Source organism: Malania oleifera, chromosome 6 (genome assembly GCF_029873635.1).
Source record: "Malania oleifera isolate guangnan ecotype guangnan chromosome 6, ASM2987363v1, whole genome shotgun sequence".
NCBI lineage: Eukaryota > Viridiplantae > Streptophyta > Magnoliopsida > Santalales > Ximeniaceae > Malania > Malania oleifera.
In genome coordinates, this window is record NC_080422.1 from 18,743,795 (window position 1) to 18,815,883 (window position 72,089).

The following is a 72,089-nucleotide window of genomic DNA, read 5'->3' on the forward strand; positions in this document are numbered from 1 at the left end:
AAGGACACGACAAGTCTTCTCGTTGTTTCATTTGCAAAAATAAAGGGCACTATGCTAAGAAATGCCCTGCAAATCGAACAAAATCTGCAAAGCTTGCCCAACAACTACAAACTGAAGACAAGAAGAAATGATTGATGAAACCATTCTTGTCCTTACTAACTCAGAAGATTCTGATTCAGATGATTCCTATTCAAATGAAATATTCAATGTCCAACCTCTCCTCTCCTCTGAAGAATCATAGATAAGTCCTCATGTTCAAATCCAACTCCTTCCTAAAAAATATGGTAAACCCATACATGCTATTGCATACATTGATACAAGTTCCCATAAGACCATGATTAATCCAAAAGTCTTACCTTCAGATTTTTGGTCTTCCCACACTCAGTTCTTTAGAGCCGAAAAGGATTAAATCTTCACCACCACTTTGGTTTCCAAAAGAAAAAATTGGAATTAAATTCCTTCCTAATTGCATCATTTGGACACATGTCATTGGAAGTTCTCTCCCACAAAAAGATGTTCTTTCAGGATGGGATGTTTATTGTCTATCCAAATCCTTGAGGATTCTTCCCACTAGAATTAAGTGAAAAAGAATTCAAGCCCTTTACTCAGACAAACAAAATTTATTCTCTTTCCTATTCCTCTCCAGATTTTCAGCCCATTCAAGAACAACTCCTAAAATTATGTGCTAAAAGCCATGATCAGTTTATCCATGACCATCCTTTTTGGAAAAATCCAAAATTCTTTATTCATATCCCTTTCAAATTGAATGAAGATGTCAGTCCTACCAAAGCTTTCCATCCGGGAATGTCCCCCTCAGATCTTCAACTTGCAAGGGAATAATGTCATTCTCTGTTAAAACAATGTCTCATTGAGCCGACCAGATCTTCTTGGGCATGCCAAGCATTTTATGTTGAGAAAAGATCAGAAAAAATCAGAGGAAATAAAAGACTAGTCATTGATTACAAGTCTCTTAATACATTCATTAGAGATGATAAGTTCTCTATTCCAAAAGTCAGGACATAATTCATTCATCTTGCTTAGGCAACAATTTTTTACAAGTTTGATCTCAAAGGAGCCTTTTGGCAACTTGGAATCCATCCAGATGACAAATACAAAACTGCCTTCTACATCCTGAATGAACAGTTTCAATGGAATGTTTTGCCTTTCGGCTTGAAATTTGCTCCATCACTATTTTAGAAGGTGATGACTAGGATTTTTAATCCTATCTTGCATAGTACTCTGATATACATTGATGATATCCTGCTATTCTCTAAATCCCAAGCAAACCATTATCAGCTTCTTCGACAATTTGAACAGCTGGCAACATCTTACGGGATTATGCTTTCGGAAAAGAAAAGCACAATTGAACAAAATACAATTGACTTTTTAGGTATGCAAATTTCACATGGGACAATCTGTCCAGGACCCCATCTTGCTAAAGAATTATTGCATTTCCCTGATAAAGATCTCTTTGTAAAGTAAGTTCAATAGTTTCTTGGCATCATCAATTACGTAAGAGACTTTATCCTTCATGCCAATCAGTATACCACTACCTTGTCATGTCTTTTGAAAAAGAAGCCGCCCCCATGGGGCCCTGACCAGACAAAGGCTGTCAAATATCTTAAGAAAATTGCAGAGAATCCACTGCCTCTAACAATTCTGTCCATAGGAAATCTTATCTTATAGTCAGATGCTAGTGACCATTATTGGGGTGCCTTACTGCTTGAAGAAAAGGACAATAAAAAATCTTATTGTGGACATGCCAGCGGAGAATTCAAAGATTCCCAGAAACACTATCACACTGCTTTTAAAGAAATTCTTGCGGTGAAAAATGGGACTCGAAAATTTGACTTTTATGTCAGATCAAAGCAATTCTCGATTGAAATGGACAATTCATCTTTCCCCAAAATGCTTGATTTCAAGAATAAGATTCTCCCTGATCCATAGATCCTTAGATTGAAAGATTGGTTTTCCAGATATGATTTCTCTGTGAAATATATAAAAGGCGATCACAATATTGTTGTTGATATAATTTCTCGCCCTCGGAAAACTTCTTTTCTAATCTCCAAACACCAGGCCATTCCTTTGATCCTAATGGCTTCCTCCTCTTGCCCTTCGAATATTCTTTATCTTGGTGCCTCTACCTAGTTGCAATTTCCTCCAAAGATTCCTCCCCAGACCTTTGATACCTTCTAGATCAAATCTTATGCCAGGACCTTCTATGGATATTATGCCGATCGAATAAGCCATCATCTGAATTTTCCAGCATATCTATTCCTTAGCCCTTATCTCATCATACCCATGACTCTTGATACTAATGTATTATGGTATATCTGGTATATCTCTGTTTTATAGGTACATGCTATATTCCTACTACTATAGGAGACGTATGCTTATCTCAATGATCCAGCTAATCAAAATTCCCTGTATTGGACTCTTCTTTAGTGGTTCGACCCTCTATATACCTAGAGAAAAAGATTACCCACTCTCATGGGTAATCATAATCTCTGGAAATTGGATCCAACTGTGGCATCCTTTGTTCACTGTATCATCATTCTACACAGACCATATTCCTACAATCCTGCTAGAAAACTACTATGGTCTTAGAATCAAGCGTATGAATTGGACACTCTGTACAACTTTCCTAGTACATGGTCCAGTTACAAGCCCTCACTGTTAAATTACCTCTGTGAAATGAATAACCTGCAGTTCTGCTCTAAACTCATCCATGCTGTTCTAGACGTAATTCTATCTCCGAAGCTAGCATTTGAAAAAGATCACAATGATCATGATCCAATGGACATCGATGATTATTCTTTTGATCCGCGAACGTACCACCATCCGATTCATGGAGATATCACGGATGAGGCTACATCAACCTCAACCTCTCTCCATCACATCACATGTAGCCCCACATGTCTTCCACTTTGTTTGTAAAGTTGTTTGGCATCAAAGTCTATAATATATGTTGTTTGGAAGTTTGTGTGTGATAAGTCAAAAGTTTCAGCTTGATTGAAAGGTGGTGGGTCACTCCTGCACAAATGCAGCCGCCTATGTGCTGTCACATTTTCCAGCTATCTCTTTTAGTCTGATAAGTCAAAAATAAGTTGCTTTATGTCTCTTTCAGTTGTTTGCTTTGCGTGTAAGCTAAGGTCTCAGACCTCTATATAAGGGACTGTCTTCCCGATTGTAAGATAGAAGACGTTGGAACAAGTTTGAGAAATAAAAATCCTTTGTGTTCTTATCTATGACTTTCTAAGTTCTTTTTTTTCCCTAAAGCTATTTGTCCAAAGGGCTTCTAAGCTTCACTTCTATGAGCTTGTAATGTTCTCATGATTTCATAAGGGATAACTTTACAGTGGATACCCGTAACCTAATCTTTGAGGCTTAAACTCAGGTTTAACGAAATTGTAATGGGTACCTCTGATGTTCATGTCATGGCGTCGAGTATGCTTTATGCTTGCCTCTAAAGAGGATTGTGCACATCAGAAAGGTTGTACGGTCCCCATTGATCTCCTTTGGTAAAGCATTGATTGAAAGACCCGAGTTCTCCGTTTGAAAATTCATGGGAAGGATTGTGTTGGAGATGTGGTCTTAGATTGATTGCTTTCCTTTGAAAGTCAAGGGGCTCCCGACTCTGTGTGGTATCAGAGCCATGTTTCTTGCCTAGAGTCTAGGAAAGTTAAGAACATAGAAGTGATTTTAAAAGAACGAGGTATAATAAATATGTGCATAATATATCACTTAAGCAATAAAAAAAGATTAATTAACCTCATATATCATACTTGCCGATAGTATTACGGAACTCAAACATGAGTTGTTGAAATTGAGTCGAATCAAATAGAGTCGAGTTTAGTTAATCTACGATGTGCCAGTTAACTTGATCCATTTTTGCTTATGTTTTTCTCTTCTTAATTTCTAAATTGAACATTTCTAATATAAAAATTACAAAGTCTAATTAATTTTAATTAAATTATCAGGTTTAATTAAGTTGTTTCCTGGAAGGAAAAAAAAACACTATTTTTGAGAGATACCCACGTGTTTATCACGCGCTTTGGGTGCGTCTAAGAATATCTCCTTCTGTGTATTCTCTCTCTCTCGCTCTCTCTATTTCAGGTCGACTGCTACGCTCCGCTGCATGGCCGTCGAATCGGTGGCACTACCTGGTACGGCCGGTCAGAAGAACGTGGGCACACGGCGCAGGTTAGTCGAGTCTATTGCCCGCTTCCCGTTTCTGCGACTGCATTCCATTTCCGAAGAAAATGGCTTAAATGGGTCGTGTTGGGTTGCGTTCCTTTTTCTCTTTTCTTACCCATTCTGCACCTCTATCCGTTTTTCTCTCCGTTTCACGCAAAACCCTCTCGCTTCCCCTATCTTTCTCTCTCGTGTCTTCTTGAAACCTCTCCTTGCTTCAAATTCGAGCATTGTAGCTCTCTCTCTCTCTCTCTCTCTCTCTCTCTCTCGGGTTTTGGCTCGGCTGTGCTTTCAAATATAATGGAATCACACTTGCGGGACTAAACCTTGGTGTTGAATCTTTCACTCTGTTTTTTCAGATCGCCAATCTCTCAGTTTTGTGTATGAATGATTTCACTCTATCTCGGACGAGTTTGGTTTTGCTTGAAGCGGTAGTTCATGGGTAGGCTTAACTATGGTATTGCTTTTTAGTTCTCTTTTCAGAAGTGAGTTGTGACCATCTCACCGTTTTGTGGGTTAACAGTTTCACTTTTTGTTTTGAACTAGACGACCGAATGGGTGTTTTGGATCTCAACTGAGGTATATTCTCTATCAATTCTCTTGAGCATTTCTTAGTTAGTTCTACATGTTCTGAAATTGTGTATATTCTCTTTCATTTGATTTCTCTTGAATATTTCTTAGTTCTACTTATTCTGTAATTGCGATCATTTTCCATCTTGAACGGAAGTGAATGCGTTTAATCTTTCAAGGAAAAAGAAAGAAAAAAAAAAAAAAAAGTAAGTAAATGCGTTTGGTTAATTCATTGATTCATTTTATATTTTTAAAATATATTTATATTTATATACTTTGTTTGGCGAGAATTGTACTGTATATATGATCGCATATAATCTTTTGATTTTTTTAATGAAAAAAATATTCACATAGTTAAATGCATGCTTTGTGTAGAGTACATTGTTTTTCATGTTTAACCCTTTCTAACAAGCGCGCCATTTGGCCCATCTTCATCTTCAATTGCTGAAAATATAAGGGAAAATTGATTCACATAGCCTACTACCTAGGTAAAGTTACAACGGTTGTTAGATTACCATTTTACCTAAAAGTTTAAGCTGTTAGGTTGTGAGCCAACAATGTATATCAAGTTTTAACACTCCCCGCACGTGCCGTCCGATAGCATGTGGAGAGATAAACATATGATAAATAGCACCCATAATAAGGAATGCAATATTTTTCTTTTAAAATTGCGGGCAACAAGGCTAGAACCCAGGACCTTCTGGTAACCAACTCTTATACCATGTTAGATTACCACTTTACCTAAAAACTTAAGCTGTTAGGTTATGGGCTAACAATGTATATCAAGCTTTAACAACGGTGATGGCCTTTGGGTTGAATCATAAGTGGCACCTGGCGCTTTCCCAAATCACCTTGGGCGTGGATGTTGGAGTTCAAAATCAGTATTAGAGTTTGAATTCAGTAAAATGAATTACTTTTGAGTTTAGTCATGTACATACATTCACCATGAAGATGCTGACGAGGCTTTCATTTTGTTACCCTGTCTCAATAATCTTTGTGTTCATAGTAAGTGCAGTTAAGTTTTGAGTCATCTAAAATGCAAATGGGTTCACCATTGAAGGCCTTGTCAAACTTTTCTTTTTCCTAGTTGTTAAAATCCCAAGTATCTTTGTGACTAATGAATAAATTAGGAAAGTGGATAAACGTAAGAGATTTTATTTTATTGTAATTTTATTCTCTAGGGAGATTATTTCTTTATTTAAATTAGTTGATTGTATTATAAAAGATTGGGATGTACATATGTAAATTGAATCTAAGAATTATTCATATAGAATTCTGCTTACATGGTATCAGAGTTAGGGTTTCTAAACCTTAGCTAACTATGGCAGACAACGTCGTCAACAGCAGAGGGTCAAGTTTCTCTGAAACTCTCGATGGCAACTCTGACATCATCTCAACTGTGAGTTCGCAGGGGCTAGGCAACACGGCCTTTCCACTCTCGGTGGAGAAATTGAACGGAAAAAATTTTCGTGAATGGGCTCAGTCCATTAAACTAGTGATTGAAGGAAAATGGAGGTTAGGATACCTCACCGGCAAACGGAAGAAGCCCGCCACAACCAACATCGCAGCTCTGCAAAAATGGAAAGCCGAGAATTCCATGGTGACGGCGTGACTCATAAATTCGATGAAGCCCTCAATCGGCAAGATATACTTGTTCCTTCCAACGGCGAAGGATGTCTGGGATGCATTTCGCGAGACATACTCTGATGCCAAAAGTTACTCCCAAATCTTTGAGATTAAGACCCGACTGTGGCAGTTGCGGCAAGGAGAAAGGGAGGTCACTGAGTACTTCATGGAGATGACCACCCTCTAGCAGGAGCTTGATCTCATTGTCGATGAAGAGTGGGAGTGCTTTGGTGACAGCATACGGTACAAGCAATGCCTCGAGAATGAGAGGGTGTTCGAGTTTTTGACAGGTCTCAATCGCGACCTGGATGATGTATGAGGGAGGATCCTTGGCCGGCGTCCCCTACCTTCGACTCGGGAGGTGTTTGCAGAGGTGCGGCGTGAGGAGAGTCGCCGCAAGGTGATGTTGAAAACTCACCGTGAACCTAAAATCTCAGCCCTAACACGAAAAGAAATGGGGCTTGAAGTTTCAATCCTAATGTTAAAAAATCCTGCGGGCTTGGGCTTTGGTGCGGGCTCGGGCTCCAGTTCTCGACAAAGGCCTCAAAAAGGAAAAATTTGGTGCGAACATTGTCGAAAGTTAGGACATTCAAAAGACACCTACTAGGAGATTCATGGAAAACCTGCAGATTGGAAGCCGAGACAATATCAGAAAAATCGTAGGTATCAGGCTACTGCTAATTGTTCAACCGAAAAACCACAAGGTGAAAAAACCAATAATATTTCAAGTAGTGCGTTCAGCCCTGAGCAGTTGGATCAGCTGTATAAAATGATTTCCTTAATTCAAACATCGGGTCAGTCTTCCACTGGTTCTCTGGCTCACCGAGGTAATTATTTGTCAGCCTTAAATACTATATCCTGTTACAAATCACCATGGATAATTGACCCGGATCTGATCATATGACTGGTTCTTATTAATTGTTTTCATCGTATTCACCATATGCTAGAAATTTGAGAGTCAAAATTGCAGATGGTTCTCTTTCACTAGTCGTCGGTAAAGGAAGTATTCGCATATTTGACTCAGTAACTTTAAAATCTGTCCTCCATGTTCCCAAGTTATCTTGCAATTTGTTATCTATCTGCCAGTTAAGGAAAGACTCCAATTGCTCTGCTAAATTTGTTTCATCTCATTGTGTTTTTCAGGACCTGTCATCGGGGAAGATGATTGGCACTGCTAAGGCGTATGAAGGACTCTACTACTTTGAGGAGGCAAGCTGGAGCAAACAATATAATAATACTGCAATTTGTGATTCTGTATCTATCTCTAGAGAGAATGAGCTTTTGTTATGGCATTCTAGGATGGGTCACCCAAATTTTCAATATTTAAAATGCTTGTTTCCATCTATATGCTCAAATAAAAAGTCTTCTAAGTTTCAATGTGAAGTGTGTGAGCTTGCCAAACATTGGCGTGCCTCTTTCCCATCATCCATATACAAACCATCCCGTCCGTTTACTATGATTCACAGTGATTTGTGGGGATCCTCAAGATCTCCCAATCGCACCCATACACAATGGTTTGTTATTTTTATCGATGATCATACTCGTTTTGTTGGGTTTACTTGTTGAAAGATAAAACAGAAGTTTGCTCCATTTTTGTCAATTTTCATTCCATGGTTCCAACACAATTCTAGACTCAAATTCAAATTTTACGTACTGATAATGGTACGGAATATTTTAATGAAATTCTGGGAACTTATCTTCAAGGACATGGGATTATTCATCAGAGTTCTTGCGTAGACACCCCTTAACAAAATGGGGTTGCCGAATGAAAAAATAGACATATACTTGAAGTAGCTCAGGCTTTGATGTTCACTACAAACATGAAAAACTATTTTTGGGGAGATGCCATCTTAATTGCTACCCATCTCATTAATCGAATGCCGAGTCGAGTACTTTCCTTTGCCACTCCTCTCCAGAAATTCCAGGAATTTTTTCCTAGATCTCGCCTTCCCTCCAGTCTTCCACTAAAAATCTTTGGTTGCACTGCATTTATTCATGTTCATGCTCACCATGGGGATAAATTGGGTCCTCGTGCTATTAAATGTGTTTTTATTAGTTACTCCCCTACCCAGAAAGAATACAAATGCTATGATCCTGTCTCAAAACAGACGTTTGTTAGCCTGAATGTCACATTCTTTGAAACCACTCCTTATTTCCCCAAGACCTCCCTTCAGGGGGAGAAATGGAGTGAAGATCGGTTCGTTGACTTCTTTACTACTGAATATGTACCATCTGAACCCGTACCATCTATTGAGCCTCCCATTGCTTTATTCCCTGACCCATCTATTGAGTCTTCCATTGCTTTACTTCCTGACCTGCCAAACACAAAAGAGCGCTTAATCTCAGGGGGAGATATAGAAAAACAAAACAACGCAGATATACTTGTTTACTTAAGAAAGCCGAACACAAAGAACAGGGAGAATCCCATACCTGAGGCATCAAGAGCGTTGGAACTGGTGATGGCTCCGAATAACCATGAGTCCACACCCAATCCTGATCCGATAATAGAGCTCCAGTCTGATAATCCCCTACCTGAAGACATCAATTTACCAATTGCAATCAGAAAACAAACCAGGTCATGTACTCAATATCCCTGGTCTAAATACATGTCCTATAAAAGTTTGTTTACAGGATATCGTGCTTTTGTCTCTAACCTTGACAGGACGAGAATTCCAAAGAACATTCAGGAAGCCCTGGGAATACCTAAATGGAGGGAGGCGGTCATGGAGGAAATGTGGGCTCTAGAAAAAAATGGAACTTGGGAATTAATAAATTTGCTGAAAGGGAAGAAGCTAGTTGGTTGTAAATGGGTCTTCATAGTGAAACATAAATCTGATGGGACAATTGAACGATATAAAGCCAAGCTTGTTACAAAAGGTTTTACACAGACTTATGACATTAACTATACGGAGACATTTGCAGCAGTGGCAAACTTAAATACAGTTTGGGTCCTCCTGTCCTTAGCAGCCAATTTAGATTGACCACTACAACAACTTGACATTAAGAATGCATTTTTAAATGGTGAGTTAGAAGAAGAAATTTACATGACTATACCATCAAGATTCAGCATGAAAGGTGAAGAAAATAGAGTGTGTAAACTCAAGAAGTCCTTGTATGGACTTAAACAATCTCCCAGAGCATGGTTCGACAGATTTGCAAAAGTAATAAAGAACCAAGGATATTGACAAGGGCAATCAGATCACACCCTATTCTTCCAACAGTTTGAAAAGGGCAAGAAAACAATTCTAATAGTATATGTTGATGATATAAACCTAACTGGGGATGATATAGTAGAGATGGAAAGATTGAAGAGGGTTCTAGCTACTGAATTTGAAGTTAAAGACTTGGTACAAATGTGGTACTTCTTGGGCATGGAAGTTGCTAGAACGAAAAAGGGAATTAGTGTTTCTTAGCGAACGTATGTTACTGATCTCCTAATTGAAACCGGCATGCTTGGAGGCAAACCTAGTGAAACCCCTATTGAAGCAATAAAGAGGGTTGAAGACTATGGGATACCAGTTGAAAAGGAGAGGTATTAGAGATTGATTGGTAAGCTAATCTACCTATCACATACTAGACCAGATATTGCATTTGCAATCAGTGTAGTAAGCCAACATATGCATTCACCAAAAGAAGCCCACTTAGATGCCGTGTACAAGATCCTTCGATATCTCAAGAGCTTCCCGGGCAAAGGACTCTTCTTTAAGAAATGTGAAAACAAGAAAGTAGAGATTTTTACAGATGCAGATTGGGCAAGATCAGTGGAAGATAGAAGGTCCACCACAGGTTATTGCACATTCGTCTGGGGAAATCTAGTAACTTGGAGAAGCAAAAAACAGAATGTAGTGGCTCGTAATAGTGCTGAAGTTGAGTTTAGGGCAGTTGCTCAAGGAATATGTGAAGGACTGTGGTTACAGAAACTCTTGGAGGAACTACAGGTCCCGGTGGAATTTCCTATCTAACTCTATTGTGAGAACAAGATAGCCATTAGTATCTCTCTCAATCCAGTTCAACATGACATGACTAAACATGTGGAAGTGGACATAACTTTTATCAAAGAAAAAATTGAAGAAGGAACTATCTGTATGACTTATGTACTACCAAGGAAGAAACTGCAGATATCTTCACTAAAGGGTTGGGGCGACAGAACTTTGATGATCTCATTAGCAAGTTGGAGATGATTAATATCTATGATCCAACTTTAGGGGGAGTGGTAAAATCCCAAGTATCTTTGTGAACAATGAATAAATTAGGAAAGTGGATAAACGTAGGAGATTTTATTTTATTGTAATTTATTCTCTAGGGAGATTATTTCCTTATTTAGATTAGTTGATTGTATTATAAAAGATTGGGATGTACATACGTAAATTGAATGTAAGAATTATTCATATAGAATTCTGCTTACACTAGTCTATGGTTTTGTGGTGGGTTTTTTCTCTTCTTCTACTTTGGTGGATAATCCAACCATAAGGAGGTGTACCTCTTCAAGTACATGTGAAAGTGTAGAAGGGCATATTTTTTCTTTGTACCAACTCAGTAAGGAGGAAAGCCGCTACTCTTGTGCATTCATCATGGGTTGAGCAGGAGTTTCCCATATTTAGTCTCATTAATCTCAGGATCATAAAGAAAAGTGTTTGTAAACTTGTTAGATTCCATCTCCTCTCTGCCGTATAAATACATTTACTACCTTAATTGACTTATTTCGAGCCATTCTATTCAATATAAGCTAAAGAAGAATTGTATTTTGAATAAAATGATATTCTAGAAAGGAATTTACCTTTGAGTTTGATGTTTAGGTATTTCTTTGAGTGTATTCTTGTAGGGATTTTAAAGAAATTAGGTGTTTTTTCTGTTGCTCCCCAGGTGGATGATTCAGGAAGTGAATGCAGTGTTTGAGGTTCTGCTAGGTTTGGATATTGTTTTCTGTTTGATTGGGATCTACTAACTCTTTTAGAAGGCAACTAATTGTGTCAAAACATTTATTATTCTTATCATACAATTGAAGTGAACCTATAACTTGAAATTCTCTTGCATCTAAAAGTGCACATGGAAATGCTGAGTGCAGTTTTTCCACAACATGTTTTCATTTTGTTTCTAATTATAACAAAGAAAAAGACAGTGTTGCGTGAATGTTTTGTAGAACAGCTGGAAGCAGCTTTTTTTTGCTTCCAGAATCTGCCCATTCTGGCAACATGTTTTCAGAAACAGAGAACCAAAAACAGTTTTTTACACTTTTACCATTACTAACAGACACTGCTAACACCATGGTAAGCTGCAAATCAGTACAAACTATATAAGAACGTTCAAAAACATGTTAAGTTTTATTTCAATATTTTCCATATGACATTTGATTATGAGTAAAAGTGGAGCACTATTGCATTGTAAGTTATCTTTTGATCATAATCCACTTCACCAAAGAAATTGTCTTTCAGATTTATAAACATATAACAAATATCCTTTCTTAAATATATGTGTGATCATGGTTTTAAAACCCAGTCTAGGCCCGCTGGTCCAATTGGTTTGGACCGGAATCAATCACCATATTGGTATGGATAAATTGATAAATGGAAATTACTCTAATTCATGTTTTGAAAACTGGACTGGACTAGCCAGTTCAATTGGTTGGACCGGGAACCGGTCTCCTTTTCAGTTCAGGTTGAAGATATATTTTATATACATTAAAACCTGGTCAAAATAAGAATAAACTGGTGAACTGGCCGACCCAAAAGAACTGGACCAAACTGGGTTCAGTGAAATTTTTCCTTGTATCTTGAAATTTCTTTGTTGGCAACCGGCGGCTACAGATCAGCACCTTGCTCAAAGGGGAGCCCCAACTCCCAAGGCCCTCAAATGGCTGTTGTTTTGGGATTTCCCATATGCCCATTGTTTTAAAACATTAAATAATAAGAACTTGATTTGCTTTTTTATTTGTTTTCTTTGGTATATTTTATTTCAATAAATGATGGTTATTTTGAGGTTGGAAAAAATATAAAATTTTGTGGTATTAGAAATCTAATAAATAATATTTTTATAATTTTTTTTTAATTGTGACATCACCTAATTGACCAAGACTGCTTGGGAGCTGTTAGACCAGTCAACCCAAGAGTTGGTTAGGCTGCCGGTTCCCTATCCAATCTAGTTTTAAAAAACATTGCTCGAACTGAGATCATTTATGATGGACTTGGGTGACTTGGCCTAACCCGGCCAGACCTAGTGAGTTTGACTTGCCTTTTATTAAAATTAAATAAATAAATAAAGCTACACTTCTGTAGTTGTGGGGGATAGGATTTGAGACCTTATGGGGGTAAAGCAGGAGCACTACCAGTGTAAAAATGGTTGTTTGTGTGATGGTTAAATGATCAAAGAACATATATAGCTAATGCATCTATATGGGTATGTATATGCACACATGCATGCAAACTTATAACTAAATCAAGCTCTCTCTTACTCTTATTTACTATTTATGAAAGTAAACTTTTAATGAATCAAATCCTGTCTCACTATTATTTAAACATTTGTTTGACTTTTAATGATAATAATAATCAACATCATTAAACTTTCTGTATAACACACATGTATATTGTATATTATCTAACATTACTGGTTCAACCACTACCATTTTACTCAATGATCTGACAAAAACAACCCCAATGACTTTACCGGGTTGGTCACTTCTTAGAGTTTTAAAGCAATATGTCTAATCACACATTTTCACTGAATATATAGATAAATTGTACCCTTAATATACCTCATTTTAAAGCACGTGACATCTTGTGGTCTCATTCTCGTACCTTGAACGAAAGTGTTCTAGATAATATTGGTTTTACTAAACATGCTTTTTACCTTTGTTTTACAAAAGCCATAAACATCAACAAGAAATAGGACAAGAACATTTTCAAGTAGAACTGATGAATTATTTATGCCAATTATCTCATTTTCAAGTAGAACTGATGAATTATTTATGCCAATAATCTCTATTTGAAGGCTAGAATGTATTTTAAGTCATAGGCATCCAATATTAACCGTGTGTGGTGTGCTTGATTTGTGTTTGATTGGCATCTAACATGTACACAACACAGAGAGTCAGAGACCATTCCTATGCTAGGGCTATCATTTCTTTTCTTATCCCCCTTGGTTTCCATGCTTTTGTTGTTGTAATGCTTTCAAGGAGTTGTTACTTGGTAACTTATTGCTTTTTACCGAAGATGGACATACATCACACGAGTTAAGACTGCTTTTAGTTATGTTGTTCACAATTTTTGTAACATCAAGTTGTCTCACAAATGCTTGCATTCCTTATTCCTATATTCTCATGGATAATCTTGAAAATTTTTGGGTTATTCTTCTATACTAAATTTCAGTTGATGTTATTATTATTAAGTTAATTTTTAAATTGTGTTACTAGTGTTTTGTATTTTACTGATAATTTTGGCATTTTGGGGCTTCTCAACTTATCATAGCTTGCCATAACTTTATCAAATTTGGCTCCTAGTAACTCTTCGAAGTTTATATAATGATATTTTTGAAGCTCAATCTAAGAATTTTCTATTATTGTTTCCAAGATAATTTATTATATTACTATATCTTTGATATACTACCTAGCATATTGCATCTTTTCCGTATTTTATATTACATTAGTATTTCTTATTGTGTCTCAGCATAGCTTAGGGTTATACAGTTTGGTTTTTGATAGCATATAAATTTTGGTTTTTAGTAGCACTTCTGTTGAATATCTTCAGTAATTTACTTGAAGTTTAGTTTACGAATTTTTATTGTTGTTTATGATATATAGTTTTACCTTGATTCTTTAATTTTAGGTTCTCAAAGACTAACCAATATCAGTGTTACTATTAACTGTAGATGTACCTACTATGTCGCACCTCAACGGAGCAAAGGACAAAGATAATCTGGAATTTAAGTGGGGCATTAAGAAGGGAATTGGTGGACCACATGGAGACATTCAGTTTTATGAGTCATTTACTTTTGATGGCGAGGAGTACTTTCTTTATGATTGTGTTTATATGTTTCGCGAAAATGAACCTGAACCTGATATTGGTAAGCTTGTAAAAATATGGGAGACACCAAGCCATACAAAGAGAGTGAAAGTTGTGTGGTTTTTTCGCCCCATTGAAATACGTAATTGGTCGGGAGATGATGAGCCGCTCCAAAATGAACTGTTTTTAGCATGCGGAGAAGGAACAGGCCTTTATAATCTGAATCCTCTGGTAACTTGGATTTGTTATGCATGTCTTTTCTTGTTGTGCATGTCTTTTCTAGTTTTTAAATCCATGCTTTTGGAAATATAGCCTAGTTTGATGCTTCTGTGCTAGTGGAAGGGAATCTTATGCAATCAAGTTAGCATTAACTACATGAACAGGTTCTTGTAGTTGTCATAGAAGTGGTTTTATCTTTGGTTCATGAAAACTTTAATATATATATTTTAAGGTGTGACACTATTGACTCACAATGCTTTAGCTAGAGATGGTATATTGGTTTGTTTATACACAAGAAGCACAACATAACTATAATTGACATAAATAGCATGTTTTTATAATTTATTGACAATATGATATTCTCTGTTAATGGTTACTTTGGTCATTTAGCATTATTAGTATGAACTAGTATTGTGTTGGTAAGCATGAGTTAGTAAGGGTAATATGGTCATTGGGATGTATTTGATGTATACTGTAAATAATGGGAGAGACCTACCGCTGTGGTTAGGTCTTCCATTTTATCCAATTACTCAACATCGTATTATGCATGATTTTGAGACCTAAACCCTAATTGCCACATCCACCATAAAAATTGAAGCCTAAAACCCTAATCTGTTGCATTTTTTACAATCATAGGAGAATCCTAGCATCACTATAGGCTTGAAAAACAGCCAGCAGCTGTCGGAAGCCTCAACAATTGCTGGAAGTTTGTTGGTGATACTGGCAATTTAGAAACACAAAAACCTATGTAGATTTTGCAAAATCAGCTCTATAGACACCCACATGCATTTCTGGTCTAGTCTCCACTGAAATCCCATCCTAGAGCTCCACCTATCCGCTGATAAAGGCACGCAAGGCCAATGCCACGCTTCGGTGTGAAGCTTATTTCAGGCATGTTTTGGCCTAAATTCATCCTGCAATTTTCGATTCCCTCTTTAAACATATTGAAGCTTTCCATGATGTTCTTTGTTCAAATAATGAATGTCTGATGCTTCTTGAAGCTGTTTCTCAATGTTTATTGAGTTCATTGGGGCCTGAAAATGGTATTTGCTGTGTTTATGATTTGTTTATTGTGTGCTTGTGGTTTGCATCAATTATCAAAGGTATGTGTTGGGATGGAGTAAGTGAATCCCAAAAGCATGTTGTTCGTTATGTAATTCTGATTTTCCGCTATACCGAGGTTGTGTGTATTGGGATGAGTCCCCAAATCCATGGTATTTGTTGTGTTTATGATTTGTTCATCATGTGCTTATGGTTTGCATTGGTTATCAAAGGTTGTGTGTTGGGGTGGAGTTGGTGAATTCCAAAAGCATGTTATTCGTGATGTATTTCTGATTTGCTGCTATACCGAGGTTGTGTGTGTGTTGGGATGAGTTCCCAAATCCCAAAGGTGTTTTCCTCGTCAGTCACTTTTTCGAGTGAACAACATACTAGAACTGTCTCAGAGGAGTATTCTAGGTTCCTGCAATATTACTCATCCCAACAAGCATCTCATCACATTGCATATTTTGCTCAAAAAGGTAATTTTTATTGTCTATATGTCATCTGGTGTCTCTCCCACTAGTTCTTGGGTTATGGAGTCTACATCTACTGACTATATGACAGGTGTCACCTACTTCCTTTTTGCCTTATAGTATTCTAAAAATCTGCCTCAAGTTACCTTGTTGATGGGCCCTCTACCATCGTTAAGGGGATAGGAGTAGTAAATCCTACTCCTCCATATCTTTTTCTTTTGCTTTGTACATTCTTAAAGCCTCCTTCAATCTTACGGCTGTTAGTAAAATTACAATCATTAAATTGATTTGTGATCTTCTTTCCTTATTATCTAGGGCTTGAACATGAGGAAGATAATTGGCATAGGATGTGAGGTTGGTGGGCTTACTATTTTGAGTAGCTCTCTCCTCCTATTACTTGTAGTGCCGTTGTAAGACTACATCAAATCCATTATTGCCTTGGTCATTTGTCATTGAAAAAGTTAAAATAGGTAGTTCCTACTTTGAGTTTTGAGTCTAATCTTAAGTGTGAATCTTTTCAATTAGGAAAGCCTCATCATGTTCCCTTTGCTTCCCAAGTCAATAAAAAGGTAGTTAGCCCTTTCATGTTAGTCCATTATGATGTTTGGGGTCCTAGTTGTGCTACGTCAAAGTTAGGGCCGCGGTTCTTTGTTATATTTGTTGATGAATACCCCAGAATGACTTGGTTCTATTTAATGGAAGATCATTTTTGAGTTGTTTAATATCTTGTGTTTTTTGATCTCTAATAAGGACTCATTTTGATATGCTAGTTCGGATACTTTGTAGTGATAATGCAAAGGAGCATTTCAGTACTCAATTCACTACCTATCTAACTAACTCTGGTATGAATCATCAGTCCTCGTGTCCACACTCCATAACAAAATGGAGTTGTAGAGTGAGAAAATAGAAATATTCTCGAAGTCACTCGAATCCTACTATATTGTTAGGATTCTCAATTCAATTAGGATTTCTATTTAATGTTTTAGGATCCCCAAATCAAATAGGATTTCTATTTAATGTGTTAAGGTTCCCAAATTAGTTGGGATTTCTATTTAATGTTACGATTCCCAAATTAATTAGGATTTCTATTTAACGTGTTAGGATTCCCAAATCAAATATGATTGAGTCCATTAAGGACTTGGGTTGGGATTTTTTACATTCCTATTTAATGTGGCTCCAACAAGACTATTAGCAAGCATAATGTTAGCAGCACTATCACACCACCTACCCCTTGCTATCCTCCTATGAAACATTGATTCAAAAGGAACTTAAGGAGCGAACAACAAAGGGTTTGTGCTGGCATTGTCACGCCCCGAACTTGGAAATGGGACCCAGGGATGAATTTAAGTAGCCTAACCTGTTTCTGTATTAATTTAAACATACATGATACAATACAAATAAGAGAGTCCGACCCCGTGGGGTACATGGTTGCCCTATGTACATACACATACCTATCCATACTCATCAGATATACAGCGGAATACGGTCTTTTATACATAAACGAGATCATACCGGAGTCTATACAAACTAGGACATACATTCCCATAATTACAACATATACTTCAGGTGTCTACAAAACTATCCTGACAACCTGGATACCAAAACTCGTACCTAAAAGGTACTAGCAGTAGCTACGACACCCCTTGCTTCCGGACGCTAGGATGCTACTTACCGCTACCTGAAGGACCTGAAAAACATTGTACGTACATTCGGGGTGAGACACCTCTCAGTAAGGAAGAAAACAGTTTATATTAGTGTGTGGCATACCAGTGTCATTTTACATACTTCATAACACTATACATACGATACAGTTCGAAACAATTCGTACAGTTTCATACAATTCCATACAGTTCCAGTATTTTCAGAAAAACGTTCCAGTTCATATGATACCCAAATATACATACATACATACATACATACGGTCAGTGTCGTCACACTAGTTTGCAACTACACAAGGTCACCTCGTCTCACAGCGATTACATTGCTACATACGCAACTACGCTGCGACGATCAAGGCCCAATAGTGATTACATTGCTCCATACGCAACTACACAAGGTCACCTAGTCTCACATCGATTACATTGTTACACACGCAACTACAATGCGACGACTCAGGCCTAATAGTGAATCCATTGCTTCATACGATGTAGTATATAACTTACACCACTTCGGTGACTAACCGGAATTAGACTGGTGATATTCACACCCTTGGATATAGAGCCGGACACTCTCGCCTACGGTAGTTAACCGATCCATGGCACAGAGTACGGTAATTAGCCGCCACATAGCTGTTTCGGCGTACGGTAATTAGACGCCACTAGCCGATTTCACAAAACCTGGAATCATTTTGGAACTCACGTCCCTATACATTTTAGCGTACGGTAATTAATCGCCACATAGCTGTTTTACAAATACCTGGAATAAATACATACATCCATACATATCACACTTATTTGGTTTACGGCAAATTATATCGTTTTCAAATTCAAGTATACAGTTTATACAAATATGGATTACGGTCACCTCAATAATACAGTTTAATCATAACTAACAGTTTTCCAAACAAAATAGAGATGATAACCGAAATCCCCAATTTTCCCGAAAACTGTAACCCAAAAATCCCGCATTTTTACCCGATAGATTTCCCAAAATAAGTAGCCAAAATATACATATGATCGTAGCCTACAAGTTTACCGATCCTGATTTCGAAAATAAGCTGATATAAACAAAATCCCCTTACCTTAACTTGATTTCCAACTACGAATTCTATGGTTCCCAAAACTACGAACCGAGACTCCAAAACCTACAAACCACAGTACAATATAGGCTTACAATCCGTACATATACTAAATCATAAACAAAAACCAAACTTTACCTCGATTTTAGCCTGAAACCCAAAATTCTCCAAAACGAGATTCCGATCCTCTAGAAACGTAGAGGATCCTTCGCTGATCCTCGTAGTAATGTTGGATTTGTGATTCAGGCGACGAACGGCGAAGAAATCGGGAAGAGAGAGAGAGCTTCGAATTCTAAAGAGAGAGAGAGAGAGGATTTCCAAAACTTAGCAATGAAGCAACCCAAAAATATCTTTTATAAGCCTTTGACCCGAGTAGATTCGTCGATGAATCGGGATCCTCGTTGACGAATTCTTCACAAGATTCGTCGACGAATCGGTGGCCTCGTCGACGAACCAGATATTTCCATTTTTCCCGAACCTCTCGGCATTCACTCGTCGACGAGCTTCTGAATTTCGTCGACGAATTCTTCACTATCTTCGTCGACGAATTATGGCCTCGTCTACGAAATCTGTACAATTCCATTTTTACCCCTCTTTTACATAATAAACCCATATACCACGGTTTGGGTTCTTACAATCTCCCCTCATTACAAAATTTCGTCATCAAAATTTGCAATCTCTCTTTACAATCACATTCATACTACTACATACATACATACTCTGAGGTGAAATGGTGACCATTTATACGCAGTCCCTCTACGATACATACATACACACTCTAGAGAATACGGCGGCCATTTATACGCAGTCCGGTTACAATACATACATAGATATTCTAGAGAATATGGCAGCCATTTATACGCAGCCCCGTTACGATACATACATACACACTCTAGAGAATATGGTTGCCATTTATACGCAGCCCTGTTACAATACATACATACATACTCTAGAGAATACGGCGGCCATTTTTACGCAGACCCGTTACGATACATACATAGATTCCCTCACTTATGGCGGAGGAATACCGTGGTTACACACATACACGGTCTCGGGAGCTCACAATACAACAGGGCTCTCCCAGAGACTAACCACCAAATACCATATGATAACAGAGGTTTACATACATACATACATACTCGTACCACCCTGCTATCCAAATACTACTCAAAACAACTGCGGATACTTCCGGCGTATTTCCGTCTCTAGTTCCCAAGAAGCTTCCTCAACCTCGTGTTTCCGCCACAATACCTTTACTAATGGTATCTCTTTGGTACGAAGCTTCTGAACTTTACGGTCCAGAACTTGAATAGGTATTTCCTCATACGCTAAAGTATCCTCGATTTCCAACTCATCATAACTAATAACATGAGATGGGTCCAACACGTACCTTCTCAGTATGGATACGTGAAATACATCGTGAACCTTCGAGAGTGCTAGGGGTAGTGCAACTCTATAGGCTATTAGACCCACTCGCTCAATGACCTAGAAGGGTCCGATATGCCTCGGGCTCAACTTGCCATTCCTTTCGAATCTCATCACTCCCTTCATCGGAGCGATTCTAAGGAATACCTTACCTCCCACCTCGAACTCCAACTCACGGCGGTGAACATTCGCCTAACTCTTCTACCGACTCTGAGCCGATCTAATCCTCTCCCGGATCAAACCTACCTTCTCATACGCCTGCTGTACAAGTTCAGGTCCTAAAACCTGACGTTCACCGACTTCATCCCAATACAAAGGAGATCGACACCTCCAACCATAAAAAGCCTCAAACGGTGCCATCCCTATATTAGCTTGGAAGCTATTGTTATACGCAAACTTCACTAGTGGCAGAAACTGAATCCAACTACCATCGAAGTCCAATACACAAGCCTGTAATATATCTTCCAAGATCTGTATCGTCCTCTTCGACTGTCCATCAGTCTGGGGGTGGAACGCTGTACTGAAGGTAAGCTTCGTCCCAAGTGCTTCCTGCAAGCTCTTTCAAAATCGAGAAGTAAATCTCGGATCTCGATCTGAAACAATGGACACCGGTACTCCGTGTAGTCTGACTATCTCCTGCACATATAGGTTCGCTAGCCTACTCAAAGGGTAGCTAACCTTCGTCGGTACAAAGTGAGCAGATTTCGCCAACTTGTCCACAATTACCCAAATAACATTCTACCCGTGAAGTGCTATCGGTAATCCGGTAACAAAGTTCATGGAAATGTGCTCCCATTTCCATACCAGAATAGGCAAAGGTTGCAACGGCCCTGTCGGCCTCTAATGTTCAGCTTTTACGTGCTAACACATCAGACACTGCTCCACAAACCGGGTAACATCCCTCTTCATACCACTTCACCAGAAGGACTCACGTAAATCACGATACATCTTCGTACTACCCGGATGTACCGTAACAAAGTCCGTGGAAATGTGCTCCCATTTCCATACCGGAATAGGCAAAGGTTGCAACGGCCTTGTCGGCCTCTGATGTTTAGCTTTCACCTATTGACACGTCAAACACTGCTCCACAAACCGGGCAACATCCCTCTTCATACCACTCCACCAGAAAGACTCATGCAAATCACGATACATCTTCGTACTACCCGGATGTACCGTATACAGAGAACGATGCGCTTCCTCCAGAATCGTCCTTCTGATCTCATCGTCTTTTGGAACACACAGCTTGGTCCCAAACCTCAACACACCTTTGTCAGTGATGTTAAAATCCGCAGCCAAACCCTGCTGCACTTTCTCTACAATTTCAGCTAACTCTGCATCATTAGCCTGTGTGGCTTTAATACGCTCAAACAAGGTCGGTTGGACCATCAAGCTAGCAATGAAAGCCTGATGATCACCAGACACCAACTCTATGCCAAGGCTTTCCAGATCTCGTCTGACATGATGCTGAGCTAAAACTGTAGTTATTGCTGCATGCTCTGACTTCTGACTCAATGCATCTGCTACCACATTGGCCTTTCCCGGGTGATAACTGATCGTACAATCGTAGTCCTTAATCAACTCTAGCCACCGCCTCTACCTCATATTCAGCTCATTCTGCGTGAAAAAGTACCTGAGGCTTTTGTGGTCAGTGAAAATCTCACACTGAACACCGTACAGGTAGTGTCGCCAGATCTTCAAGGCATAAACAACTGCAGCTAACTCTAAGTCATGCGTAGGGTAATTTTTCTCATACTCCTTAAGTTGCTGAGAAGCATAAGCTACCACCTTACCTTATTGCATAAGCACACATCCCAAGCCCTTCAGGGACGCGTCGCTATAGATCACAAAACTCCCATCTCCCGAAAGAATGGTCAATACTGGAGCAGTAACCAGCCGGTGCTTCAACTCGAGAAAACACTGTTCGCAATCACTAGTCTAGTCAAATTTCACCCCCTTCTTAGTCAATCGTGTTAGAGGTCCAGACAATTTAGAGAAACCCTCCACGAACCGACGATAGTAACCCGTCAGTCCCAGAAAACTCCGAACCTCCTACACACTCTTAGGTCTAGTCCAGTCGACCACAACTTCAATCTTATTGGGATCAACGGAGATACCACCCCTAGACACCACATGGCCTAGGAACGCGACTTGATTCAACCAGAACTCACACTTCTTCAGCTTAACATACAACTTCTTCCCTTGCAGAGTCTGTAGTACCAACCTCAAATGGTACTCATGCTCTTCCGAACTCTTCGAATATACCAGAATGTCGTCAATGAACACTACCACGAACCGATCTAGGTATTCATGGAAAACTCTGTTCATCAGATCTATGAACACCGTCGGCGCATTGGTCAACCCAAATGGCATAACCAAGAATATCTGGTTCGGAAAGTAGTCTTCGCTACATCTTCCGCTCTAACCCTCACCTGATGATATCCTGACCGTAAGTCGATCTTCGAAAAGACCTGCGTTTCCTGCAACTGGTCAAAAAGATAATCTATACGAGGCAAAGGGTAACGATTCTTCACCGTCACTTTGTTGATCTCACGGTAGTCAATGCACATATGCATCGACCCGTCCTTCTTCTTCACAAATAATACTGGAGCTCCCCAGGGCGAAACACTCGGCCGAATAAAACCCTGGTCTAGTAATTCCTGCAACTGCTCCTTCAACTCTCGAAGTTCTGCTGGAGTCATCCGGTACGAAACTTTAGAAATCGGTGCCTTGCCAGGCAACAACTCTATCGCAAACTCCACCTCACGATCCGGAGGTAAATCGGGTAAGTCATCTGGAAACACATCCGGAAACTTGTTGACCACCCGAATATCCTCGAGTCTCAACTCATCTCGTGGCAGTTCCTTCACGCAAGTTGGGTACCCCTAACATTGGTCGAAGAGTAGCCTTCTTGCCTGTAATGCTGATAGAATCTGTGGTACCAAACGCACACACGATCCTACGAACTCATACTCCTGCTTCCTAGGAGGTCTAAACACTACTACCTTCTTACGACAATCAATCACTGCATAGCTGGAGAACAACCAATCCATTCATAGTATGACGTCGAAACCCGACATGTCGTATACTACAAGATTCGTCGGTAGTAGTCTCTCCTGAATCACAACTGGGCAGTTTCCTAACATCTTACTACAAGTCATTAAACTCCCAGTCGGCGTAGTCACAGACAACATTTCATTCATCACACAGGTTTTCGCCCCACACAATTTCACAAAACTAGCAGATATAAACGAATGGGTTGCCCTCGAATCAAATAACACAGCAACTCTATTTGAAAGCAGTAACATAGTACCTGTTACCACGTTACCAGCGTGTTCTGCATTTGTTGGAGTAAGTGAATATACTCTCGCCGGAGCCGTGGTTGCCTGGTAATTCCCCCGAGGCACCTGATTACTCCCACGGTTCTGGCTCTGTGCAGACATATCCTTCCTCGTTTCTTGGCAGCTCTTCGCCATGTGGCCCGACTTGCCACAGTTGTAGCAAACACCCCATAATGGCAGACATTCGCTATCGTGCCATTTATGGCACTTGGCGCACGGTGCGGAGGATGGATCCCCCTGAGAACTCGGCCGCTCGGTGTTCTGCCGATAACCAGAGCTGTAATTCTTCCTCTTTTTCCACTGATTCTACCGTGGACCACTCTAAGGACCAGAAGATACTGACCTCTTCCCCTGAACCTGCACTACCTCATCTCCTCGAAGGTCGGTCTCAACTATGGTGGCTTTATCCACCAGGACAGAGAACTCACGGATCTGCAGTAGCCCCACAAGACGGCGGATGTCTTTCCTTAGACCCCTCTCGAACCTTCGATCTTTCTCGTGCTCATTCGGAACCAAGTACGACGCAAATCTAGATAACTCGATAAATCTAGCAACATACTTCTGTACCGTCAAAGTACCTTGTATCAGACCCGAAAACTCATTGGCCTTCGCATCTTGAGTGGAGACCGGAAAGTATCTCTCGAAAAATACCTCCTTGAAACGGCCCCACATCATATCAGATGGACCCGCTCTCTGCCTCTCCAACAGGCTCACTGCCGTCCACCATCACCCTGCCTCCCCAGTAAGCTGGAAGGTAGCGTACAAAACCTTTTGCTTCTTTGTGCAGTGGAGGACTTCCAAAATCCTCTCGGTCTTCTCGACTCAGTCCTCCGCCTCTATCGGATTTGGTCTTCTTGTAAATGTCGGAGGGTGCATGCGTGTGAACCTCTCAATGGTACACCCTACATCAGTAGGAGAGCTCTCGCGTCTTTTAACACTTCGCCCAATCTCTCGGATCACCTGTCTCGCCAAACCACGAGACACTGAAGGAGACTCATCGCTCGCCGTCTCCTCGGAGCCACTCTCCAAGTTATTGTCCTTAGGCTCCATTCTGAAAATAGAATAGGAATCGGTTAGAATTCCTATATCGTACACAGTTAACACAATCATTGACCTAATCATGTCAACTATTACTCTCATAGGTCTAGGCTTGTCCCGACACACCGACACGAAAGTCATCAATGGTCTGCCCTGCCTTTACTGGAATCGTTATCCTAGGAAAGACACAGAATACCGCCGACAAATCCTGGTCTAGCAACAGAACAACCCTCAACCAATACTACCCATTTCCTACATCCTTTACTTTGGTATGTACACATCAATACTCCTAACCAGTTTACAAGACCTAACCACCTGGTTAGCTCTGATACCAAGTTGTCACGCCCCAAACTCGGAAATGGGACCCGGGGGTGAATTTAAGTAGCCTAACTTGTCTCTGTATCAATTTAAACCTACATGATACAATACAAATAAGAGGGTCCGACCCCGTGGGGTACACGGTTGCCCTATATACATACACATACCTATCTATACTCATCAGATACGCAGCGGAATACGGTATTTTATACATAAACGAGATCATACCAGAGTCTATACAAACTAGGACATACATTCCCATAATTACAACATATACCCTAGGTGTCTACAAACTATCCTGCCAACCTGGATTCCAAAACTCGTACCTAAAAGATTCTAGTAGTAGCTACGACATCCCTTGCTTCCGGAAACAATTAAGCTTCCTAAGGATTTCACTGAGAGCTCATGCCCACCCCATTTCATGCTCTCCCACTCTCTCTCTCTCTCTCTCTCCTCCGCCCCTCCCTCTCTCTCTCTAGATTATTTCTTCATTCGTAAGCTGAATCGAAAAATGAACACCACCACGGAGTCCCAGTTTCAATCATGAGCAAATTAATCGAAGCAGATTTTAGGCTTGGGCTTCCTAGGTACCACTCTAAGGCTAAGGTAAGGAGTACAAATTATGTCAATTATTTAAGGAATTCACTTGGTTAAATCATGGTATATAATTACTGGAATATTGTATGTAGATTTCTGAGTAATTTTATGGGTATGAAAATTATGGTTTATTTATTAAATTGTAGTATTTGATTAAATTATATTTTTGGGAATATTTTGGAATTAAGCTAGACTATAGGGATTTGATTAAATGCTACTTATCGCTACCTGAAGGACCTGAAAAACATTGTACGTACATTCGGGGTGAGACACCTCTCAGTAAGGAAGAAGACAGTTTATATCAGTGTGTGACATACCAGTGTCATTTTACATACTTCATAACACTATACATACGATACAGTTCGAAACAATTCGTACAGTTTCATACAATTCCATACAGTTCCAGTATTTTCAGAAAAACGTTCCAGTTCATATGATACCCAAATATACATACATACATACATACATACGGTCAGTGTCGTCACACTAGTTTGCAACTACACAAGGTCACCTCGTCTCACAGCGATTACATTGCTACATACGCAACTACGCTGCGACGATCAAGGCCCAATAGTGATTACATTGCTCCATACGCAACTACACAAGGTCACCTAGTCTCACATCGATTACATTGCTACACACGCAACTACATTGCGACGACTCAGGCCCAATAGTGAATCCATTGCTTCATACGATGTAGCATATAGCTTACACCACTTCGGTGACCAATCGGAATTAGACTGGTGATATTTCACACCCTCGGATATAGAGCCGGACACTCTCGCCTACGGTAGTTAACCGATCCATGGCACAACATACAGTAATTAGCCGCCACATAGCTGTTTCGGCGTACGGTAATTAGCCGCCACTAGCCGATTTCACAAAACCTAGAATCATTTTGGAACTCACGTCCCTATACATTTCAGCGTACGGTAATTAACCGCCACATAGCTGTTTTACAAATACCTGGAATAAATACATACATCCATACATACCACACTTATTTGGTTTATGGCAAATCATATCGTTTTTAAATTCAAGTATACAGTTTATGCAAATATGGATTACGGTCACTTTAATAATACAGTTTAATCATAACTAACAGTTTTCCAAACAAAATAGAGATGATACCCGAAATCCCCAATTTTCCCGAAAACTGTAACCTGAAAATCCCGCATTTTTACCCGATAGATTTCCCCAAATAAGTAGCCAAAATATACATATGATCGTAGCCTACAAGCTTACCGATCCTGATTTCGAAAATAAGCTGATATAAACAGAATCCCCTTACCTTAACTTGATTTCCAACTACGAACTCTATGGTCTCCAAAACTACGAACCGAGACTCCAAAATCTACAAACCACAGTACAATACAGACTTACAATCTGCACTACTACACATATACTAAATCAGAAACAAAAACCAAACCTTACCTCGATTTTAGCCCGAAACCCGAAAATCTCCGAAACGAGATTCCGATCCTCTAGAAACGTAGAGAATCCTTCGCTGATCCTCGTAGTAATGTTGGATTTTTGATTCCGGCGACAACAGCGAAGAAATCAAGGAGAGAGGGAGAGAGCTTTGAATTCTAGAGAGAGAGAGAGAGGATTTCCAAAACTTAGCAATGAAGCAACCCAAAAATATCTTTTATAAGCCTTTGACCCGAGTAGATTCGTCGACGAATTGGGATCCTCGTCGACGAATTCTTCACAAGATTCGTCGACGAATCGGTGGCCTCGTTGACGAACCAGATATTTCCATTTTTCCTAAACCTCTCGGCATTCACTCGTCGACGAATTCTTCACTATCTTCGTCGACAAATTATGGCCTCGTCGACGAATTCTGTACAATTCTAGTTTTACCCATCTTTTACATAATAAACCCATATACCACGGTTCGGGTCCTTACAGGCATTGTGATTAGAAGTGGCATAGGGGACACTTTTGTAAAAAAGGATGACTCTTGATGATTGAACTAGTGGAGGAGCTAGAAGAGGTTGAGGATGAATATGTTGATTAAGATAAACAAGGTATGAAATTTGATGATAATGATGAATCTATCACTTCTTCAGCTCATGCTCTAGCTAGGTATGCTAATCCTCAAACCATGAAAATTAATAGCTTCTTAAAACGGAAACTCGTCACTGTCTTAATTGATACATGTACCACTAATAATTTCATGGATACTAAAATTGCTAAATGGCTAGCCTATCTTGTGGAGCAATGTGAGAAGTTTGATGTGAAGGTTGCAGATGGAAGCACCTTGAGATGTGAGAGCAAGTGTCCGCGAAGGTTAAACTTACTATGCAGAATCATGAGTTGTATGTTGATTTCTTTTTGCTGCCACTAGAAGACTATGAAGTGGTTTTGGGTATTGAATGGTTATGAACTTTAGGTGATATAACTTGGGTTTTTTCTATACTGATTATGAAGTTTGCTGTAAATGGCCAGAGAGTGACTCTTAAAGGCTAGCTTTGTGGTAATGTGACTACAATTTCAAGCCATCGTATGGAGAAGTTTCTTAAAAAGGAGTGACATGGCTGCCAAGTACAACTTGGAGCACGAGAGGGGTTACAACATCAATTTGGCTAGGATGAAGGGGTAGAATCTCTCATTTTAGAATTTTTTAAATTGTTTGCAGAGCCCCAGGGATTCCCACCTCAGCGAACACATGATCACTGCATTCCTCGATTGCCATGTAGTGTCCCTAGTAATGGCTGTCCTTATTGATATCCTTATTTTTGAAAATTAGAAACAGAAAAAAAAAAATGTTAGGATGCTGGCATTATTCAACCAAGTGTTAGTCACTTAGTCCATATTCTTCTCTTGTCTTATTGGTGGAAAGGAGGATGGTTCTTGGCGGATATGTATTGATATTGAGCACTCAAAAAGAGCACTATAAAGGATAAATATCTTATCTTTGTTGTGGATGAATTGGGAGGTGCCCAACAATTCACCAAACTCGACTTGAGAACGGCTATCACCAGATTTGGGTGCATGAGGATGACATTTAGAAAACTGCATTTAGAACTCACGATGGCCATTATGAGCCCTCGGGGAACCAAGGACGAGCAAACTCACCGCCAGAACCGCCGTGTGACCACTGCATTCTCGGCCATTGCTCATCGGTGTCTACTTTTTTTCAACTATAATCGAACTCTCTTTACCAAAGCCTCACTGCGCTCAGAGGGATACCTGCACCCTGCGCTAAACAAAGCAAATGTTCCGGGGCCTGCCAGCCCATCTGAATGGGGTTCAAAGGGGACTTGATAGCGTTTGGGCGGTATTGAGGGAGTTGATCGTACAATTAGAAATTCCTTTTTTCCTAAACTCATCTAGCGGGACGAGTCAAAACATTCATAGGATCTAATTTGAATGGACACATTGGAAAGGATAATATAAGCTATGAGAGGATACATGAAGGTCATGGATATGGAGATAAAAATAAGGCCAATGATACAATTTTAATTTTTTTTCATGTCTTACAATTTTGTTATATTGAATACTTGCTTTATAAAAAGAGAAGAACACTTAATAACTTTCAAGAGTGAGCATAGTAAAAGTCAAATAGATTTTTTCTTAACTAGGCACGGCGATCGTCTATCTTGTAAGAATTGTGATGTTATTTTTGGTGAAAGTTTGGCTACACAACATAGAATTCTAGTATTAGATGTACATACTAAAAAATGGGATGATATCTTTGATCTATTATGCAAGTGGAAGGGGAAATTGAAGAATATGTAATACATAGGATTAAAGCAGATTGGGTAAAATGGAGTGCGTTAGGTGGCGTGTTGTGTGATCGTAGAATATCCTTAAAATTAAAAGGAAAGTTTTATAAGATGATTACAATGCCGGTTATGCTTTATGATTTAGAATATTGGGCAACTAAGAAACAACATGTACAAAAAGTAAAAGTTGTTGAAATACAAATGTTAAGGTGGATGAGTTGTATAACATTAAAAATAAACTAAGAAACGAGCATATATGCAATAATCTACGCGTAGAAATGGTCAAAAGACAAGATAAGGAAGAGGTGACTTAGATGGTTTGGGCATTTGAAATGCAGGCCTAGTAGAGCACTGTGAGGAGGAGTGAGTTTGATATTGTTTCTAACATGAAAAGGGGTGGGGGTAGGCCTAAAATATCTTGGAATGAGTTAGTAAGGAAGGATTTAATAATCCTTAATCTAGTATAGGAAAATGCTCTCGATTGAGTGAATTGGAGAAATTTAATTCATGTAACCGACCCCACTAGTGGCACTTAAGGCTTGTTGTTGTATGCTAAAAAAATGGAAGAGAGAGTAACATAAATCAACACAGGAGGACTAGGTGGTGGAGCTTGAAGGGAGATAATATAATAAAATTCAAAGATTAAATTATTAAAGAGTGAATGGATAGTAAGGGATAAGGTAGATGCAAATACTATTTGAAATAAAATGGCCAACTCTATTGTGAGGACAACAAAAGAGATTTTAGCTGAGTCCAAAGAAAGATACTTAGGTAATAAAGAAAGTTGGTGGAGGGATCAAGAAGTCCAAAAAGTGTTAAGAAAAAAAGAAATGGGTATAGAATATGACAAAATTGTAGAATTATAGAAAATATTTAAAAGTATAAAGAGACAAGAAAAAATGCAAAAAAGATTATTAGTGAAGCTAGACATAGTGTTTATGATACTTCATATACTAGACTAGATACAAAAAAGGAGAAAGAGACATTTATAAACTTGCTAGAGGTAGAGAAAGAAAATGCAAAGATATAGGTAATGTAAAATGTATGAAGGACGAGAATGATACTGTCTTAACTAGAGAAGAAGACATAAAGAGAGGTAGTGAGGATACTTTGATAAGTTGTTTAATGAAAAGTGAAAACCAAAATGAAAGATTGAACTTGGAAGTGACAAATGAGGAAAAAGACTAAAAATAATAGATTTATTTGCAAAATTAGAGTCCTGCCAGTGAAGATGGAGTTAAAAAAGATGAAAAGTGAGAAATCCATAGGACTAGATAATATATTGATTGAAGTTTGGAAATGTTTAGTGGATAAAGGAAATATTTGGTTAACTAATCTTTTCAACATTATTATAAAAACCAAGAAAATTGTGGAAGAATGGAGGGAAAAAATGATAATATACCTTCATAAAAAAACAAGGCGATATTCAAAATTGTAATAACTATGGTGGAATTAAGATTATGAGTTATACGATGAAATTATAGGAAACGGGTAATTAGGCGAAGAATAAGATTAAAAATGAAGATTTCAAACAATCAATTTGGTTTTATGCTTGGGAAATCAACAATAGAAGCTATTTATCTTTTAGAAGATTAATGGAAAAGTTTAGGGAAAAGAAGAGGGATTTACATATGGTTTTTATTGACTTAGAGAAAGCATATGATAGAGTACCTATTGAAGTTCTTTGGTGGGTCTTAGAAAAGAAGGGGGGTTTATAGTAGATATACTGAGGTCATTGAGGATATGTATAATTGAATAGTGATTAACATTAGGACTGAAGGAGGGGTATCTAGGGAATTGCCAATCACAATAGGTGTAATCAAGGTTCTACTTTGAGTCCTTATCTTTTTTTTTTTTTTTTTTTTTTGATGAACTTACTAGGCATATCCAAAAAGAGATCCATTGACATATGTTTTTTGCAGATGATATTGTATTGATTGATGAAAGTAGGAGCGGAGTGGAATCTAAGTTAAAACTTTGTAGAATTGCATTAGAGTCCAAAAGTTTTAAGATAAGTAGGAATAAGACAAAATATATGAAATGTGATTTCAGTAATGTAAGGAGTAGCAGTGGACAGAAGATTAAACTTGATAATTAAGAAATTATTGACAATAATATATTTCAATATCTTGGATCTATTATGCAGGCGGAAAGGGAAAAGATGTAATACATAGAACTAAAGCAAGTTGGGTAAAATGGAGGAGTGCGTCAGGTGTGTTGTGTAATCGTATAGAATACCCTAAAAAATTAGAAGGAAAGTTTATAAGATGGATATAAGGTTGGCTATGCTTTATGCTTCCAAAATGTTGGGCAACTAAGAAACAACATGTAGAGAAAGTAAAAGTTGCCAAAATAAGAATGCTAAGGTTGAGGAGTGGTATAACATTAAAAGATAAATTAAGGAACAAACATATACGCAATAATTTATGCATAGCACCTGTCGAAGACAAGATAAGGGAGGGGCGACTTAGATGGTTTAGGCATTTGAAACGCAGGCCTAGTAAAACACTTTTGAGGAATATTTAGTAAATTATTATTTTTGGCATGAAAAATGGCAAGGGTAGGCCTAAAATACTTGGAATGAGGTAGTGAGGAAGGATTTAATAGCCCTGAATCTAATAGAGGAAAATGCTCTCAATCAGGTAAATTGGAAGAAAAAAAATTCACGTAGCTGACCCCACCTAGTGGGACTTAAGGCTTCTTCTTCTTGTTGTTGTTAGTTAGTTAATTTGATTTTTTGTAAAATTAGAATTTTTGCTTAATGTTATATTCAATTTTTTGGAATATTTAGTTCTACTGTGTCAATTGGCAGAGTTAGCTATGGAATGAAAAAACATAACATATTTAAAGACGAACAAATTTTTGATTTGGTTGAAGAGCTCCTCTCTCTCTCTCTCTCTCTCTCTCTCTCTCTCTCTCTCTCTCTCTCTCTCTCTCTTTCTCTCTCTCTCTCTCTCTCTCATCTTCGGTTTCTATTCCTTGATCAAAAACCCTAAGTCTCAATGTCTTGTTTGCTTTTATTTTTCTCTTTTTGTATTTTATCTTAATAATTGGAAAAATTCTTGTTTTTTCTTATTATAGGGAAACACACCAGAAATTACATCAATTTTTGGTATCAGAAAGTTCAAGAAATCACATTAAGAAAAATAATGACTAATTTAAAGATGAGTGGTAATTAGGTTTAATAGGATGGATGTACATTAGAGAAAAAAACTTCTCTGATTTGTTATGATGAACAACTCAAGAGAGGTTACCTGTATTATTCAGAATTGGAGGCGAGGTCTCCGCGGACACTATTATCTGACTGATACATTTGACATTCCACTTGAAATTTAGTGAAAAATATTTGGAAAGTGGAAGAGGGAATTGAGATGCTTTTTGAAGAAAAAATCTTATGCAAACAAGTAAGCAATAATGTCTAAAAGATATATATATATATATTTAGGATAAAGGTGATGAGATAAAAATTTGAACAAATTTTTGGAGATTAGATAAAAAAAAAAATGTGAGCATATTAAACTTTGTAATGTTGTAATGTGGCTCGCCTCATAAAAAAAAAAAAAGGAAGGCGAAGAGTTGTCTGCCATTTAGTGGTCAGACTTGGTTGCTGTTTGGTGCAACCATCTCCACCCACTCCTTTGAAAAAAAAAGGAGAACTGATGGTGATATTTTTGGAGGAGATTTGGGCTGCGATGATTTCCTCTTCTCCTATAAAAGGATTACTCCTCTTCCATTGTAGAGTAAGAGGTAAGACACAATAAGTGTGAGTGCACTGTGTGTGTGTTATAATCCTCCTCCTCCTTCACAATATACCCATATATATATATACTCCTCTCCCATAGACATAGGCTAAATTGGCCGAACTTACGTATATCTTGTGTGTTTTTTGTGTATGTTATTTCATATTGGGTTGGATTCATATCCCAACAATTGGTATTGGAGCTATAGGTTTTATTTCTATGTATTAATACCGCCTTAATGACAGGTTTTATTGATGTGTATTGATACCGCCTTCATGGCTGGATCTATTCTTACTTTTTTGAGATTATACTGTAGCAACATTGTTCAGTGCAATTGTCCACATATAGTACTAGAGTATATTAAATGGAGGAAAGTACAAGCATTGTTAGTAGTTCCATGATCAGGCTTATAGAGACAAATTATTTGATCTGGAAGACAATGATGGAAGATTTGTTGTACTGTAAAGATCTGTTTGATCCTATTGAGTGCAAAGGGATCAATACAAAATGGCAAAAATGATTCTGATTGGAAGAAGCTCAACAGAAGGGCTGTCAATGTTATAAGATAGTGGGCTGAGCCGAGGGCAATCCGTGATCCAGCCAAAGAAACGGATGCCTACAAACTTTGAATTTGGGAGAGATGTACAGCCAAAGAAATGGATGCCTACAAACTTTGGCAATATCTGGGAGAGATGTATGAGCCACAGAATGCCCAAAACAAAGCCTTCATGATAAGAAGGCTTGTGAATTTAAAATTATGTAATGGACAAAATGTTTCAGATCACTTGGATAAATTTAATGAAATTCTTGATAACTTGACAAGCATGGAACTGACTATTGCAAATGAAATACAAGCATTGATTATGCTGGGTTCATTACCGGATAGTTGGGAGACACTGGTGGTAGCTCTCAGTAATTCAATACCAGACGGAAAGGTAACCTTGAGTACGGTGAAGGATAGCATCCGTAGAGAAGGCAAAAGAAGAGTTGAGTAAGGCTTGCCCACTCACTCTCAAGGACAAGCGATGGTTACTGAGAGGGGCAAAGTAGATTTTCCTAAGGAGACTAGAAGAACATAGGAAAGCCAGAAGCAAGTCCAGAGGCAGACCAAAATCAAGAGTTAACTTCACCTACTATTATTGTAATAAATCTGGACATTTAAAGAAGAATTATTGGAAATGGAAGGAAAAACAAACCAGTGAAGACAAGAAAGAGGAGGACAAAAGTAGTGCACTTATGACTTCTGATGATCGCGAGACTTATGTGGTGTGTGAGGAAGGACATGTTAACCTCACTTGCCAAGACACAACATGGACGATTGATTCTGCAGCATCATTCCATGTAACAACATGAAGAGACTTCTCATCTTGCAAATGTGGTGATTATGGTTTTGTTAAGATGGGAAATGAAGCCAAATGCAAAGTTGTTGATAAAGAAGATGTGTTGATATAAACAAATGTTGGATGCAAGCTATACTACTGAAGGATGTTCGGCATGTCTGAGAGATTCGCCTTAACTTAATCTCCACAGGTCAACTTGATGACATGGGTTATGAAAACTATTTTAGTGATGAAATTTGGAAGCTTTAGAAAGGGAATTTGGTGGTGGCCAATGGAAAGAAGGATGCTAGTTTATACTATACTCAAGCTAAGCAACTCTATGCAAGAGATGTGAATGCTACAAAATATAAAGTCACCACTGAGTCATGACACAATAGACTTGGCCACATGAGCGAGAAGGGACTCCAGGTTCTTGCAGGGAAAAAGCTCCTTCCAAATTTCTCAAGTAAATCTTAAAAGAACTGTACTCATTGTTTAGCTAGTAAAAAACATAGAGTTGCATTTCAAAAGAACCCCCCCATTTAGGAGAAAGCATATTCTAGATCTGGTTCATATTGATGTGTGTTTTATGAATGATAAAAGTATTGGTGGATCATTGTACTTTGTTACATTTATTGAGGACCACTCTAGAAAAGTATGGTCTTATTCTTTGAAGAGTAAAGACTAGGCGTTAGATATGTTCAAGAAGTTTCAGGCCAATGTTGAAAAACAAAGTGGAAGAAAGCTAAAACGTGTTCATTTAGACAATGGTGGTGAATACATTGGGCCATTTGAAGAGCATTGCAGAGTCCATGGTATCGGGCTTGAGAAGTCAGTTCCCAAGACTCCTCAACATAACGACATTGCAGAAAGAATGAATAGAACCATCTGCAACAAGATTATTTGCATGCTCTCTCATTCAAGATTGCCAAAATCCTCTTGGGATGAGGCGTTAATGAAAACAGTTAATCTCATCAACCTTTCTCCTTTAGTTCCTTTAGGAGGTGACATTCGTGAAAGGATTTGGACTGGGAGAGACGATCCTATTAATTGGTTGTAAAGCTTTTGTCCATGTTCCTTGGGATGAAATGACCAAATTTGATGCAAAGAAAAAAGAGCGCATCTTCATCCGTTATGGTATTGATGAGTTCGGCTACAGAATATGGGATCCAAAGAACAGGAAAGTCATCCGAAGCAGAGATGTAGTATTCTTTGAAGATCAAACTATTGTCGATTATGAGAAGGTCAATAAGCTAAAGCATGTCCTTAGGAATCCAATTGAGTTGATTCTAAATTCACCACCACAGCCACAAGAAAAGCATGACGATAATAGGGAAGTTGATGAGAGTGATGAACCAATAGCTAAAGGTGATCAAGAAGCTCTATCTTGCAGAACCCTAGATAAGAAGATCTGCTAGGGAGCGTCAACCTTTTAGAAGATACCCACCAGATGAGTATGTGTTGCTAATTGATGGGGGAATACCAAAATGTTTTGAGGATGTCATGTCACATGAGCACAAGAATGAGTGGCTAAAGGCCATGCAAGAAGAGATGAAATCCTTACATGAGAACCACACTTATGATTTGGCAGAATTATCAAAGGGAATGAAACCACTCAACAACAAATGGGTGTTTAGATTGAAAAATGAAGATGGAAACTCACAAACAAGGTACAAGGCGCGACTATTTGTGAAAAGTTTTGGTCAAAGAAAAGGTATTGGCTTTGAAGAGATTTTTTCGCCCATGGTGAAGATGTTATCTATTCGAGTTGTTCTCAGATTGGCTGCTAGCTTGAACTTGTAGATTGAGCAACTTGATGTAAAAACTGCATTTCTCCATGGTAATTTCAAAGAATAAATTTATGTGAAACAACATGAAGGATTCGAGATCAAAGGCAAAGAACAGGTGGTGTGCAAATTGCGAAAGAGTTTGTATGGCCTCAAGCAGGCACCGAGGCAGCGGTACAAGAAGTTTGATTCCTTCATGTTGGAGCACAGGTATAACAGGACCACATCTGACCATTGTGTTTTTATTAAGAGATTTTCTAGTAATGATTTCATTATTCTCATGCTTTATGTGGATGATATGCTAATAGTTGGTTGTGATACTGAGAAGATAGAAAAGTTGAAGAAAGAACTAAGCAAATCCTTTGCAATGAAGGATTTAGGTCCAACAAAACAAATTCTTGGAATAAAGATCTTTCGAGATGGGAAAAATAGAAAGTTGTGGTTGTCTCAAGAAAAGTATATTGAGAAGGTGTTGGAAAGATTTAACATGAACAAGGCAAAACCAGTCAGTTGTCCACTTGCAGGACACTTCAAGCTTACTTCCAAGCAATATCCTACAAGTGAAAATGACAGAAGAAATGAAGAAAGTGCCTTACTCTTCAGCCGTGGGTAGCTTGATGTACACCATGGTATGCACAAGACTTGATATTGCTCATGCAGTTGGAATAGTCAGTCGATTCCTTTCTAATCCTTGAAAAGAACATTGGGAAGCCATCAAGTGAATTCTTAGGTATCTCAAAGGTACTTCTCATTTATGTTTATGTTTTGGTCATGACAAACCTATGTTGGAAGGTTACACAGATGCAGATATGGCTGGTGACGTTGACTCCAGAAAGTCTACTTCGAGATACCTGATGACATTTTCAGGGGGAGCAGTGTCATGGCAATCAAAGTTACAAAAATGTGTTGCATTGTCCACTACTGAGGTAGAGTACATCGCCATCATTGAAGCAAGCAAAGAGCTTCTATGGATGAAAAAGTTCCTGGAGGAACTTGGCCTCAAGCAATTGAAGTATGTTCTCTACTGTGATAGTCAAAGTGTCATTCATCTTAGCAAGAATCCTAGTTTTCATTCAAAATCAAAGCATATTGATGTTCAATATCATTGGATTCGAGAAGTGTTAGAGTCAAAGCAGTTAAAGTATAGAGAAGATTCATAGTGATGACAATGCATCAGACATGATGACTAAAACAATGTCCAAATCAAAGCTTGAAGCTTGTAGAACCACGACAGGTTTGTTGGAACTCTCCGCATGAGTTGGGTGGGGGAGATTTGTTGGGCCCGCCTCATAAAAAAACAAAAAAAGAAAAAGAGGCAATGACTTGGTTGCCATTTGATAGTCAGACTTGGCTGCTGTTCGGTGCAACCATCTCCACCCACTCCTTTGAAAAAAAGGAGGAGAACTGATGGTGATATTTTTGGAGGCGATTTGGGCTGCGATGATCTCTTCCTCGTCTCCTATAAAATGATTACTCCTCTTCCATTTTAGAGTGAAGGGTAAGACACAACAAGTGTGAGTGTATACCCATATATATATATATAGTGAAGTTACTCCTCTCCCGTGGACGTAGGCTAAATTCGCCGAACCACGTAAATATTGTGTGTTTTTTGTGTATGTTATTTGATCTTGGGCGGGATTCGTATCCCAATAGTGCATTTGGGCTGAATTAGTAGAATTGATTAGAGTACACTTCTTTTATTCCCTTGCCTACCTTCTTCCTAGTTCCTAGAGATGATATCGTTATTTTAATTTTCCAACTAGAAAAAATGATTTAGTGTGGTTGAAGACTTCAAAGATGGTTGTAGCCAAAGATTGTAGCTAAACTGCATTTGCTGAAATAAATGACTAGTGTATGCTGCACTTCCTCTCCCTCTCTCTCTCTCCATGCTTCCATGCCTGGTGCCTGCATGGATGGGGCTCAGCATTCAATGACATAAACTGTATTGGCATTTTATTGTTTTTCCAATTGAAATGTCTCGTATGAATTCCAACATACATACTTGTTATGAATGTACTGAACAAATGAATATATGAAACTTCTGTCAGTCTATTGGATCAATACTTTTCTTATTTTATTCATTTTAGGAAGCAATTTGTGGAAAATGCAATGTTATTTGTGCATCTAAGGATGAGAGAAATTCTCAAGAATCCAAAGTAGAACTGAGAATGGCTGACTTCATTTTTTATCGCACTTTTGATGTTGGGAGCTACACAATATCAGACAGATTTCCTGATAGAATAGCTGGAATCAAAGGTTAGTTGTTATTTGTTCTAATTTAAATTGTGTTAATTTTTGACGGACTATCATGACTATACCCTACTTTTAGGTGGAAGATTATTGCTAAGATTATACATTCAATCCTGTTTTGATTGCTGACAATTTGTTGATAGCAGTTGTTTTCCTCATAACGATCTTGACTGTTCAAAAGTTTACATGGTGCCTCCAGAAATGTTTAATGCATCTGCTTCTTATCCATTTGTTCTAGAATTAGTATAGCTGAATGCATGAATTTATTGCTTTGCCTCGAAATTATGAAGTTGATCCAGATGGAAATTGGTCCACAGGGATCTTGCATACACAGAATTAATTGCATGAATTTCTTCATTGCCTGAATCCAACTATCATCACCTTCTTCATAAGATAATGGATCATAATCTGCAAATAGAGCAGAACTCACAACACCTTCATTAGATAAATCATTATTATTATCAATAATATAATTGTGCAATTGGGCTCGTAAGTGGTGTTGACATTGCAAACAACATGAATGCTAGAAAAGGCAAAATTGTAAAAATGATGTATCAACAACCTAATACTCTCTGGCCTTTCCAGAGTTTACATAAAAATATTGCTAGAGGTTTTGATGGCGGTTTAACCAATCCCAAGTGCTTCCTCATCAAAAGTTGCATCTAGTTAACTATCACCTTCCCGATAATTGAACAGAATGTATTCCTTTGTTCATGACTGTATCCAATCTAAAATTCTAAATACATATTTTTGCCTTATCATCCATCTTTTGAATTGCATCAAGCACATGGGCATAGGCAATGTATCCAAACACCATAATGCATTTGGAATTTGACATTTGGCTGTTCTAGGCGTCTTGCGGGTCTTGTCACAATTGTTTCTACTAGGACATATGTTTAAAACATAAATAACACACACGAGCAATGTCTTTTGGCTTCTAGACAATTTTTTTGAGTGCATCATGGATCTAAGCATATCCATTACTGTCCTACTCTTCCTATATGCCACTCCATTCCATTGTGAACTGTATCTAGCTGTCAATTGGATTTTAATACCATTTTTCATTTTAAAAAATCATCATAATCAGTGTTCTTCTTGCCCCTATTGGTTCTCAAAATTTTAATTGATTTCCTACTTATGATGAATCAAGTTTCTTATATTAAAATCTCTTAAATGCATCAGAGTATTCAGATTTGTTTTCCAAAAATGAACATGCGCCTTCCGAATGTAATCATCAATTTGAAAGCAACAAAATGCCTACAATCACTAGTGGGAGGAGCCTCCACTAAACACAAACCTGAGCGCATCAACTATAATGGTTTCTTGGCTCTTGGGAATTGACAATATCCTTTCTGCTTCTCTCCTGAAACACTAGACTCACAAACTTTCCTGGATAATCAATAAATTGGAATTCAGAAGTAATTTGTTTAAGGCAAGAATTTTAGAACACAAATTTAAGTGTCCAAGCACATGGCAGCAATCATGAGAAATAATTGACCTAAAATAAATTTTCACAATTAATATTATCGAATCATATGATAGATCAGCTTTATCCTAATCAAGAGGCACTGATACCAGTTGTACCGGGGTTGTCCTTAAAAGGAGGCTTGATAGACATAAACACCAACTTGACCCAAAAGCTTAACCATTTGGTCTTGGACCATCCATGCATAATAAGCCATTCTTTCTTTACTCAATTTTCTAATGTCAGACAACTCTAACAACTGGAATTCCAACTACCTAGTTTACAAATTCATGTGGTCCCACATTTTAGAACACAGTTCTGGTTATTATTCAATGCATTGAGAAGGTACTTGATGTTTTTTATGAATGTGTGTACTCTATTTAGTTTTTGTACCACACCCTTTGGTTTGTTCAACTTGGGGTTCATGCAACACTACTGTATCCATACCCATGTTTTGTCATCTCTAATATAATTAATTCACACATTTTGAAATCTCAAATTTAACATAATGTTTTCATTTGTACGAGCAGAAATAAGAATGTGGTTTTGTTGCATGCTGAATGGCCACCTTTTCGCAAACTAAATGACATGGTTCCATCTGGACCATTACACTGGATTTGGGAACTTGGAGCTCGAGTCTTGGATTTCGAATGGAAAAAATTTGGTCCAAAAAATTTAGTGGAATGATGATCATTAGTTCCATTTGGACCTTTCGTAGGCTGGTAGCCTCTTGGTCCTTTGGCTTTTATGAGTAGAATTTCTCGACAATTGTTGTTACCAATATAGGATGCATATTTATTGCTTTCCGCAGGATAAAATTTGTAAATTATTATAGATTTGTTTCTCTATTTCTATATTTTTGTTTCAGAAGCATATGTTATAAAATCCTTCGCGTTCTTAAGATCATCTTTCTTGCTTGTAAACATTATCTTAGAATAATTTTTATTTTTAATTATCTGTAATCATGCTGTCTAGTTGTTTTTACTGCTTTGCAGTGGAATATTATTTTAACAAGAAAAAAGATCAAAACTTTGGTGCTCAAACCAAATTCAATGAAAAGTTGAAGGAAAGAACTGCAAAGTCTATTTCACGTTTGAATTTTTACACGGAAGCAGCAGCAACAAATGCAATGAAAAGTGGCATGTCTAGCACAAGGAGCCCCTTGGTGAAAGGTCATTTAAAATGAAAACTACTTTGAATAATCTGTTTACTTTCAATTGGTTAAATGTAATTATCTTGTCTCACGCATGCAGAGTCAAAGAACGCAGTGGCTAGTTTGGGTAAACAAGCACATTGTCCTGATGAGAATAGTGCATTGAAAGCTAAAACTTTTACTTTGAGGACTGGGACTGGGACTGGGACTGGCAGTCCAGTTGAAAAAAATATGAGATATAAGGATTCATCACCTATGAGTGCACCTGAGAATCGACCACCAAAGAAAAGGAAGCTTCTAGATTCTATGTCACTAGAAATCCAGTCCAATGCTTTGTTAGATCCTGGAGAAGGCAGTGATCCCAAAACCTTATGGGTGCCAAAAAATGCTTCTAAGGAAGAACTGATCAAGGGACTTCCTGCTAGCCAGAACAGGGGACTTTCTACAGGGTTTATTCATGGGAATGTCAGCAGGATTTCTAATCAAGCAGTTTCTCAAACTGAACAGAATAAGGTAATCAAAACTGGCAACCAACTGCTAGAAGTTACCAGAAGGCCAGAAGCTGTAAGTTTTGAATATTTAAGGGTTTTTTTTCTTTTCTTTGTTCCTCAAAATAATTAGTTAAACAGAATTTTAAGTATATCTAGAAGTTAATAATTTAACTGGTTTCATAGAAAAGTTTGATATATTCTCTGCAGCTCTGATAATTATGGTATTTATTTTAATTTTGGAAATTCGAATATGAGAATAGTTATGGTCTGAGGAACTCGTTCATGCACAAAAAATATGACTTTAAGTGAGTTTACCTTACGACTTCAGCAGCAATTTTAATGCCTTTTCTTTCTGTACTTGCAGGATAGAAAGAAATGGTTCAAGCCACCGGTGAGTTATTACTCTTTGATATTATCCTCCAATACTTTCAATTTTGTTGTTTGATTTATTCTTCCAAGTGTATGATGGAATTCCATTTGGAATGGTACTACATTGAGATGGAAAATCATCATGAAATCGTCAAATGCTTGAGGACTAAATGTAGGTCAGGAAGATAGAATGAAATAGTGGAATGCAAAAAGAAACAAAATGTGAACAAGATGTAGTAGAGATCACATGCATGAAAGTTTGAATATTCTTTGTAAAATCTTTTTTTGCATGTGGGGTTCATTTTGACATCTTACTAAATGAAATCATTCTGTACATTACATGTGAAATGGTCATAGGCTCATTTGTAATAGATTTCAGAATTTTTTCTATTTCTGATAGGTTTATTGTTAATTACAAAGGCGCCGACGAGGGCACTACTCATAGCAAGTGCATAAAGGCCATAAACCTAAGGAATAAAAGGATTCCATCCACCTATACAAAATATGAGTATGAACCACATATTCAAAAAATGAGATAAAAAAAAAAAAAAATTACTAATTAGTGTAGTAGTGGAAAAGTTTCATCCCTCAAAGGATCCTCTTTATTTTGTCTGTTTTTTTTAAGTGCTCGACACAAGAGACGAAGGAGTCATAAGTAGAAGTACCCACCCTAAGCCTCCCATAGTGCATTTTATTTTACTTGTTATAATCCATCATATAGTAAGGGTATATTTTTAACTTGAGATCAGCCAAGCCTATATTTTCTTAATGCTTGGACTCAACTTGATTAATTGTCAGTATTGAGCTCGACTTCAATCCCCTAGTTATTTATATACTCTGTAGCCATGAGCATAAATTAACAGGGTTCCAGAATTGCCCAGCCGGGTTGGCTCAAGTGGTAAGGGCAACTCGTGACTTTGGTGATCACAAGGTCATGGGTTCGATTCCCCTTTGAGAGTTTACCCCAGTGAAAACAAAATGGAATTTCTGTATTTCTTGAATAATTTTGTACAGACCAATTTGCAATATTTATAATACAATCAGAAGATCTAAATATGGAAATAATCTCCTAAACAAATCTCTCTCAATAATATACAATATATACTTCCCTAAATTACTCCAAGATATTCAAAGATACTCGGGATTTCTACCCTCCCCCTCAAGTTGGATCATATATATTGATCATATCCAACTTGCAAATGAAATCATTAAAGCTTTGGCGGGCTAATCCTTTAGTAAAGATGTCTGCAGTTTGTTCCTTGGTAGGTACATAAGTCAAACAGATGGTTCCTTCTTCAACCTTCTCTTTGATAAAATGTTGGTCCACTTCTGCATGCTTAGTCCTGTCATGTTGAACTGGATTGAGAGAGATACTGATGGCTGCTTTGTTGTCACAATAAAGTTTGATAGGGAATTTCACCAGGATTTGTAATTCTTCCAAAAGTTTCCATAACCACAGTCTTTCACATATCCCTTGTGCAACTGCCATGAATTTAGCTTCAGCACTGCTTCGAGCCACCACATTCTGTTTTTTACTCCTCCAAGTTACCAAATTTTCCCATACAAAGGTGCAATATCCGGTGGTAGACCTTCTATCTTCCACTGATCCTGCCTAATCCGCATCTATGAAAATTTTTACTTCCTTGCTTTCACATTTCTTGAAGAAGAGTCCTTTGCCCGGAGAACCCTTGAGGTACCTGAGGATCTTATACATAGCATCTAGGTGAGTCTTTTTCGGTGAATGCATGTGTTGACTTACCACACTTACCACAAATGCAATGTCGGGCCTGGTATGCGATAGGTATATTAGTTTACCAACCAATCTCTGATACCTCTCATTTTCAACTGGTATTCCGCAGTCTTCGACCCTTTTTACTGCTTCAATCGGGGTTTCACTAGGTTTACATCCAAGTATGCCAGTTTCGGTTAGGAGATCAAGGATATACTTTCGCTGAGAGACATTGATACCCTTTTTTGATCTAGCAACTTCCATTTGTCCAAGAAGTACCACATTTGTCCTAGGTCTTTAACTTCAAACTCAGCAGTTAGGACTTTCTGTAATCTTTCCATCTCCATTGTACCATCTCTAGTTAGGATTATATCATCAACATACACTATAAGAATTGTTTTCTTATCACTTTCAGACTGTGGGAAGAACATAGTGTAATCTGATTGCCCTTGTCGATATCCTTGATTCTTTATCACTTTCGCAAATCTGTCAAACCATGCTCTGGGAGATTGCTTGAGTCCATACAAGGACTTCTTGAGTTTGCATACTCAGTTTTCTTCACCTTTCTTACTGAAACTTGGTGGTAGTGTCATGTAGACTTTTTCTTCTAACTCGCCATTTAGAAATGGATTCTTAATGTCGAGTTGCTGTAGTGGCCAATCTAAGTTAGCTGCCAAAGGCAGGAGGACCTAAACTGTATTCAATTTTGTCACTAGTGCAAATGTCTCTGTGTAGTAAATGCCATAGGTCTGTGTAAACCCTTTTGCAACGAGTTTGACTTTATATTTTTCAGCTGTTCCATCAGCTCTATATTTTACTGTGAAGACCCATTTACAACCAACTAGCTTCTTCCCTCTGGGAAAATTCATAGCATCCCAAGTTCCATTCTTTTCCAGAGCCCACATTTCCTCCATGACAATTTCCCTCCATTTAGGAATCTCTAAGGCTTCCTGGATATTCTTTAGAATTTTTATCCTGTCAAGGTTAGAAGTAAAAGCACGGTATTCTATAGACAGGCTTTTATAAGACATGTATTTTGACCAGGGATATTGAGTACATGACCTTGTTTGTTTTTTGACTGCAATGGGTAAATTGATCTCATCAGGTACAGGCTTATCAAAAGGGAGCTCATGACACCATCTATTACCTGATCGGGATTGGGCGTGGACTCATGGTTGCTCGGAGCTATCACTGGTTCCAACTCTCTTGGTGCCTCAGGTATGAGATTCTCCCTGTTCTTTGTGTTTGACTTTCTTGAGTAAACAAGTATTTTTGTGTTTTGTTTTTCTGCATCTCCCCTCGAGGTTAAGTGATCTTTTGTACATGACAGGTCAAGAAATGATGCAATGGTAGACTCAGTGTATGGCATAGATTCATCAACAGGGAAATCCAAGAACCGATCTTCACTCCATTCCCCCCCTGAAGTGAGAGCTTTGGGAAGTAAGGAGTGGTTTTGAAGAACTGACATCAAGGCAAACAAACAATTTTTTTTGTGACATGATCATAACATTTGTAGCTTTTCTGAGTAGGAGAGTAACCAATAAAAACGCACTTAATGGCACGAGGTTCCATTTTATCCCTATTGTGAACATGAACATGAACAAATGTAGTACATCCAAAGATTTTCAGAAAGAGATTGGAGTGGAGCTGAAAGTTGGGAAAACATTCTTTGGAATTTTTGGAGAGGGGTGGCAAAAGAAAGAACCCGACTAGGCATTCGATTAATGAGATATGTAGCCGATAAAATGGCATCGCCCCAAAAATATTTTTTCATATTTGTAGTGAACATTAATGCCGGAGCTACTTCAAGAATATGCCTATTTTTGCGTTCGGCAATCTCATTTTGTTGAGGGGTATTCACACTGGAACTTTGATGAACAATTCCATTTTCTTGAAGATAATGTCCCAAGATATTATTGAAATATATACCATTATCAGTTCGTAAAATGTGAATGTGAGTTTGGAATTGTGTTTTAATCATGAAGTGAAAACTGGCAAAAATAGAACGAATTTCAGTTTTATCTTTTAACAAGTAAACCCAACAAATACGAGTATGATCATCAATTAAAGTAACAAATCATCTTGTGTGAGTGCGATTAAAAGGGCGTGAGGGCCCTTATAAATCACTGTGAATCATAGTAAATGGTTTGGATGGTTTGTATGTGGATTTTGGAAAGGAATTATGTTGGTGTTTTGCAAGTTCACAAATCTCACACTGAAATTCAGAAGACGTTTTATTTGAACAAATTGAAGGAAATAAACGTCTTAGATATTGAAATTTTGGATGACCCATCCTAAAGTGCCATAACAAAATTTCACTATCCCTAGAAATAGATGTAGAATAACAAATAGCAGTTTCACATTGTTCACTCACATTTGCCTCCTCAAAGTAGTAGAGTCTCTTACACTCCTTAGCACTGCCAATCATCTTCCCTGATGATAGGTCCTGAAAAACACAATGAGAGGGAAGAAATTTAGCAAAACAATTGGAATTCTGAGTCAACTAGCTAATATATAGTAAGTTGTAGGATAAATTAGGAACATAAAGAACGAACTCTAGTGTGATGGAGTCAGAGAGTCGGATATTCCCTTTGCCTGTGACAGACGAGAGTGATCCATTTGCAATTTTAACTTTCAAATTTCCAGCACAGGGTGAATATGATGAGAAAAGATGGTAAGGATCAGTAATGTGGTCAGAAGCACCAGAATCAATAATCCAAGGGGTTTTGGATCTAGAGGTTATACTCAAGGCTTGCAAAAAATTACCTCTTTGGGCTAAAGAATCCAAAGAAATATTTGTGGAAGACAAAGCTCCGTAATAACTAACTGAAATCCTCCAATAGAGTTTCACGAGGTTCTCAGTTTGCGATTTGCCCTGTCTCTCGGTTTGCCCGTTAGTCTCCAAGTCTCTGTATTTTTGTCTCTCTAGCAATCTCACGAACAAACCAGACAAGTCCTCAGCTTGTCTCCACTTCGTGTCCGACTGCGACAACTCAAGGCTCACTTTTTCATGCGTGCTTGGAGAGGGTTTTGGCATGGAAGGAATCATCCTTGATGATGATGACGTTGATGAAATTGAAGCTTTGCGACACAAGATCAGGCGGTCAGCAACATCAGTAAACAACTGTACATGATCAACCGAATTGCTTGTAACCTCAAAGAGAGCCAAGTGGAGGGAGGCAAAGAGAGAAGTGAAGCTCTCGGCGATGGCGACAGAGTCTCTCTCGACGGCTTCGAGAGCCTTAAGAATCTCTGCCTGATTGAACGAGGGTTTCGGCTCACCGCCATCGATTTCGCTTCTTCTCGAGTGTCGGAAGAGTTCAGGCGAGATGTGGGCGGCGGCTGATCTAGGCCGAGTCCTAAAACTAGGGTTCCTGGGTTCGTCAAAGGATCCATGGAAGCTATCTTCTGCCCTTCTTCCACTTTCCCATCCCGGTTATCGACTGGCAATGCGGCCAGGATGCTAGAGGTCTCCGCCTGCAGGATCCGCGTTGAAGTCGGTGATGCTCTTTATTTGTGCCGACGTCGCCAGTGCAGAAGATGTCGTCCTCGTCGAGCTCATTGCCATTGCCCCAACTGACTGCGGTTTTCGGTTGAGATAGAGAGCGGACGTTGAGGAATCGATCGGACGAAGGAGCTATGCTATTGACGGTTCCTTCCGCCATTGTTAAGTAGGATTATAGAAACCCTAGCTCTGATACCATGAAAACAGAATGAAATTTCTGTATTTCTTGAATAATTTTGTACAGACCAATTTACAATATTTATAATACAATCAGAAGATCTAAATATGGAAATAATCTCCTAAACAAATCTCTCTTAATAATATACAATATATACTTCCCTAAATTACTCCAACATATTCAAAGATACTCAGGATTTCTACACCCGGTGAATTACCAGGGGTGCGTTAATGGGCAAGCGGCTTTTATCCTCGCGGGTTTGGTGTCGCACCATAGTATCCAAATTGACGCGATGGTGGCTGGAGTCCTCGAGTTTAAAAAAAAAAGGCTCCAAAATTTGCATCAAGCCCCTACCCTGCATGTGTGACAGTGATCCTGATGGTGCATGGAGGTAAACAAACAATGAGAAAACCCATAGGGGAGGATAACAACATCCAACTTAGGACAGTTAAACGAATTAGAAGAGAAGGGTGAGCAACAAGAACAAGATGTCGGAGATAACTGGATATCATGTTAAGTCACTTATTAACTTAAAAGCTTAAGTTGTTAGATTATAGGCCAATGATGTACAACAAGCCTTACTATATAAAATATAATTGTAGAAATCCCTAGTATCTTGGAGGAATTTAGGAAGGTATTTATGTAGAGGATTGTATATTATTGAGAGAGATTCTTTTAGGAGATTGTTTCCATATTTAGAATTCCTGAGTGAATTATAAATATAGTGTATTGGCCTTGTACAAATTATTCAAGAAATATAGAAATTATTCATTCTGATTTCATGGTATCAGAGCTAGGAGATTAAACCTAGCTATCAATGGCGGAAACCGCCGGCCAAAGTAGAGGTTCGATGACCTCTGAATCTCATGAGGTCCTCAAGCAGAGTTCCCCAAGGTTCGAGTACTCCATGGATTCCTCTTTGTCACTAGCATCATCGCTGCATCTAGCCATCTTCGTCTTGATTGGTGCCTCCGCTAGAGCATCGCCAAGGCCCTCTTCGCCTTCTACTAGAAGTACATCGATGAGCAATCCAAAAAGGAGATCAATGACATCTTGGTCTGCTACGACCGGACCCTCCTCGTTACCGATCCTCGGTGGTGTGAACCCAAGAAGTTCGGTGGTCGTAGTGCTCGCTCCAGGTTCCAGAAGTCCTACCGCTACAAGGCGCTGGAACCCGTCCTCCTACTTGGCCGCCACCACTTCAACGGCGTCGACATGCGCATCCGTGTCAAGGGCGAAGGCCACACCACCCGATCTACGCCATCCGCCTTCTACATTCACAAGCACAGCGTCGACCAGGTCCTCAACCGCCTCATTGACATCTGACGCAAGCTTCCTCCCGATAATGCTGACCGTCACTCTGCATTGTGTGGCCAAGAAGAAGAAGAGGAAGGACGAGAGCGATACGTTGACATCCACCTAGACTTTGACGTTTTTGGTTCTGACAGAGAAATTGGGATTGATGAGAAAATGTTGAGGCGATTGGCGGACCAGACCTCGTTTAGTTATTATAGAGCTTTGTCTTCCACAAATATTTCTTCGGGTTCTTTAGCCCAAATAGGTAATTTTTTGCAAGCCTTGAATATAACCTCTAGATCCAAAACTCCTTGGATTATTAAGTCTATTGCTTCTGACCACATGACTGATGCCTATCATCTTTTCTCATCATATTCACCCTGTGCTGGAAATTTGAAAGTTAAAATTGCAAAAGAATCACTCTCGTCTGTCGCAGGCAAAGGGAATATCCGACTCTCTGACTCCATCACACTAGTGTCCGTTCTTCATGTTCCTAATTTATATCTGCAACATCCATTAGCCAGTTAACTAAGAATTCCAAATGTTCTACTAAATTTCTTCTTTGTCATTATGTTTTTCAGGACCTATCATCGGGGAAGACGATTGGTAGTGCTAAGGAGTGTGAGGGACTCTACTACTTTGAGGAAGCTAATGTGAGGGAACAATGTGAAACTGCTATTTGTAATTCTGCATCTGTTTCTAGGGATACTGAAATTTTTTTATGCCATTTTAGGATGGGTTATCCAAATTTTCAATATTTATGACATTTATTTTCTTCCATTTGTTCAAATAAAATGTCTTCTGAATTTCAGTGTGAGACTTGTGAACTTGCAAAACAACAACGTGATTCCTTTCCAAAGTCCACATACAAACCATCCAGACCTTTTACTATGATTCACAGTGATTTATGAGGGCCCTTACGCTCTTTTAATCGTACACACATGAAATAGTTTGTTACTTTTATTGATGATCATACTCGTATTTGTTGGGTCTACTTGTTGAAAGATAAAACTGAAGTCCGTTATATTTTTGTTAGTTTCCACTCCATGATTCAAACACAATTCCAAACTCACATTCAAATTTTACGTACTGATAATGGTACAAAATATTTCAATAATATCTTGGGACATTATCTTCAAGAAAATGAAATTGTTCATCAACGTTCCTGTGTGGATACCTCTCAACAAAATGGGATTGCCGAACGCAAAAATAGGCATATTCTTGAAGTAACTCGAGCGTTGATGTTCACTACAAATATGAAAAAATATTTTTGAGGCGATGCCATTTTAATAGCTATGTATCTCATTAGTCGAATGCCTAGTTGGGTTCTTTCTTTTGCCACTCCTCTCCAGAAATTCGAAGAATGTTTTCCTAACTCTTGGCTCCACTCCAATCTCTCTCTAAAAATTTTTGGGTATACTGTATTTGTACATGTTAATGGTCATAATTGGGATTAAATGGAACCTCGTGCCATTAAGTGCGTTTTTATTGGTTACTCTCCTACTCAGAAAGGCTACAAATGTTATAATCCTGTCACAAAAAAATTGTTTGTTAGCCTTGATATCATGTTCTTTGAAACCACTCATTCAGAAAACCCTCTTTTCAGGGGGAGAAGTGGAGTGAAGATCAATTCTTTGATTTCTTTGTTATTGAATCTGTGTCATATACTGAGTCTCCCATTGCATCATTTCCTAAACTGTCATGTGCAAAAAATCACTTAAACTCAGGGGAAGATGCAGAAAAACAAGGAAATACTTGTTTACTCAAGAAAGCCAAAAAAAAAAAAAAAACAGTGAGAATCCCATACCTGAGGCACCAAGAGAGTTAGAACCGGTGATAGCTCTGAGCAACCATGAGTCCACGCCTAATCCCGATCAGGTAATAGATGGCCATAAGCTTCCGTCTGATAAGTTTGCACCTGATGACATCAATTTACCCATTGCAGTCAGCAAACAAACTAGGTCTTGTACTCTATATCCCTGGTCAAAATACATGTCTTATAAAACTCTGTCTACATAGTATCGTGCTTTTACCTCTAACCTTGATAGGATAAAAATTTCAAAGAATATCCAGGAAGTCCTGGAGATTCCTGAATGGAGGGAAGTAGTCATGGAGGAAATGTAGGCCTTGGAAAAAAATGGAACTTGGGACGTTATGAATTTTCCGAAAGGGAAGAAGCTAGTAGGCTGCAAATGGGTCTTCACAGTGAAATATAAAGCTAATGGGACAATTGAATAGTATAAAGCCTGACTTGTTGCAAAAGACTTTACACAGATCTGTGGCATTGATTACACGAAGACATTTGCACCAGTGGCAAAATTGAATATAGTTCGGGTCCTCCTGTCCTTGGCAGCCAACTTAGATTGGCCACTACAGCAACTCGACATTAAGAATGCATTTTTGAATGGCAAGTTAGAAGAAGAAGTCTGCATAATGATACCACTAGGTTTCAATAAGAAAGGTGAAGAAAACAGAGTATGTAAACTGAAGAAATCCCTGTATGGCCTCAAGCAATCTCCCAGAGCTTGGTTTGATAGATTTGCAAAGGTGATAAAGAACCAAGGATATCGACAAGGACAATCAGATCATACTATGTTCTTCCAACAGTCTAAAAGTGGAAAGAAAGCAATTCTGATTGTGTATGTTGATGATATAATCCTAACTGGAGATGATACAGTGGAGATGGAAAGATTGAAGAAAGTCCTAGCTGCTGAGTTTGAAATTAAATACCTGGGACAAATGCGGTACTTCTTGAGAATGGAAATCGCTAGATCAAAAAAGGGTATCAGTATCTCTCAGCGAAGTATATCCTTGATCTCCTAACAGAAACTGGCATGCTTGGATGCAAACCTAGTGGAACCCCAATTGAAGCAGTAAAGAGGGTTGAAGACTGCGGAATACCAGTTGAAAATGAGAGGTATCAGAGATTGGTTGGTAAACTAATATACCTATCACATACCATACCTGATATTGCATTTGAGGTAAGTGCGGTAAGCCAACACATGCATTCACTGAAAAAGACTCATCTAGGTGCTGTGTACAAATTCCTTAGGTACCTCAAGGGATTTCTGGGCAAAGGACTCTTCTTCAAGAAATGTGAAAGCAAGAAAGTAGAAATTTTCACAGATGCAGATTGGGCAGGATCAGCAGAAGACAGAAGGTCTACCACCGGATATTGCACCTTTGTATGGGGAAATTTGGTGATTTGGAGGAGTAAAAAACAAAATGTAGTGGCTCGAAGTAGTGTTGAAGCCAAATTCAGGGCAGTTGCACAAGGGATATGTGAAGGACTATGGTTACGGAAACTCTTGGAAGAATTATAGATCCCAGTGAAATTCTCTATCAAACTCTACTAGGACAACAAAGCAGCCATCAGTATCTCTCTCAATCCAGTTCAACATGACAGGACTAAGCATGTAGAAGTGGATAGACACTTTATCAAAGAGAAGGTTGAAGAAAGAACCATCTGTATGACTTATGTACCTACCAAGGAACAAACAGCAAACATCTTTACCAAAGGGTTGGCCAGATAGAGCTTTGATGATTTCATCTGCAAGTTGCATATGATCGATATCTATGATCCAACTTAAAGGGAAGTGTAGAACTTCCAAGTATCTTGGAGGAATTTAGGAAGGTATTTATGTAGAGGATTGTATATTATTGAGAGAGATTCTTTTAGGTGATTGTTTCCATATTTAGAATTCCCGAGTGTATTATAAATATTGTGTATTGGCCTTGTACAAATTATTCAAGAAATACACAAATTATTCATTCTGATTTCAATAATAAAGTAGAAGAAGCTCACTTTGGTTTTCTTTTCCTTTTTGATGCAAAATGAAAGATTTCATTATAAAAGAAACAATGTACGTGAAGGAGAATAAAAATCCTCTTAAATAGAAACCCAAAAAAAAAAAGAGACAAAAATCAAACTAATAATTCCTGGCAAGTGACAATACTGCTGAAGATCTGAAGAACACATTCCTTTAAAACAAGAAACTGCAAAAGCCCAAAGAAAAGGCATATATTGCATAGTATTCTAGAGCAATGATGCCGCCATCTTCTTGCTTGTAAAGATAAGCTTGTTCCATTCCAAACAAATACCCCAAAAACCTGGCAAGTGGCAATACTGCTGAAGATCTGAAGAACACATTTCTTTAAAACAAGAAGCTGCAAAAGCCCATAGCAAAGACATATATTGCATACTATTCTAGAGCAATGATACACCAGCTTCTAGCTTGTAAATATAAGCTCGTTCCATTCCAACCAAATACCCCCAAAACCAAAAAAACCCTACCAATCAAATTCCCCACAACAACACAAAAGCCATACGTCCCCACAAATCTGTGGCATCTTTACTTGTACCAAATTCTCCAAAGGAAATAGCCAAAAGATCTTCCTCCGACTCTAAACCAACCCAATTCTCACCAAATAATCTGAACAATGTATTTCATGCACTCCAATTTGTGCTTTGACAGCTCTTCGTTCTTCTTCTAATAAAATCCTATATATTACCCATCAAAAATAAAATAAAATAGAATGAGAAAAGCTCTATTAGCCTTGGAAGCCTATCAAGTGGAGTATTATGGGGCTCAAACTTGAATATAGTTGAGCCCAACCAAGTTGTGGGACTAGTTCAGCTCTAGTGGCTGACAAGCTGGCTTGACTCTCACCCCATCAGAAACAAATTGAGATCTGAACCCACTTCTCTAGCGATCCTGTGGTGGATTAGGAGATGATGAACACACTTGGCATCTTCCTTACACATGTAGCAACTGATCACCACTAAAGCAGCCTCTCTCAAGTAATTTTCCCTAAAGATGGCCTCCCAAATCACCGCCCAAGAAAAGATTGCATGTTTTTAGGGGGGCCCTGCTCAGCATAACTCCACTCCTCTTTTCCATGGGTAAGTATTCTGCTCCTTTTTCTTCAGTAATTGATAAAAGAATTTGACTGAGAAGGCTTTGTTTCTATTTTTGCTCTGCAATTCATCTCATCTGCTTTTTAAGGGTTTAAAGAAGCATCATAAACTTTTGCGAAAAAAATCCTCCACCAGTTGAATTCTAAAATGCTCTGTGAAAAGCTTTACTCCAAACTGTCTGAATACCTGACAAAGTAAGCAAGGCAGCAAGCCAGGCATCTAGCCCTCTTTATCTAGTGTCTCCCAAAAAGCTCCAGATACACCTTTTTGAGAGGTACATTCCTACACCATACATCTAGCCTAAGCCTGATTCTATTCCATTTCGTTATCATAAAGTCCATAGAGTCATAACTTAAGATCTCTGATTTTCCAAATTCATTTACACCTCTCTTGTTGCAAGACCAATTACTCAAAATAGTTGCAATTCACATGAATAAAACTAGTACATAGGACTTATATAGGCTTGCAACGCTTGGAGAATTGGAAAAGTAAATATAGAATCTGAAATAAACCAGAATACTACTTTCCTGAAAACTAGTATCTTATAATCATAAAGATGCTACCCAGTGAAAATAAACAAAAATATCATAGATTTAAAAATGAAAATTTATTTATTCACCTTTTTTTACCATGTTGTACTGTGCCAATCTTCTCGATTGGGGAAAAAAAATCACACAGCCTTGAGTTAAAACGGGCATACACTATACTAATTTAGGAAAGTAGAGCTCACATGAATCTTAGGCTCGTTTTTCTTACCTTCTGCAGCCTCCATCATGGTGACATGAGTATTCCTTGTGTAGTTGTTATATAACTGTATTTTTGAGATATAAGAAAGAGATGTACTTCAAGTTACGTGCATTGGCTCAACACGTTAGAGATGATGACGTATGCACACTTGCGTTCCCCCAATTGGATGCTTGATGTTCTTTTGATGGAGATGAACAACAATGTTTGGAGACTTCGTTACCAATCACACATTGAGTAGCAATCTAATGAATATATTCACATGATCAAATAGCCTCAAGCTCCTCTTCAGTAACAGGTTGCTCCTAGTATCTAGAGTGCTGAACTCCAGTAATTCCAGCAAAGTTCATGTATCCACTGGTTCTGCATACAACCACTTAAATATATATATATATATATATATATATATATATATATATATGTATTTTTAAAAAAACCAACAATTCTAGTCCCAAATTTCTCATCTTTCTCAACCTCCTTGTCATCAATAATGTTGTTGCTGATATGGTTCACCCCTTTACGAGCTATTAATATTGTGGAAAAGCTTGTAGTATTATCGCCTTCTTTCAATCACTACCTGAATGACAGACATCATGTGGAAATCTTGAAATTGTTTTATTGGTCAACCCATTCAGTTGAGACTCAAATCCTCTTCTCTTGCTTATTAGTTCTCAAGTTAAGTGCAATTCTCAGAATGGATTTGATTGTGATCCTGCAGATTTATACAACAGTTGTACAGATCCTTTAAGAACGTCTCTGAATTAAATACCATATCTTGCTTTGATGGCAAATTTTGCTTTGTTACTCCTAAATGAATGTCCATCCTAGAAGTTGGGCCAATTGCAGACCGTATGAGAGCAAGCCAGCTAGAATGATGGTTGTCCATGACAGTGATAAGTGATGTTCCAGCTGGCCCATTTGTCTGCTCGTTTCCTGACCTGCTGTGCAATTAAATTTAAAAATGGATGATCAATTTGAATGCAAGATGTCAAGTCTCCGCATTACCTAAAAGCTTAAGCTTTTATGTAGCAGGCGAACAATTTTTACTTAGCCATTCAATGTTCCCCCTCTTGCGACTGCATCTGCATGTGAAGAGGCAAACAGATGAACTTGAACAAGTGCACGAACACAAGTAGAACTGCACTATGATGGACATAAATGGGGGAAACCACATGTAACGAGACTTGAAACCAAGACCTCATGGAACAATAGCTCTTACCATATTAATTTACCAATTTAACTTTAAAGCTTAAGCTGTTTCAATTTATACTAAGGTAGTGAACCCAATAAATTAATTAAGCTATAGACTCATTGTGGTCTGCCCCTTCCCTGGACCCCCATATGTGGGAGCGTCATGCGCTGGGCTGCCCTTTTTAATTGGGCATGAGACATGGATTTCCTGAATTAGCTGACAAAGTTCACTAAAATCCTCCATGCCATATGTTGTAACTCTAAAAAACTATTCATACATAGCCATAAAAGTTGTGACACTCCAGTTTCTTAATCGTTTGGGGCTTTTTTATATTAATTCAAAAATAATAATTATAATTCTTTGTGCTTTCTTTTAATTTGAATTTTAATAACTTGGAGCAGATTTTGACACTTGGTGAAGCTTAAATTTTTAACAAAATAGTGTAATAGTTCACTTTCTTTTAGCCATGATATTTATAAACTTTCTTTTTTCCAGCCTTGGGATGAAAGGATGCAGAATGCCCAGAGACAAGGAACCCTTGTCTTACTAGAAAATCTTGATCCGTCCTCCACATCATCAGAAGTAGAGGTATGTATATAAAGGATGTGATAGATCGTAAAAGCATTAATTCTATTGTCCAGTTGAATATGCTTTGGGGTATTTGTTTATTTTTAATATTGATTCCATGAGTGCACTGTTCATACTAGTATGCTACTGTTTGATGAAAATTTTGGTTAAACTTGGGAAGTACCCAGATTTATAGTGAGAGTACCCTCTAGACCTTGTTCCAGAATATGTACTAATTAAGCTCTACTCTCTGCATTACTGCAGATGAGAGATAGAATTTCTTGTCGAAAATTCTAATCAATTTTCAATTTGTTCACAAATAACAATTTAGCTTAAGATGTCCAAATTAAAGTATAATTTGAACAAAGTTAACAACAGGGCATTATATACCTGTGATTCCTGAGTGCAGTAGGTCTTGTATCTTCTTGCAGACATTGAATGTCCTTGTGCCTTTATTCCTTCTTTTATTTTATTTTAAAAAAAAAAAAATTTTCATGGAAACACATGGAGTGGACTTCAATATTGTCAGTTGGGCTGTGTATCTTTGCATTTGGTTTGTTTTTGACCTGTTTCCAAGTGGCTGAGCCTATCCTGAACTGAGAACAGAATGAAAACTATAAAAACCAAGTCTTGGTTGAATGGTTGGTTTGGCTATGTTTTGATTTTTAGTATTTTAATCTAATTTTCTAGATAAAATTTTTTAGTACTTTCTTTCCTGGCCCACTCACTGCTGGCCACCAAAAAATACTTTTTTGAAGTGATGTCAACCCAAAGAATTTGGCTAAAACAGACTGGGAAAAGGCCCATTGTGGCTATAGAACCCTGCCTAATTGTTATAGAATCTGCTTATTGCACCAAAATATTTAGTTTAAAATAAATATTAATATTGATTATGATAAATCAAAAATTATGAGTTCTTGCCGAAGAGCCAAATAACAGGAAAAACAGAAAATATGCATGTATTTAATTACAAAAGTGCTGCCTCCTAATCCCTTCCGAGATTGGAAAGTGAGCAATCCTTAAAAAATTGTCTGAAAGGAGCATGTTATATAGATTATTTGAACCATATATTATGCTGAATGGCTTGGTTCGGGATATGCAATTTATATCTTAATCTACTATGGGTAGATATTAGCTGCAAATTATGGATAACCATGCAATTTGGTATAGTATCAAAATCCTTATTTGATCCTTCACTCTTTTTTTCCTTGTCAGGATATTGTTTCATGTGCTTTTAATGAGAAGGTTGTAGCAAGGGTGATAGAACGTACTACATTTTGTAGCCCACACTATGGTATGACATTTTACTATTGCTCTTCCTTCCATCATTCATCAAACTATTTTGTTGACCAATTTATTTCTACAAATAGGCTATGACAACATTTAAATAGCTGGTCTGAGTTATTCTTTCCTTTGCTATCAGGACAAGCCTTTGCTATATTCAGATCAAAGGATAAAGCAGATTTGGCAATTTCAGAGTTAAAAAGGAGGTGCCTGATTCTAACGAGTGGAAGGTAAACTTATTTGCATTTCTAAAGGTCGTTTTCAAATCATATTCCCTTGTGTTGGTCATTCTTGGCATTTAGTGCCTCTGCTATTTTATGTTCATGGTTTCTAAGCACATGAAATACTGGTGTCCAGTTTAATAAATAAGTTGGAATGACCTTGGTAAAATTAACCCAGCAACTATCGAAAGAAATTATCTATAAACTGTCAATTGCCATGTCAAGCATTTAATCAGCAATCTATCTTGTATGTTCAATAATTTTTTAACCATTTTGTTATTTCAATCTTCTCATGATTTATCTTGAAATGACAAGAATAGTAATGCTTGCTTACGTATGTTGGATTATTGAGTTGTCTTAGTCTATGTGCCTTGCTATCAGCATGGAGCCAAAATATCCTATGCTCTTTTAAGGCATTTAGAAGAGTAATTTAACTTCTGCATTTCAAAGAAATTGAGCTCAAAAGCTTTTGTTCTGCTGTAAGAGATCAGTTTACGTTTTATCAGTCCCCAGGTGGCTTGATGTGTTGATGTAGCAAAGAAACAAGTTAACTTGGCTTATGATCAAGCAAACTATTGACGGCATCTCAACAAAATGTTTTGGCACATTACTGATGCACTTATGTCACTTTGTTTGATTGTTAGACCGGTCATTGGTAGCAGAGTAAGCCCTAGGGAGCCAACTAAACCAACTGCATATGCTGGCCATCTCATTATCAACAGATTCAAGCATCTAAAGCAGCGCGAAGAGATGGTTAGTAATAGTCTATACCTTGATTTGGATTTCTTTATTTTTATTTTTTTTTTGGGATCCATTGGAGGCTTGGGCCTAGGGTACACAACAAGAAGTAGCCCATCTTCTATCTTATATTCCTTCCCACTTCTCCATGGTTCCAACCCAGCACTTCAAACATGGAAGTCTGGTGGGCAACTTGATCCCACTTAGGTAAGATGATTGGAGCAATGCTTGCACATTGTTGCTTTATTCATTTTTGCTGCATAAACCAGAATGAAATACATGCATCTGATTATGAAATCTTCTCCATTTTTGTACTTTCTTTTTTAAAGAGAAATGCAGTGTCAACATCACATTATGCGCAGCCCAATACCATTGAATACGAGATGGCTATGGATTGGCGTATTTTGCAAGAAAAGTCAGATATATGGTGGAACAAATTGCATGAGGTGCCCTTGATATAAGATCCATTCTTTTTGTTTATGCTTAGTTACTAACTTCGCGTGTGTGGGCTTCTTTGCAGCAACAAGCTAATGAGATAGAGGTTGTTAGGAGCCAGCGAAAAGATTTAATTTAGCCAGTAGAGTTATACGTTGGAACAAAAACTATATTTTGGTGAGCACGATTGAAAATTATTGAAAAGCCTCAAGGGCTGAGTTGATTCTCCTTTGGCTTTGTGTGTGTGTGTGTGTGTTATGCAGTTGTTTTTTGTTGTACCTTTCTCATGTGTTCTGAAATTCTATGAGTCAAGTAACACCGTTTTCATGCCTCAACAGGAACAGCTTTTTTGCTTTCGTGAAATGTACAAGGTAGTCGTGCAAGGGTTGTCCTCCTTTGGACAGTACACATGGCCTACCCATATTGAGGAAAGTATAGATGTCAGAAAGTAACAAGGAAATTAAATTTCGCTTTTGTTCTTTGTTCTTCGTTGTGTTTGTTTTGTTGGTGTAAATTTTCTTTTCTTTTTTCATTTTGATTTTCATTCATTTGGAATCAGATCATCTTTGGAGCTTCCTTTGGAAGGAAATGCCATTTTCTTTCTTGTACCTGCATCCCAGTTCCTCTTTTCACACTTTACAGTAGATTTCTAATAAAATTTTCCGTTATTTTTAACCAGTGCATGCTTCACATTTTTTTGCGATTGTGCAAGATTCGTCAGCTTGATAATGGGTGTTGGATTTCTCTGGCACACTCCATGGAGCTTTATCGGAGTTTCTCTTGGAAATATTGACAGATAATTCTTGTTAGCACTGAATCCGTCTCCCCAGTTGACTTGGTTTGACTGTAATTCAATAAATTCTTATGTTAGTAAGAGGCTGAAATGATTTGTTTGGTATGTTGGGTGGAATGGAACTGAATTCATCTTTGTTATGAAGGAAAAAAAAAAATAGTTCTAAGCTAATGCTTTCCAATATAGGAATTTTGCAAAATATATAAATTGGTCGGGGAAAAAAGAACTATGGAAAGAAAACATATAGGCACTAAGTATGAAATACATAGATCTAAAAGATTCAATTTTTAGGGATTGTGGAAAACCATGCGATTGATGCAATTTATTTAGTTCCTAGATATTTGTAGGAACTCCCAACTATTTGTGAATCACTAATTTGTTAGATTGGCTTGAGACTTCATAGGCGTCTAGGGTTTTGATTTTTTGTTGTATTGTCTTTTGGGGGGCATTTGTTTTGTGGTATTTCTCTAGGTTCTAGAAAATGGAATTTAATTGTTTGTTTGTTTGAATATGTGCCTTTTTTGGTAAAAATCTGTTAAAATTTTGGTGGGGAAAGGAAAGGAAAAGTGTAAAATGAAAAAGAAATTTATTTTTTATTGTATTTTTTGAATATTAAATACTATTAAAAATAAAAATTTGTTCTAATATGGTTAAAAATTAAACAAAGTTAAATGTGAATAGTGTGTAAAATTAAATTTTCGTCATGGATATGATTTTTTATTTTATTTTATTTTTTAAATTTCCTTGATAACCAAATATAAGAAATTAGATTCCTTCCATGTTTTCGTTTCCTTTTCATCATATTTTCTAAGTTTTGAATGGGGTTTAAGTTTTATAGGAATTTTATTTCTAAGGAAATTTTGTGTTTTTTTTTTTTTTTTTTGTCAAATTACGCTCATTATTGTCTTTTGGACTATAGTGTCTTTATAATATAATATGATCATAGTCTATTACTATATTTAAATTAAGGGCAAAAAATACTTACCTTATCTAAGATTTCAAGGGGGAATGTAGAGGTCTTTGGTTGGGTGGACCTTAATATCAAGGAGTTAGAGAATCGAATGATAGACTTGGAGGAGCAGTTACAAAGGGGATATAATCAGGAGGTAGAGACAGACTTCTTAGTTATAAAATGTGAACTGGATTATTGGAAAAAAGGAGAGGAAACCTGTGTTGCTCAGCTTGTGAAGAAGCCATGGTTGGTGGAGGATGATCAAAATTCCAAGTTTTTTTCATGCAATTATTAATCAAAAAAGGAATTCTTCGATGATTAATTCTATGGTCTTAGAGGATGGGATGGTTTTGACGTCCCCGGAGGAGATCCATGAAGGTGCGGTTAAGCATTTTCAAAATTTTCTCTCGAAACAGTCTAATAGGATGAAAATGTGTTCTTAGTCAAAGATCCATAAGAAATGGAGCTGAAGACATGGAGCTGAAGATAGTTCTAAATTTGTTGAAAATGATGTGATCCTAAGAGGGGGTGAATTAGATTTTTTAAACTTTTTAGCTAATTTAAACATTTGCCCATTCACCACTGATCATATCACATTTGAAATTACAACGTGTATATAAAATGATTAAGTTATAAGTATGAACATATACGTGTAGCATATCTCATTTAAATAAAAGTGTGCATGCAAATAATTAGAACTATGAATAAGCAAGTATACACATGAAAATTTAAAGTACAGTAATTAAATGAGATAGAAAGAGAGACACACGATATTTGTTATCAAGATTCGGTCAAACCAGACTACGTACCCGCCTTGGGTATACCCCCCCAAAGATTACATTAACCCTGCTCACTTAAACGGGCAGAGCAGAAGTCGTTACGACCTCTTCTTACGGGGCGAGGTAAACCCCAACTCAATTACAAGGCTAAGCCCAACTTATCTTCCTTACGGGGGCGGTGACTCCCCAGTTCAATTTTCAGGATGAACCCAATTGGTCTCACTTATGAGGTTGAGACTCTCCAGTTTAATTCCGGGTTGAACCAACCAATACAATAAATCATTTTTGTACATATTAAAACGCTTTTAAATATAAGCATGGATGTACACATTAAAAACTCAAATATATGCACTTTCTTATGATATGAAATATGCTCAATAGAGAAATGATGTTTTCTCAAAACAATATTTTGAATCTTTGAGTAATGATGTGTATGATAAAATACTCAAAGATGTGACCCTAATAAAATTTTCTCCCAAAAATTATTTTTCAAAAAATAACAGTAGAACCTAGGGTTTGCTTTTCAAATAGTTTTTGCACAAATAATATATATGAATATATGTAAATAATTAATATGTTTTCCAACAAAGATTTTTGCAAATAAAAATATTTGGAGAATATAGGATAGAAACTCGGAAAACATTTGTGCAATAAATGATTTTTCTCATGAATATTTATCAAAAGAAATAACCCGGAGAAATCAAAGCTATACTCTCAAAAATGATTTTCAAAAATAAATTTTTTGTGAGAGTAAACATGTAAAAATAAATGCCCAAAAATAAATATACTCTCTTTAAGAGTAATTTTGAAATGAAAGAGTGGAAGAGAGTTTGAGAGTTTTGCTTAAAAAATTTTGCCTCAAAAAAGAGATTTTTGCAATAAAAATAGGTTTGGGGAAACTTTGAATAGGAAAATTCAAACTAAATTTGAGAGAAAATTATGACTAATCAAAGTTGTTAATCTGAGCAAATGAAGGGTTATTTATAAACTTTGGCCAAAATATGACCGTTGGGGACACAAAGAGAATTTTGGAAAATATTTAATTAGGTTTAATAAAAATTAACCCCTATTTAATCTCTGTAAAAATTGGTCAACCCGAGAGGTTTAGTTGACCATATTCAAGGTTCGATTGACCACTTTTATAAGTACAGTCGATTGATGTAAATTTGAACTACTGATTTGGTCGACTGTATCAAGGTGATTTCGAACCCTTCGTAGGTTCGATCGACTAAGGTAAAAGGCTGGTTGACCATTTTTGAGGTTCGATTGACCAAGGCTATTTTGAACTATGAGTTCGGTCGACTAAGTTGGTGAAAAAGTGAAATTCTCAAGGGACGGTCGACTAAGGAAGGTTAGTTCAAAATAGAGTCGGTCAACCAAGTAAGTCAAAATTTTGACTCAAGGCTAGTTCGGTCAACCGAACTGCTTTGAACTAAAAGGGTTCGGTCGACTGAGCAAGTCAAACTTTGGTTGACTCGGTCGACCAAGATGATTTGAACTAAAAGGGCTTAGTCGACCGAGACTTCTGAATTAAGCCTAAAAACCCAACGTTGATCGACCTTTGCTCGACTGAATTTTGTTTTTGCCCCAAATATGACCCCTAAATTATTTCTAAACCTTTTATATGATTTTAGTCTTTTATGAAAAGGTTTCTATGAAGCGTGTTGGTCCTTAGGGTTTGTCTATGGTCATTCTAAGCATTTTATCCATATCATGTAGATGCATGCATTATTATAGACTAGAGATATACAAAAACTAAAATGCATATACAAATTAAAGCAGATGTCTTCTTCTTGTTCTTTTGCTCTTCTATTTCTTCATGGAATGCGTCGGACAATTTGTTCTCTAAATCCTTCGAGCTTCCATTTCTCTTTTACCTCATGTGTGTGCTGAATCATAAACTTATTCAAAAACATTAAATACACACATGAGATATGAGTGCTTTGTCAGTATCAACATAGGGATCTGACTCAAAAAGTCAATAAAATTCTATCCCAAAAGATAGTAGTCCTAGACCTGATGGTTTTGGTTCAAGATTTTACAAATCTTGTTGGGATTTTGTTAAAGAGGATTTACTGGAAGTTGCCAAGGAATTTTTTAATGGAGCGCCTCTTCCTAGATTTTTCATGTCTTCGTATTTTGTTCTTATCCCTAAGTGAAGGATCCAAGAAGTTTTGAAAAATTTAGACCAATTACCCTGTATTTTGTCGTGTACAATTTTTTTTTTTTCAAAAATTATTGTAGGTCAATTGACGCGTTGCTTAAATAGAATTATCTCTCCTGAGTAAGGGGCTTTTCTCCTGAGTAGAAATATTTTTGAAAATATTACTCTAGTGTAGGAAATGGTTCACTCAATCAATAGAAAGAGTACATGGGGAAATGTAGTATTAAAAGTGGATATGGCAAAGGCTTACTGTAACGCTTTGGTTTTTTTTTTTTTTTTTAATCAAATACCTCTGATACCATAATTACCATAATTAATATAAGGTCAATCAAGTTAACCCGTACCCAGGGTGGGGTACCAGGGGTACACCTATCCATATTCAGTCTACACAGCAGAAACCATAACACATCTAAGTTCTAGGTACAATACCAGAGTACTACATTCTCCCAAAAATATACAGACCAACTCCCGAAAGTCATCAGACCACCAAAGTCGAAACAAACATATATCCAATCCCAAAATAAAAACATACCCTGATTAATGAAAATCTACTCCTCTTCTATCATGGAGTTCGGTTCGCCTGACGCCCCGAATTTCCTGAAATGTTTAAGATCTATGGGCTAAGACACCTATCAGTAAGTGGGAATAATATATTATTAGTGTGTGGCAATGAGTTTCAGCGTATCTTATCATGTTTATAAAAATATTAATTTAACTGAGGAATCATAGGAATCTGTACTCATATCCACAAACATATATATATATATATATATATATATATATATATATATATATATATATATATGTAACCATACACTTTTGTCGAAAATATAATCATGCTCACTAAATATTTCTATATACAAAGTATCATATTTATCAAAGTACAATCATATGAGTGTATCGCGTCTGTAATGAGGAGACCCATTCATATCATTGTCATGTAATAACCCCACATGGCTGGGTTATGCGACCCGAAGGCGGGACTTAACCTTGGTTGGCCTGCCAGGGTAAGTCAAAATACCTCGATTGTAGTACGATTGACCCACCGTAGCCTGGTCCGGTCCGGAACCATGGACAGTCAACATCTCTCCAAAAGCCCAATCAACTTCCAATACCTACACGCTCCTTGAGCTGTGTGGTTGCACTAATTCAATCTCTAGCAACGGTACCGCCCTCTCATATCATTAATCAATCTGGTTCTCATTTTCATCACTCATTTTACATAAAAATCTATTTTCCTAAAAGATTTCATTTCTCATAAACATGTCCAAGCACATGAGTATTTATGTGTAACACATCTCGTCTGTAACTCATGACGCTTAAGCTCATGAGTTTCCATGTGTATATAACACATCTCGTCTGTAACTCATGGTTGCTCATCATATCTATTAGTATAAAACTATCTGGACTGTGTATATCACATATGATCATATCATGTATGATAAAAACATGTTTGTATAAATCTCATTTCAACATATCTGTCTCAAACATATCAGTATATTACTCATATCATCATATCTGTTTATATGCCCACATAAACCCCATTCCTTCATATAAAATATTCACAAATTTATTTTCAGTAATCAAAATTATTTCTCATGCCACACATATTTCCAATAATATTTAACCATATCATAATTATCCAGTAAAACATTGGATATTTCCAAAACTACCATTTCACATATATATACCTGATAAGTTAGAAAATTCACATATATTATTTTCATATCATACTTTAATTTAATCCTTTAATTTTTAAAAACTTCTGACATAATTTAATTCCCTTACCTGACTTACTGAGAGGCCTTCTAAAATCCTTAATTCCACACCTGCGGCGTTCAAAGTTCAAAACCCTGAAATCACATTTCCCTAGTTCAATCAACTCAACTCCAAAATTACAATTATCTTAATATTTTTCTAGGCTCACACGCTCCCATTAACCGGTTAAATTCTAAAAACGAGGGTTCGATCCACTTTCCATATTCAAATTTAATTTATATCATATTTAAAAATAACAATATGATCAAATCCTCGCTATTTAATCTAATTCCAAAATATTCTCCAAAAATATGATATAATCAAATACTCCAATTGAATAATCACATATTATAATTTAACCTGTTGAATTTCTAAAATAATTGACTTAATTTGTACTCCCCACCTTAGCCTTGGAGTGATACCTAGGATCCTCAAATCAAAAATCTACTCCGACTAACATGATGAGAATCGAACTTAAGATCCTATGGTGGTGTCTGATCATCAATTTGGCTGGAGATTTGAGAGAAATTTAGGAGAGAGAGAGAGAGAGAGAGAGAGAGAGAGAGATTATCTTATCCCAAGAGTGGTGTCTACAATGTTCCTATGACAAATTCACTCTGGTTAAAATGTCGGTGGCGGAGAATGGAACCCAGGAGTATTTTCCATTCTATGATCGACGCACGTTTGACCGAGGAAATCGAGGAGAGAGAGAGAGAGAGAGAGAGAGAGAGAGAGAGAGAATGCAGAGAGCGTGAAGGGGGGGGGTCTCTGTTTCTTACAGATCAAAATTTCCTTTCAAATTACCAACAGGAAGCACCCCCCGATTTTATATATAATAACATTATTTATATTCTTATATATATATATATATACACACACACACACACACAACCATCATATTACTTGATTTAATTAATTCAATTTCATAATGTTTAATTAATTAATTAATTATTAATCTTAATTAATTTTAAATTTTTTTTCCGGGTCACTGCACTTATGATAGGGTTGATTGAGGATTTTTGATTTGGGTCTTGGAAGGTTTTGGTTTCTCTAGTCATGTGTGTAACTTAATATCAGAATGTGTTAAGACCCCATAGTTTTTGATCATGATGAATGGTGCATATAGGGGTTTCGTCAAGTCTCAACCAGGCCTTTGACAAGGCGATCCTCCATACCCTTATTCATTTATTTTAATGAAAGAAATTCTTTCTAAATTATTAAAAAGAAATTTTTAGGAAGGTAGGATTGAAAATTTTTATCTTCCGAGGGGAGCTCCTTTAATCTCTCATCTATAATATGCGGATGACTTGCTTGTTTTTGCTAACAGGGAAAGGAGATCCTTGAAGATGCTGTTGAAGATGTTGGATATGTATGAAAGTTGGTCTGGCCAGTTAATCAATAAGAAGAAATCAACTCTCTTTTTGTCCAACAAGATCAACATTTCCAGAAAAAGGGAGCTATTGTGATTGATGGGTTTTGTGGAAGGAAAATTTCCAAGAATGTACCTTGGGGCTCCTTTGAGTTCTAGTCGCCTTTTTGCTAGATTTCTTAATCCGTTGGTCTCAAAAATTCGAAATAAGGTGGCGACTTAGAAGATGAGGTTGCTGTCTCAAGGAGACCAACTCATGCTTATTCGACATGTTTTATCTTGTGTGGAGACTCATACGCTAGCGGTTTTCTCAATTACTTTGGTGGTGATCAGAAATATTAATTCCACTCTCTCTTCTTTTCTTTGGGGAGAGAGAAATGGTAGGGCGAAAATGAAATGGTGTGCTTGGTCAAAGGTTTGTAAACCCCTAGATAAAGAAGGTGTTGACATTAGGGACCTTAATGATGTTCTAAGATCCTTTAACATGAAGTTTTCTTGGAGATTGATGACGTTAGATAATCTTTGGACCCATTTTTTTGAGGCTAAATATGTTAAATCAGGTCACATGGCTACAATCAATTATACTCCTACGAGCTCTCGTTTTTGGAAGTCAATTTTAAAGATTTTTCCAGAGGTCTATAAGAATGTTTATGTGAAGGTTAGAGAAAGAAAAACTTCTTTTTGATTTGATAAGTGGTTGAGCAATGGTCTTGTTGCGAAGTGTTCTCACATGATCCAACATCCTGAGTTTAAGATTCAAGATTGTTGGGAGTCGGAGAATTGGGATATTGATATGTTGAAATAATTCGTAGGGGTCCCCAAAATGGAGGAGATTTTGTTGTCATCTATAAAGCTCAAATCGGGGCCTGATGTGTTTACTTGGAAGCCTTCCATTGATGGTAAATTTTCAACTGTCTCAGCTTGGGAGGTGATAAGAATTAAAAGGGAGCAATACTCGTGGATGGAGTGGGTTTGGCATAATCTTCTTCCTAAGAAAGTTTCGATGTGTATATGGAAAGTCATGTTCCATTGTCTTCCTGTAGATGAGAGAGTGTGGAAACTGAGAATTGATATGGTCTCATATTGCAACTGCTGCATAGATAAAAAGGAGGAATCCCTCAATCATGTTCTGAGTACGGGTTCCATCGCAAGTATGGTTTGGAAGAGAGTAGCTTCTGGCTTGGAAATTCTAAACTTTGATGATGAACCTTGGAGGGTGAAAATTAGTAGATGGTTTAGATGTTCCAAAAAATCAACCCCAAAAGGTACGATCATCAGTTTGTTACCTTCTATAATTTCTTGGAGACTTTGAATCGAACGTTGTAAAGTCTGTATGGAAGATAAGTACAAGTCGAGGAATGAATTTTGGTTATCGGTGAGGTTTTGGATGACTAAAATTGCAGAAAGCGTGAAGGGTTCTCTACCTTCTATTAATAAGAATTTATTGGACGAGTTTCAAGTGAAAACGATAACTCCGAAGGTTAGAATTCCTTGAAAAGTAGTCTAGGAAAAGCCTCTTGTAGGTTGGTTAAAACTAAATATTGATGGCTCTTGTAGAGGAAATTTGGGTTTTGGTGGTGGTGGTGGTATCATCCGCAACCATTCGGGTAATATTAAGGCTGCTTTCTCTGAAAAATTTGATTCTGGTACCAATAATGGAGCAGAGTTGCAAATTTTTATTAGTGGTGTTCAACTATGTAATGAGTTGGGTTATCAGGATATTTGTATTGAAAGCGACTCGGAGTTAAGGTGGGATGGATCACATCTGGGATTTGCTCTTCCTGGTACTTATGGGACTTTTGGGAATTGTTTGAGAAGGAGTTTCAAGGTGTTCAATTCTTTAGAAAGCACCAATTTAGAGAAGGTAATCATGTGGCGAATTACTTGGCTCGTCAAGGCGAGGGAGGCAACACGAGGAGATATTTTGTAGGTGATGTGTTGTCAAGTAAAATGAGGGTTCTAATTTGTATGGATAAGATGATTATTCCAAACTTTTGTTTTTAATTGGCATCATTTGGTTCTCCTATATTTTTCTTAAGTTTTTTTATTTTGTAGGTATTTATCCTCAGTTTGTAGGTATGTTGATTTTGTTTGTGTTTGTTTTGTTTTGAATAATATGATCTTGTTTAGTTTGTTTTAGTTTGGTTTTTGGCTCGTGTTCTGTTAGGTTTGTTTTCATCTTGTTGCTTGGGATGGTTTTGCTAGTTTTTTTTTTTTTTCCTTGTGGCTTATTTGTAACTATGGTTTTCCTCTGCTATAAGTGAGGGCTATCAATAAATTTGGGTTTTCTAAGATTTCAAAAATCCTAAATACTTCTTCAAAGTTTTCAAAAATTTTAGTGAAGTTCCTTGAAGTTTGTCAAAAATATACAAACTTTTTCTTATATTTGTGAAAAGATAAGTCTTTTTAGTGGAGATTTGTATTTTTTTTTTTAACTAATATGAAGTGAGGTCTATTGTAATTTTGAAACTCTAAGAAAGATGAATGAGATTTTTAAAACCTTAGGTATAGTCGTTGTTTTCTTACCAAATCTTAAATTTTAGTTTTTTTGTCTAAAATTTAAATTAGCATAAATATTAATTATTTTAATTAGAAAAGTATATAAATGATAATTAAATATATTAATCATAAAATTTTAATTCAAGTTTAATTAATTTTTAATTATGAAATAGTTAAAATTTTAACTTGAAAATATTAAAATGGCAATTAAAATATTAATTAACATAAATATTAGTTAATTAGAAATATTAAAAATGTTAATTAAAAATATTAATAAAAAATTTTATTAATTTTTTAATTCAACAATATTTAAAATGTCTATTAGAAGTGTTAAAATTTATGTGAACATTTTAATTGATATTTTAAATTTATTATAAAAATGATATTATTTTTTTTATAAAAATTTAATATAATATTTAATATTTACACACTAAATTACCCTCAATTATATTTATTAATAAGCATTGTAAATTTATAATTGTTAAAAATTTTAGGATATTAATTTAATTAAACACATATTCTTAGTATTTGAATTGAAAAATACAATTGGTCTTCATATATTTTTGTTTGTCAAGGGTATAATGCTGACCTCCCCTAGGTTTGGCAAAAAGACAGGGATCTCTGCTGAGGTTTCAAAAATCTAAAAGACCTCCCTTAAGGTTTCAAGAATTTTGAGAACCTCCCTTGGGATTTGTCAAAAAGACAAACTTCCCTTTCTACTTTGCAAAAATAATAGTCTTTTAAAAAGAGATTTGTATCTTTTTGACAAATCTTAACGAAAGTTTGTGACATTTTTGAAACTTTAATAGAGATCAATGAGATTTTTGAAATTTCAGGAGAGCTTCCTGTCTTTTTACAAAATTACAAGAAAAAATGTCTTTTGCTCATCATCATTTTATTAAAATATCTATTAGGATTCTTATGTTAAGCTCAACTTAACATGGGAATTCTATGTACATTCTTACGAATCCTACAAAGCAAACCAAACAAAAATATTCTTATAAGACAAAGATCATATTCTCAAAAATAAAATTTTCAAAAATTTCATTGTATAAGAATATTTTTTGGGGTAAAAGACACTAACTTCCCTTGATATTTGGCAAAAAGGCAATGACCTTCCTTGATGTTTCAAAATTTCAGAGACCACCCCTAAAATTTCAAGAATTCCAAGGACCTCTCTTGAGGTTTGTTAAAAACACACAAACCTCCCCTTATATTTTGCAAAAAGATAAATTTTTTGAAGGGATGTTTCTATTTTTTTGGCAAACCTCAATAGAGGTTGATGACATTTTTGAAACCTTAAGGGTGGTCAGTGGTATTTTTGAAACCTTGGAGAAGGTTTTTATTTTCTTGACAAACCTTAGGGAAGGTGAGTGTAACTGTATGCCACTTGATGATTTCTAATTCTCTAATCTATTGAAAGAATACCAAAAATAAAATAGATCTCTTTAGTGAAGTGAAAAATTATGGCATTTGGTTTATCTCCTGAAAGAGTTTTATAGAATAAAAGTCACACAGTTAGATTTGATTTAGCAAAGAACTTCAAGGTTAACCAAAGATATTATTCGTTAATGTTCGCTTGGAGTTTGAAAAGTGCTTTAAAAAAAATACAAAAAAAAATCACTTTTTTTATATTTGATTTTAAAAAAAAGTGATAAAGGAAATTGAAAACACACTAAATTAATGAATAAAATTTAATTTTACATATCACTAGTATTTAACTTTTTTTTTCTATTTTCAATTATATTAAAATTAATTTTTATTTGTAACATTATTTGATATAAAGAGAAAATACAAAAGAAAGTGTCTCTTCCTTATTTTCCTTTATTATTTTTAAGTAAAATATTTGATACAAATAAATCCTAATTGTTGACTAAAGATAAACGGACTTCTCTCTCTCTCTCTCTCTCTCTCTCTCTCTCTCCTTAGACAGAAACACCAAGTATAATTGTTGACTAAAGATGAACGGACTCCTCTCTCTCTCTCTCTCTCTCTCTCTCTCTCTCTCTCTCTCTCTCCTTAGATAGTAACACCGAGTATAAGTGTAATGTATTTATGAACTTATATACGTATGTCTTACACACAAGACATTAGAAATCAAATTCATTTATCATAAATCATAATTTGCAATATACCAAGAAAGTAGCAAGCTAGCATCTCATTCTCTGCGTATAACATTGTTTAATATATATTCATTTGTTTGCAAAGTTTGAGATTGAGAATTTTAATTTAAAAGAATAAATTATCATTTAATTCTCGGAGTTTTACTAAATTGCTCAGTACTCTTCAAACCTAAACTTATGATATTTAACTCTCCGAGGTTATCACCAAAAAAAGATTATAATGCCACACCTAAATACAAACAAACAATTATCAATTTTCTTTACTTTGGTCGAGCTTCTCTGTGAATTAGTTGTTTTGCTCCTGCTAGCTCTAGCAAACCAAGAGTCTAACATGTGTGCGAGTCAACGAGTGAGTAAACTTGTAAGGCGTAAGGAAGCTAATTGACGAGATCCCCTTGTGGGTTGCCCCACTGACCGACCTTAATCTTCCTAAAAGGATTCGAGTGTGTGCATGCTTGTTGGGACCCGAAAGATGGTGAACTATGCCTAAACGAGACAAAGTCAGAGGTGACTCTAGTGGAGGCCCGCAGCGATACTGTTTGTCTGACTTGAATATAGGGGCGAAAGACACGGTCCAACTAAGAGGGAAAACCCTACTAATTGTTGAACAAAATGTAATCATGCATTAGTCATGTGGTTTGATGAAAATTATATAAAAATTTGAAAAGGATTATAGAATAAGGGTGGCCCAAGCACTGTGTCGACTCCCAAAAGAAAAGGGCATATTACAATCTTTTTTTGCTAAATATCATTATTTAAGTTTCAATAAGTACTGCACAATATAATAAAAGCTTCTGGTATTAACTTTTTAATTTGCCCATTTTAAACCAGTAAGTCACATTCATTTTAATTTATAATATATACATATTTTATTTCTTTAATTCCGGCAGGGATTTCATTTAAAACCATAAATGAAAGGAAAGGAGGGGAAGAAGAATGCACTCATTTTTTACGCATTATGCAGAGATTC

At 37.1% G+C, this 72,089-nt stretch overlaps 1 protein-coding gene across 6 annotated transcripts; it reads left to right on the top strand.

Annotated features, from left to right (window-relative positions):
* The first annotated feature begins 4,097 nt into the window (after positions 1–4,097).
* On the top strand, positions 4,098–59,359 carry LOC131158337 (protein ANTI-SILENCING 1-like). Of its 6 annotated transcripts, none has more exons than XM_058113133.1 (15): positions 4,098–4,203; positions 4,554–4,636; positions 4,741–4,773; positions 14,251–14,615; positions 38,235–38,403; positions 40,858–41,034; positions 41,116–41,579; positions 41,871–41,897; positions 55,933–56,025; positions 57,220–57,298; positions 57,428–57,518; positions 58,154–58,262; positions 58,577–58,693; positions 58,768–58,859; positions 59,021–59,359. In XM_058113133.1, the coding sequence occupies exons 4-14, from the start codon at positions 14,262–14,264 to the stop codon at positions 58,819–58,821; spliced, it is 1,734 nt and encodes a 577-aa protein (XP_057969116.1). In that variant the 5' UTR covers positions 4,098–4,203; positions 4,554–4,636; positions 4,741–4,773; positions 14,251–14,261; the 3' UTR covers positions 58,822–58,859; positions 59,021–59,359. The 6 variants fall into 6 exon arrangements, with proteins under 6 accessions (XP_057969116.1, XP_057969115.1, XP_057969120.1 ...); XM_058113132.1 differs by having other exon boundaries at positions 4,106–4,203; positions 4,718–4,773; XM_058113134.1 differs by lacking the exon at positions 4,554–4,636 and having other exon boundaries at positions 4,110–4,203; positions 4,718–4,773.
* The last annotated feature ends 12,730 nt before the right edge of the window (positions 59,360–72,089 follow it).

Coding starts and splice junctions, on each gene's coding strand:
- LOC131158337 (XM_058113133.1), top strand. CDS start 14,262: ATGTCGCACCTCAACGGAGCAAAGGACAAAGATAATCTGGAATTTAAG. Junction 38,404..40,857: donor TAGAATAGCTGGAATCAAAG/GTTAGTTGTTAT, acceptor ACTGCTTTGCAG/TGGAATATTATTTTAACAAG. Junction 41,898..55,932: donor AGAAATGGTTCAAGCCACCG/GTGAGTTATTAC, acceptor TCTTTTTTCCAG/CCTTGGGATGAAAGGATGCA.